Here is a 72,089-nt window from a genome sequence, read left to right as displayed (position 1 = left end):
CAGACAATTATAATTGTACAAGAAATAAAATATTTTATATAAAACAATAAGGTTCAGCAAATAAATAACAAAAATACTGAAACTATATATTTTTTCATACAACCATATTATAGCTTGTACCTGGTTTAAAATAAATTATTATCTTTATTAAATCTTTTTCTTTTTCGTGTGCTTCGTTACTGAAGGTCGTGTTTGTCCTGAAATGCTTTCACCGATGTGTCGACTAGCTTCCTCTGTCCTCTGTCCTCGGCTTGTCTCAGGACAGTCGGAATATTGAGTCTTAAAAAAAACATAAATAATCTTTAAAAGAAGATCGAGACTTGAAATGCGGTGTTATAGAAGAATGTTGCCTATACCGTGGACAGCAAAAAGAACCAACAAGTTTATTCTCGAACAACTGATTACTACCAGACTATCCACTATATGCTACCAACGAGTCCTAAGCTATTTTGGTCATAATGCCCGGAGACAACCAGATAATCTGGATAAACTGGTTGTAGTAGGGAAGATCGAAGGCAAAGGATCACGATTAGTCGACAGACCTACCCGCTGGTCCGACCAGAGTCAAAATATAACGGGACTTTATTAAATCTAAGAATTTTTTATTAAAAAAAAGGAACAATATTTTAAGTTATTTAAATTATAAATACAAAGCAAAGACTAAAGGTAAAATATTTACTGAACCATATACCTTTTAATTAACTGCATTCTGTCCTCTGAAAATAGGACAATATATTATTGCACTCACAAACTACTATAATTTTCAAATTAAACCACCGAATATTGTGTTAAGTGCTCTTAGCTTAAATTCTAAATTCTTTTGTGCAGAGACAAGTTTTTATGTTAGTGATGTTAGCTTCCCAAATTGGTATTAAAACCGGGACACCAAGCATTTAACATAATAAATCGTAAAACGTCAATTTTAATACTGAATTCTGCATTAAATAACAAATAATTTTCAATTTATAACAATGGAGCTTTGATATTATTTAACGTTTTTTATTTATGTACATTCGATATGTTTAATGTAGAAAGTAAAACAAATATCGAGACTTTCAGTAAATCGGAACATAAGACATCACTATTCTAGGCAAATTCCAGATTGCATTTGGCGTGAAAATTTAATAAGGTCGACGTAGACGGTTTCAGACGAAAAATATCGCGCGGAAAACTCCCCTGTGCGATGGAAGGTGCATTAAGGTAGCATTAGAATGAGTAGCTTTATAGCTCAGCAGTGAGCTTCATACAATATTACAATGGGTTACGAAGCAAGATGAGTTTAAAGAATAAACGCTTGATGTTAGGATATGCTATCTTTCTTTGTGGTTTTACTGCTAAAAAAGGCATTAATGTGTTGTTTTATTATGAGTATATGTTCGGGTGTCAATCATGTTATTTATCGAGAAATCTTCTAGATATTTCAGGATAACTATGGTTCTCATCGTTGAAATCATTATTATTATATTATATATATACATAGTATAGTCTGAAATGATTATTATCTTACCATAGTCTCTTTGAAAGATGTTGAACATTTTGCAATAAGTAACGTTTGAAATCAGGATATTTAATTGAATTTTTTTTTTACATTATTAATTTTTATTATTTTAGTCAAATTTTAAAATAGTCCCTCCCGATTCCCACTTGACGCAAAGCTGTCCATAATGCAGGCCGCATTTCCGCGCTGTATGGCAATGGACAACCTTTGTGCCAAGTGGGACCCGGAGCGACTGTCAAATCCCCAATTAATTGAAATGAAATAAAATATTTTGACTTGCAAATGATGTGCATATTTCAACTCTTATCAAAGACATACATACAAAAAGTAAATAATTTAATTTTCACCTATTTATTATATTCATGAGACAAAACAACATATACATAGTATTTCTTTCTTTCTTTGGTATTGTTTTTCCTTATCGCGTATGAGGGTGCAATATATAAGCTGAATGAGAAAACCAATTGGCTGATTTTAAGTGCGACTATCTCCTTGGGAATATGAATACTGACGGTATGGTATACCGCCACGTGGTGCGTGGTTAAGGCGCCTACGTGCTGAATTGAATAAATAATTGGCAGACGTGATGCCAATATCCTTTGGGAATCTTTTACTGGTGATTACGTTCTTAGGTAGTCCCTATAGACAATACAAAAAATTATATTATACGATTTATCTTTTGGTAAATGTAAAAATTCTCCAACGACACCCACCGCTTAACATAAAGGGATCTAATATATTTTGCCTTCTTATAAGAGAATGAATGAGCCAAAAAAATATGAAACAGCAAAATAATTGTTGAATTATTATATTCCGCAGGTCAAACAACCAAAATTAAAATACGACGGTTATAATGTAAATAGCAAAATGAGGAGTATGCGGTTTTGCTATTAAATAATTAAAAGACGTGTAAATAGTATACATTATATTTTAACGCAAAAAACTAAAAAATATCTTAAATAGTTGCTCCTGTCTAATATATAACATTTTCTGTGATATAGTTTGTCACATTTAATATGTTAGTAAAATTTAATAAGCCAGGAATATTTCTATCTAGTCTACATTGACAACATTAAAAGAGTAATTACAGTGATAATGAAAATCTGATTACAAACACATTCATTTGTCATTTTCAATTATAATTAAAGGTGTATAAATAACTGTGGAGCCCTGAATAAGTAACGCACAGAGCTACCAGATACTGTATTTAATCAAAGCATAATTTGCAAGTCTATGTTCTTTTTTAAATGACAAATAACAAACCTTCAATAAAGAAAACACTGATACACAAAATCTGAATCAATAATAAACTCGCTGAATCAATAAATCCTGTAATTCCGACTGTGATCCCTAAAATATAAAGATGTAGGCATAAAAAAAAAACATTCAAAATTATATAAATATAAGCGCAGATAACAAGTTTATGTATATTGCTTAATTTAAAAAAAAAACGTCCATATTTGAATCACAATCGCAATTAAGTTAAGACTTTGTAAGGAAATTATAAATGTTTCAAGGGATTGAAAATGTAATTTAATTCAAAGTGGCTATTGACCCTTCAACACAAATACTAGCGAGTTACGAAACACGATGTTTTGAAACGAATGCCCGAACCCTCATTTGCATACTACACTACACACTGTCTTAACAAATGTTGAATTAACTCATTCTACGTTATAAACGTACGAATTATTTACATTGAAGACATAAATAACATAAATTAAAAAAAAATCATAAATTTAATAATAATTTTACAATATTTTTAATAATTTTAATAATGTTAATGTACAGTAACAGTAACAACCTGTAAATGTCCCACTACTGGGCTAAGGCCTCCTCTCCCTTTTTGAGGAGAAGGTTTGGAGCTTATTCCACCACGCTGCTCCAATGCGGGTTGGTGGATGATAATGTTAATGTATTTGCTTTTTATGGACTTGTAATTGTTAACGATTAACTTTTTTTAATGACTATTTATAATGTGATGCTTTTACGAATGATGTGATAACCTATAATTAGTAGAAAATTTGTCAAAAAACCTATTCAACCTCTATTTAACTGTCTATCTAATGTACGTAGGTACGGTGTTGGTCGTCCAAAATAAATAAAATAAAATATAAAATATTTACAGTACAAATATTGACATGATAGTAGGCACGCAATTACACCATCAATGTTGGTCATAAGAGGGTTTTTTATCTACATTGTAATCTAGCTGTTATACACCTGTGTGTGCTGTGTGATTTGTGTTTTTATAATAAGACACACAAAATAAATCTGATATACCTACAATACCTTCATGTGGACATACGATGCCTGACATTAAAATCAGGCTACGTGATGTGCGTGCGGAGCTGCAATCACTTGATGTACGGAAAGCTAGCGGTCCCGATGGAATACCAGCCATAGTGCTGAAGAAGTGCGCAGCGGAGCTGTCTCCTGTGTTAACGCGCCTGTTCCAACTTTCTCTCTCTTCGGGATGTGTGCCGGAGGCTTGGAGAAGAGCTAATGTGCAAGCGGTTCCCAAAAAAGGGGATCGGTCTGACCCGGCAAATTATCGGCCAATAGCTATCACCTCAGTACTTTGTAAGGTGATGGAACGGATTTTAAACAACCAACTGATCCATTACCTAGAAGATCACTGTTTAATTTATGATCGTCAATACGGGTTTCGACCAAAACGGTCCACAGGTGATCTTCTAGCGTACGTAACACACCTCTGGGGTGAAGCTATCGACAAGCATGGAGAATCGTTGGCTGTCAGCCTCGATATCTCCAAGGCTTTTGACAGGGTCTGGCACAGAAGTCTTCTCTCCAAGCTGCCGGCATATGGTCTGCCTGCTCAGCTATGCACCTGGATTGCCAGCTTCCTACACAAGCGTAGCCTTCGTGTTTTAGTTGATGGTTGCGCTTCACAATTCTATGTAGTGAATGCTGGGGTCCCCCAGGGATCTGTGCTATCTCCCACACTCTTTCTTTTGCATATCAATGATATGCTCTCTCTTGGGAACATACATTGCTATGCAGACGATAGTACAGTGCATGGTGGATACCACGGACGCGCAGTGTCTGGGCGAGCGGAAATTGAGGAGAGGCGGAAGGATCTTGTCATTGAACTCGATAGGACGTAAGAGCTCATCGCGAAATGGGGCTCTGATAATCTTGTTGAGTTTAATGCCAAGAAAACACAGGTACGCGCTCTCACGGCGAAAAAGTCAACATTTTTCCCTCTTCCCTCCCTCTGTGGTACTCCGCTGGTGATGCAAAGCAAAATCGCCATGCTGGGGATTGACGTTCGCTGCGACCTTAGTCCAAGGGATTACATCGAGGCTGTTATAAAAACAGCTTCACGGAAACTCGGAGTTCTGAACAAGGTGCGGCGCTTTTTCACGCCACAACAACTGTGCCTGCTGTACAAAACACAGGTACGGTCTTGCGTGGAATATTGCTCGCACCTTTGGGATGGCTCCGCTAAGTACCTACTTGAGGCCTTGGACCGGTTGCAGCGACGTGCCGTACGCGTTATTGGCGTCGTAAAGGTCACAAACACCCTTGAACCTTTACAATTGCATCGTGAGATAGCAGCACTGACCGCTTTCTATCGACTGTATCACGGCAAGTGCTCTGAGGAATTATTCTCTCTAATTCCTGCTTCTCCCTTCCTTCTTAAGTCCACGCGAGCTGGTTCTCGATGTCACCGCCTAACTGTGACATCAATTCCATCGCGAACAAAGAAATTTGGCAACTCCTTTCTTTGTCGCACTTCCAAAAAATGGAATTCCTTACCAGCTCACGTGTTCCCCTCCTCTTACAATCCGGGTTCCTTCAAACGAGGCGTGAAGAGGCATCTTGCGGGCCGGCAAGGCAAAGGCGGCTAGTGCAGAACGTTTTTCCCGTCTGTACTGGCCGTAGTCGCGTTTGGACTCTACTACCACTTAACATCAGGTGGAGTAGAGTCATTTGCCCTCCCGGCGAACATAAAAAAAAAAAAAAACTGTAACCATTAACTCAAAACTCGCCGAAGAAATGACTGTAATAATGTAAGTTTATACTTACCAAAATACGTAATTTCAAGTGATATTGGAAATTTATGTCAAATATATAATTACGTCCAATATTATTTAAGATAGATATAATACAAGAAATGAAAATTCGCAAAAAATTTATTGATAACGATATTTTATTATCTTTCAAAGCTGCATTCGAATTTAAGTACAGTAATTTTTTTTTCTTTTACTTAAATACCTAACTACTACAAGCTGATTGGATTTAAAAAGTTTTAATGCCATTCCCTCGCGACTGCACCTCCCGGATAGTGACACTGAAGTTTTGCTTGTGTTTGTTTCTGTACACTTGTTTATATATCGTTAATACATATTAACATATGTATTTATTCATACAAGTATAACTACTTGTATTAGGCAATAAAAGAAAGCCGAGATGGCTCAGTGGTAAGAACACGTGAATCTTAACCGATAATCGTGGGTTTAAATCTGGGCAAGCACCACTGAATTTTCATGTACTTAATTTGTGATTGTAGTTCATCTCGTGCTTTACGGTGAAGAAAAACATCGTGAGGAAGCCTGCATGTGCCTAATTTCACTGAAATTCTGCAACATATGTATTCCACCAACCCACACTTGAGCAGCGTGATGGAATAAGCTCCAAACGTTCTCCTCAAAAAGGTGGAGGAGGCCTTTAACCCCGCAGTGGGACATTCACAGGCTGTTACGGATTACGGACGGCGAAGAAAAGAAAAAAATGTTTGACGGTTTTATACTATCTTGTTTCTCATTACTGTACCGAATACATAATAGCACCAACATTATTCTGAATGTGTTTACTAAGCAGTAGGACTCTGCATCAAGGTAAAATCTACAAGCTGATTTTTGTAATGCATCTTCATACTAACAAAGTAATAAGATTATGTATTAATTATGGCTTGGTCCAAATGAATTTTGAATTAACGAATTCAACATAGATTATTTTGTAAAGCTTAAAATTCTATGTATCTGTGTGTAAATAGACCACATGACGTCACATTATAGAGGAAAATTCACATTGTAACTAGAAATTAATAACATCTAGTGGGCTTATAATAGCCAAATCCTTTGCAGATCCCTTTTACGTTAACCTTATTAAATAAAATTAAATTTGTTTCCGTATTTTCACATTTACACGTACAATAAAATTGTAATATCGTATCGGTGTATGTCCAAAAGAAATGAAATCAGTAAATAAATGATTATTAGATGCAAGTTTTTATCTGCATTTTGGTCTTGCGACCAGTTGATGAATAAAGTTTTTGTACATAGTGTACGTCAAAATATCTGGCTTAATCGTTAGTGTAAATTTCGCTTTATAATAATATAATGTATTCTAATAATTCAAATAAAAATTTCTACCTTATTATCTAACAAATTAGAAAATTAGCTTGAAAAATCTATATAATGTGTCCCAAGTTTATGGGCCCATGCCCCTCATCCTCCGTTTTCATAAGGAATATAGCTTCTACCATGCTGCTACAATGTGGTTTGGTAACTACATGTGTGGCAAATTTTCATTTCACCGTGCAAGTGGTTTCCTTCAACGCCAAGCACTATATGAATAATTATAAAGACACATAAAGCGCATTGATATTCAGTAGTGTTTGCCAGAATTTGAACCCACATACTTCGGTAAACACTCACTCGTTCTGAGAACATCGTTTTGCTTTCCAATGCTATTAGTTAAATTATCTATATATATTTACCTAAGGGGCATCTCAGTTTGTATAATAACTCACGCAATAAATACGACCAAAAACTTGCTAGTTATTTCGAAGTTAAACACATTGCCAAAAGTTTAAGGTCGTAGATCATAAAATTTTAAAAGGAACTTCCATATAGCATATTTTTGAAATAAAACTTCGTGTTATGACGGTAACTGAAGCTTCTGTCTTGATGCTTTTTAAATGTAAGCAGCTGACCAAATACTTCATTATTGTACTATTAGCCAACATTTGGCTTGGAATATTATTTTGGGTTTGTTTTTTATTTCATTTTTATATTAAATGGTATCAACACACATACATACTCGTCGTCGTTTGTCTTTGGGCGGTGGTGACCACTTACCAGCATATGGTGGTTACTGGTGGTAGAGCTTTGTGCAACATCGTCTGGGTAGGAACCACCCACTCAGCAGATATTCTATCGCAAAACAGCAGTACTTGGTATTGTTGTGTTCCGGTTTGAAGGGTGAGTGATCCAGTGTAATTACAGGCAAAAGGGACATAACATCTTAGTTCCCAAGGTTGGTGGCGCATTGGTGATGTAAGCGATGGTTAACATTTCTTACAATGCCAATGTCAATGGGCGTTGGTGACCACATACCATCAGGTGGCCCATATGCTCGTCCGCATTCCTATTCTATAAAAAAAGGTGGTCCGAAAGTCAGTTTTTAATATTTCACAAGTGAGATACTTTTATATAAAATAGATTTTTTTAGATGTTTTTATATAAAATATAAAGGCGGATTGACAGATAGACCTTATGGTAAGTAATCACCATCGCCTAAAGACAAATTCAATTTTCTCAGATAAAATGTCTCAGATTATTTATTTCTAGCAAAAATGTAAATTCATCAAATTGACAATAACAGCAACATGAGAAATATAGATTGAGCACCCACAAATGCACCTTGGACCACCAACCAAACAAACAATCAAACAAAGACCAACGAGGTAGCAAAAATAATAAAATATGACAACATCATATATGTCTGACACCATATTATTAAAATATAATATAAAAAATGAATATCAGTTATTCTAGTTATTAAGGTTAGGAATAATATTATTTGTTTTAAACAAAACATGATAAATCTTTAACGAAGAAAGCTCAAAGGAATAAAATTACGTTCAATTTAATTTGTTAATTAAAGCAATAATAAAGTTTTGTTTTTGGCCGTTACGAATCTTTGATGTCAAGAACACGGATGCTGGATGTAAATAAGATAAGACTTTTTCATTACGTTTAATAAGAACTTCGAAGATAATTTTTTTTATTGGTTTTAATTTTTTGAACAATTCTTTGCTTAATAGTCAAGCTTAAAAGTTTTAATAGCCACAAAATTTTACCTATTACACGTACTACTGAAACTTAGCCTACCTCGTTCGTCTAGTAGCTAACTGCAGGTTACAGATCCCAGGTCTTGGCTTCAAAGCCCAGGTTATGACGATAAGTTTGCAGAGAAAAGACTTCCATATCTCGGAAAGTATCTACAGCTATTGATTCTATTTTTTTTCTGACCATATCGGATATGCCATCCCATTGGATTATGAAAGTGAAATAACAGAGAGTGCATTTTTGTTTGTGCACATACTTGTGCACTGTGTGTTCTATGCAACTCTTTACCCCCCTTCAGAATAGCCTCAATTGTCAAAATCAGCCAAGAAGACGTAATTTTATTACTCTCGCCTGTAGCGTCTGCTTTAGACATTGTCTCATTAAGTATGATCAATTAATCAGTGTCAGCTTAGAAGAATAGCTCCGAAGTGAAGAGTGAGAATTTATATATTATAGTTTTCATATGCTTGATTTATGTTTATATTACAGTTAATCCCGTTCTTGGCTGTGCAAGTAAGCATGGTGAGGAAAGCTGCATGATAACATGCCATCTATATTTTATTTTTATAAAGAATGTAGCATGATTGTTCACTGACGAAGTATTGTAAACAGATCCTAAATTTATTCAATACGCATTGAAACGCAACAAACGCCAATATTATATAAAAGTGATTTAAAATAATATTTAAGAGTAGGTTATATTCTTAAAAATTAAACTGCCCGCGATATTATATTTATTGTAATTAAGCCATTTGTGAATTCATAACATCATAACCATGATTTACCCTTTAAATAATAACTAATATCTCTTTGTTTATCAGATTTTTTATTTGGCAGATATCGAAGGGCTTTATTATTATCAATAAAAAAAAAAGAATTTGACTATATTTTTTTTACTATAATTCTGTTATATGTTAGTTGTCTGTAGCGTTTAAAAGAGTTAATAGAAATTATTATGGTCAAATTATGACCACTGGACGAACACTAGCATTTAGTAAATGCCCTCGGAGAGAAAAATAACAACGGTATATGATGACCCGAAAATTAAGGATAATTTGCAAAACTATCTCCCTGGTCAGCACTTCAATCCAAAAATAATTGTTGGAATCTTTCCAGCTGACAAAAAGTCATAAAGTTGAAATTCCATATTCTCTCAGAATGTAGAAGCAAATTTCTTCAAGAATTCAAAGCGGTACTTAAGTTAACTCAGGAATTTTATGCCGTACTTAGTTCGTGATAGAAAACTATTAGTTTTATTAAGTTAACGTTTAAGTTGGCATCTGTCGATAACTTATGTTTCACTGAGCTTGAAGTTTTGAACTTGGTAAACAGATTGACATTAAACATTGTGTGCGAATGCTTGAAAAAGTTGATGTCTAAAGACGTCTTAGGTTTTGATTCCGGGGTTATGACAGTTGGGATAAGTAAATCGGCAATTTAGGAACGGTATTCATATTATAAATTGGTACATTTTTGGTGTTTCTTTTTAAAACTAGTAGTTAATCTAATTGATAGGATATTTACACGATTGTTTATTTAAAATCCAAGAAAAAAAAATATCGAGTATACTTGGTGGTAGGCTTTGTACAAGCACATCTGGATAGGTACTACTCACTCATCATAATTACCGCTAAACAGCGATACTTAGTATTGTTGGTTTTGTGGAATGAGTAAGCTAGTGTAACAAGTGCAAGGGACATAACATCTTAGTTTTATATCAGGTGACCCATTTTTCAGTGTGCTTGTCTACTTTCAATGAAAAAAAAAAGATGATCGATCATCTAAACTACTTGATCAGCTAGCTAGATCATTGACATAACTTTTTATTTATTGATATATTCATTCTTTATTGCACACAATTCACAAACATTGAATGAAGGAACAGGTAGTATATAAAGTATGTGAAAGCGTCCTTTATCTTTTACAGCGATAATATCCAGGCAAGCTTTTTTTAGGCAGGAACGATATTTGGGCGTAGTTTGCACTTACAATCAACTTATAATTAAAATTATAAAATACTTAGAAACTTAATAAAAATAAGTAATAAACCTACATACTTACACTTACAAACATATACATACTTATATAAGAAATCATTTTAAGTTCTGAAGTATCTATAAATTATTTCTTTTGTTCTAAAAACTTTGCATCAATATTTTTCAATTATTTAGCGTGCACTTCAGACATGTTAAAACAACCAAAGAACAAGTACAGAAGAAATTCAATAACCGAAAAGCATTTTAAATAAAAGAACTCGAGTCTGTCAAACTGTAGTTGTGGAGTTCATTTTTCTCATGTGTAAAACGTCGTCTCAAGTACTTAGGTAACATCTGGCGTCTGTCACGAGATATCGTTAGTCTAAGCACTTTTGTCTGGTACCTACGTACGTCATAGTTTATATGTACATTTAATAATTCAAACCGCTTTCACAAGAGGTGTACCGAATAGACTTTTAATCAAAGTGAAGAAACAATTTCAATAAAAGATTTTGTTGAATTAATTTATTTTTTGAAATTGCTACTTAAGAATCAAATGCTTAATAACAGTTTTAAGCAGCAATACACCAGCATGATAAATACAAAATAGTTTTTGAATATAGTAGCCAGATTTTAGTCTGCGCAATATACATGCGCAGTAGCCAGGCTTCAGAATCTCCTTTAGTTAAGAACTTTAGAAATAATAAAAATTTAGAAATATCATTTTACTTATAATGGCAATTTTATAGGAAATTTGGAATTGTTGATAATTTTGCCGGTGTTATATATTACTAATGAACCGTTTTATTTTTGCCTAAATAATATATTATTTGCATACGTAAAGTATGAATTATAATTATACACATAAAAGATGTAATGTTTTTTTTTAATGTATAGTTTACGAAGACAGATGACTTCCAAAAAATATGTCACGTCCAGCCTGACTTTAATACTAGATGGGATCAAGGGTTATGTTGGGATAATCCTTTTTTACCTATTCAAGGACTACTTGAGTTGATTTATCTTGGATCACGATATGGAATGCCATGTCTTCTATCTATAAACCTCTAAAGTAGTCCCATTCAAATTTGGATGTGAAGTTGAATTGATGCATATTGCCTAGAAGACTTCAATCGTAAACGAAAATTGCTGGTTAAAACCCGTGTAAACGTGTGTATAATTTGTGTTTATAATTGATCTCATGCTTGGCAGTTGAAGAAAATATCGTGACGAACCTGCATGTATCGGATAGCCCATCCGAATCCACACGGAGATCCACCCGAATTTGGAGCAGCATGGTTAAATAAGCTATAAGCTCTACCCACAAAAGGGGACTTTGCTCAGCTGTGGGACATTACTTTTTCATTTATTTTATTTTTTAATTATTAATTATTAAAAATATTATATTATAAAGTAATAAGTCTAACTATTATTATAAATGTATAAGCGAGTTTGTTTATTACACTTGTGAAAGTGTATATAATGTCTTAACTAAACCGATCATCATTAAATTTTTGTAAGTAAGATAAAATTTATAGTAAATAGTAAGTTTTATGACTAAGTACACGTGACAACGTGTATTTAGGCTACCTAAAACCTGTTCCCCTCCCTCACATGTGGGCAAAGCAACCGGCGGAAACCATCTGTTAATTATTATAAAGTTTTACTTCCCTATTGGAATATACTATGTACTTAACACTAAATATTTTATAACACTGACAAAATAACCGAAGGAGTAAGTACAAAAGAAACATTTGTCAAGCGAATTAATGAATATTCGCTCGTTAGTCACACACACGTATTTCACTTAAGACTGTAATATATTTCTCAGGTATAAATTAAGTGGAAACGCTGTGTTCCCGCCGCGGTCTTGCTCATTAATCCCTACCTTACTTCGTGAATTTAAGCATTTGCATACGAATCTTAAATAATGAAAAATTTACTCGTATAATCGTCAGTTTTATACAATATTATGTAACGTAATAATGAGATGTCTTCTTGTTAAGAGAATTAAGATAAAGATGTTGTGTTCTAGTTTATGTATTTAGATTATTTCTTTTTTGATAATAATTAGGATGATTCTGTGTGATGATGATGATTCCCTCTTGACCGATTTCAGCCACTTAAGAATCAAATGCTAATAACAGTTTTAAGCAGCAATACACCAGCATGATAAATACAAAATAGTTTTTGAATATAGGCGGCTAACTTTAAGAGAGATTAGCCAACTGCGCAGGATATATTATAGTGCACAAGTGTGCAAATTGACAGGACCGGAAAGAATTAAGGCATAGGACCAAATACTACGTGCTTTTCGAGGCACAGGAATGAACACATTTCAACTTCTTAGCTCCGGGCTGCTACTAACAATGTTCGACAGCCTTATTTTCCGAGGTTTGTAGCGCATTGACAATGTTAGTAAAGGTTAATATTTCTTATAGTCCTAATGCTTATGGGCGGTGGTGACCACTTACAATCGAGTGGCCTTTTGCCCGTCCGTAAGTAAACCGAGATGGCCCTGTGGTAAGAACGCGTGAATCTTAAGCGATTATCGTGGGTTCAAACCCGGGCAAGCACCACTGAATTTTCATGTGCTTAATTTGTGATTATAATTCATCTCGTGCTTTACGGTGAAGGAAAACATCGCGAGGAAACCTGCATGTGTCTAATTTCACTGAAGTTCTGCCACATGTGAATTCTACCAACCCGCATTGGAGCAGCGTGGTGGAATAAGCTCCAAACCTTCTCCTCAAAAAGAGGAGAGGAGGCCTTTAGCCCAGCAGTGGGACATTCACAGGCTGTTACGGTTTGCCCGTCCACTACTGTTACATAAAAAAAACACTACCTGTTACATAAAAATAAGTATCTATACTATGTCAATGTATTTTTAGTATAATTTTAGGTTTCATTTGACTATTTTATTAATTAATATAAAGAAACAAAATTGTTAAAAGTATAAATAACAATATTAAAACTAAACCGTGGTGTCTTCATTACAAACAAATAAAACTCATGAACAATTCACATTATAATTTCTTAACATAGAGTGACCCAACCGATGTCACATTTTGCATATTAATATATGTATGTATGTAAAACAGAATCGAACGTATCGCGGAACCCGCCGCTGTTAACAATATGGTCCAATTAGAATCAGCTACCATTGTTGCATCCTCTAACAATATAGGCATAAAAATCAACATTGTCCAGTCAAAATTGGAAAATGGATTTTACTCCCTTAAGTTATAGATCAAATTGACACAACAAAGTTAAAAATTTGCACTTAATATGGTCGTTTCGTGAATGCAACTGCTGAAAATGATTGCTATATTTATGTTACATTACAATGAGTGTTTGGTATGAGTGAGGATATTAGGTAGGAAATGGCCCAGCATTGAGTGGATTGTTTATACGAAGGCATCTACAAGAAGGTCGGGCCACTAAAAAGTTATTGGATTTTTCTGTCGAATATTCTTAATAGTGGCCCGGAGCCTGGAAGTTGGAAGTGAGTACACTCCCGTGCCTCGGAAAGCATTGCCGTCGGTCATGCGCCTAAACTCTTTCCAGATCGTGTCGGATTGCCGTCCCATCGGATTATAAGAGTTAGGGAACAGGAGTGCACCTGTGTTTGCGCACACACTTGTGCACTATAATATGTCCTGTGCAGTCTCTTGAGATTGGCCACCGTGGGCGATATTGGTCTGGAGGACTATTTTATACAACAGAATAACTTGATTCTAAATTTAAATTTATTCATCACAATGGTTTTATAACAAAACAACATTAGTATTAAAGTACGATAAGCACAAATTAGTACATCTTTGTTGTACGTTACTGGAAATGGAAATATGATCCTGACATTTATCTAAAACGCTGGAACGGTGAAGACGCCTTTTGCTTTGATTGCGAGATGAAAATGCTTCTATCATTCTCCAGAAATGAATAATTTAACTTCAAAAACAATTAGATTCGGTTGCACTGGTGTGTAATTAAGTCGGTCTGATTAAACATTACTTCGTTCGTACATTAATCAAAGCCGGACATTATTTAATTACAACAATTATTATATTTTTACTACATTAATTACATTTGTATTTGTATTGTTTGTTTTATTTTTAGTAATCACTGATTATTTATTCATACATATATACCTATGTGAAGAATGAACAATGCTTCACATGTAGCTATTACAGCTATATATAATATATAAAAATGTCCGGGCAAGTTATAATTACCTACTTTAAAATCTATAATATAATTTGTATACGGCTTAATTAGTTAGATTTTACTTCGTTTTGCAGTCAAGTTGTTTAATTTTTAATAAATCGTTTAATTTGACTAGAATCAGTTAACGAAGATTGAGGTGTCATACCTTTCATAAATCGATTTATATTGCTTCAATTATAATCTGTGAGCTAATTAAAAGCCCAGATGGTCTAGTGGTTAAAACGCGTGAACCTAAGCTGATGATCATGGGTTCAAAGCCGGGCAAGAACCACTGAATTTTCATGTGCTTAATTTGTGCTTATAATTCATCTCCTGCTTGACGATGAAGGAAAACATCGTGTAGTAACCTGCCGCTGCTCTTCAAACATCATTTCAACCCTCTCTTTCTTAGCCCAAGAGTGGGCTAAGAAAAAAACATTTATAGGCTGTTTGTTTTTTATTGTAGTTGTAAAGGTTTAAGTCGAGATGGCCCAGTGGTAAGACCGCGTGAATCTTAACCGATGAACGTGGGTTCAAACCCGGGCAAGCACCTCTGAATTTTCATGTGCTTAATTTCTGTTTATAATTCATCTCGTGCTTTTCGGTGAAGGAAAACATCGTGAGGAAATCTGCATGTGTCTAATTTCATTGAAATTCTGCCACGTGTGTATTCCACCAACCCGCATTGCAGCAGCGTGGTGGAATAAGCTCCAAACCTTTTCCTCAAAAAGGGAGAGGAGGCCTTAGCCCAGCAGTGGGACATTTACAGGCTGTTACTTACTTAAAGGCTTAAATCACTTTCGACTTAGAACGACTGAAGTCAACTCCTGTGAATCGGCTATTATCTAAGTCTTTTTAATCAACGTTTGCTTTAGAAATTGTAAAGAATCAAATGCAACGTATTACGAAACACTTGCTTGCCTCCGTGATTGTTGTAACAATGTATAAAAAAGTGTCACTCATTGCGATCTCTAATTAATATTAAAATCCAATTCAGTCTGCCATCTCGTTTCCTCATGAAGTTTAATTTAGTTTGTCCGAGATCCGGATTCGGTGACACTATTTGCTTAAAAAGTTAGCTATATATATTTTTTTCTTTTTTAAACGGTCTCCCCGATTTGATGAAGATTTGATTCAATTATTTTGATTTCGCAAGGATATCTTTCTAAAAATAAGGAGAATAAAAGTTAAACGGCAATAAACTGGCAATCCGTAGATATAAACGGTTTGCATTATTAAACGAAATTTAATTCACAATCTTCAGTTTATTCTTTGTCTAGATTTATTATAAAATAATATACCTTACAATTTTGCAACACATATTATATATAAGCCAATAAACATCACGATAGTTGTATATAGCTTACAGCTATACATATATTTTAACTACTATATTCCAACAACTGGTAACATTGTCAAACAGTACTACAAGAGGTCTGTCTGTTTCGCTTTCTCTGCTAAGCCATACAACCAATTTCGATGAAAATTTGTATGAATTAAGCTTGAACGCCAAGAAAGGAAAAAGGCTACCTTTATACCTAACACCTTTATTTTTTACGCTGGAAAAACGCATTACGCATTTTCCACACTGGAACAGTGGGGGGGGGGGGGGGATGTGGGGCTCGCCGGTGTCCAAGGCGCCGAGTGCATCCCGAACATCGGAATACCCACTAATAAACCAGCGGTACCCTTTCCGTCTTAACGATGAGCGCCACGGGATCGCTTGCGCATGCTACCGTGACTTATACCTAACACCTAACCTAACTCCCTTACACGCGGGTGAAATCTAGAACTTAATATATATGTGAATATACGATTAATAATATAAGTTATAAGTAATTTACTACAGCAGGTACAGATGGGCAAAAATATTTTCAAATAGCAACACTGGACTTCTCAAATATAATATATAATGACATACGCCTACGTTAGTACGGATTACGGCGTCAAGTCACGACCTCCTGACCGTCGTTATAAGCGATTTTTTTTCTTTTTTTTAAACATTTAGCCAGTATACATTCAATCAAAATATATTAGTAAAACATTGTTATATTATATTTTGTATATTTCAACTGACAAGTTAATATACGAAAACAACAAAAGTTTACGACAATTTTTGACATTTAGGTATTTATATAATATGGAATACTGTCTCATCATGATTTTGAGCTACAATACGGGATCTGGCAATTGGAAATTTCTCTAAATGCACGCACTTTTGCATTATACATCTTGACAAAGCTCGTTTTATAGATTGACATTAATATTATATAACTCTATTCGAGTATGTGCACAAATACAACACTTATTTGTAAAATACATAAGAAATATGATGTCTTCAAATTACGCGTAAATGTACCTCGGCATGTCACTCAAATATTGAGTCTCCGGTGCAAAATATAAAAGCCATTACCGTATCAAAATGATTTATTATTTGGAATTCCAATCGAGATTGGACTCGAGTTTTACGATTTTAGGAAATCATTCAATTTTTACAAAACGTCAGTTTGACAAAGAATTGTCTCCTGATTTTTAATTGATTAGTTAAATTGTTTTAACCTTGGTATTACAAATGTCGGGCCCTTGTGGAAGTGCATCACTTTGGCTTTCTTTTCATTAGCTCCAACGAGGAGAGAAAAAGGAGAGATCTCCATGAGGAGAGAAGTGTATAAACAGTATTTATGGGTAGAGAACACTAGAAGTTACACCGACTTAAAACCTTAATTAAGCACTAAGTAGTATTCCCTCAAGCTTAGATATACTAGTAGATTTTATTTATCTCAGCGCTTATTAGGTAAATAAGGTAAAAGTGTATGGTATATTTTAAAACTTTGTTAAGCAAATAGAAAATATCTAATTTCTAAAGTTTTGTTTTCGTCACAAGAAAGTATATACAAATAATCCTAGCATTTCGTTGAAGCTATTACAAGAACATTTATGAATTATTTATTGTTTTTATAAAAATGTACAGATAAACAAAACAGAACAGCTGTAATATAATTTAAGCATTCATAAATATTTCTACAACGATCCGGTAACTTATTCTTCGTCAATCTAGTATCATTTTTCTACACCAATATACGTCTCCTTGTGTGATTAAATTCTTTTACACTATAGCAAAGCTGTTCTGCAAAGAAACTCTAATCTTTCTAATCTATCCATTGCACGCGACTTTTTATTTTTTTTAGTTTCGCTTTGAGTCTATTCTTAATTGGGCGGAAAGTTTCACGAAAAATTCTCCAATAGCTAGACGATATATGGATTGCCGAGCGATGTGAAAGTCGCAGGTTCAACCCTGTCCTCTTACAAGATTTAATTGGAGAAAAAAATACTTTTTTTCAGCCTTTTGCCGTCCACTGCTGGAAGAAAGCCTCCCCCATAGAACGCCAACCATCCCGATCTTGGGCAGTCCGCATCCATCCCGAACCTGCCACCTTTTTTAAATCGTCGGCCCATCTTGTCACAGGGCGTCCTACACTACGTTTGCCTAAGCGTGGTCTCCACTCCAACACGTGTCGGCTCCATCGGCCATCAATGCGCCTGGAGACATGACCAGCCCACTTCCACTTCAGCGAACTAATTCTAAGCGCGATGTCGGTGACTTTAGTTCTCTGGCGAATGTCCTCATTTCGGATTCTATCTGCCAGAGAAACCCCAAGCATCGCACTGAGCGACCCTAAATTTGTGGACCAATCCTACGGTAAGTGTCCACGTTTCGGCACCGTAAGTCATTACAGGTAGGACGCGACGATCGACGATTCAAAAATATGACGTAACCTCCCGAATGCCGCCCAGCCCAAACGTATTCTTCTTTTAGCCTCCTTCTCAAAGTTGTGCCGGCCAAGTTGTATAGTTTGGCCCAGGTAGATATATTCCTGCACAACTTCAAGTGGAGAACCATTTACGACCACTGGCCTCGGGGATACATGACGGTTTGCCATAATTTTGGTCTTTTCAATGTTCATCCCGAGACCTACTTGTCTTGAAGAATCGCTCAGGCTGTTTAGCATCTCTTCCAAATCCTGCAGAGTCTCCGCCATGATGACAATGTCGTCGGCAAATCGCAGATGTGTAATGTGTTGGCCATTTATATTAATGCCGCGTCCGTTCCAATCGAGCGTCTTGAAGACGTCCTCCAATGCATTGGTAAAGAGTTTCGGTGATATTACATCTCCCTATCTTACCCCGCGATGCAATTGGATTGGTCTTGTGCTCTGATCTTGTACTTGGACGGTCATGGTTGCGGCTTCGTTCAAACACTTCACCACCTGGACATACCGACAGTCAATTAGGCATCTCTGCATGAATTCCAGAACAGCCCAGGTCTCGATGGTATCGAAGGCTTTTTCGTAGTCCACAAACGCTAGGCATAGAGGCTGATTATATTCCTCGGTCTTCTGTATTATTTGCCTTAGTGTGTGTATGTGGTCTACGGTACTGAAGCCTTTTCGAAACCCAGCCTGTTCCACGGGTTGGAAGTCATCGAATTTTCGGGCAAGATGATTCGTGATTAAAAAAATAATAAATTAGCTAATTAATTTTTAAATAAGGACGACAAATATCATAATAAATAGGTGCCTAATGTTAATTATATTAAGTTCTCGTGATGTGATCAGTAGTAGATGATCGAATTAATTTACAATGTAACAAAGCCATGAAACATCGACAAACAATAGAAAATGGACTTACAAAAGATAGGAAATTATCTTAAGGTACAAGACAAACTAATTTCTTAAAGGTTATTTCTTGATACTATAACACACGAGTAAAATGTTCTTAAGCAAAGCTTTTGTTTTGCCGCAATTTTGATCAAATTATGCTGCATATTGAAATTTTTACTAAATATCAAAACATTCACTTATTGTCAGTCAAAGTAAACTAACACCGGTTCCGACAAATAATATCTAATAATACCTGCGAAAAACCAACGATAAGACACTCATGATTCTCATCATCAAAGGTTTGTTGTTTATTGGAAATACACATCTAGCTATCCGACCGGCAACATCATTACTCAGTGCGCCGTATTTAAATTTAATATTTTTAGTTATTTATCACTCCAAACTTGTTTTATTTCTTGTTACATTTATAATTTATTCTAGTAGTCATTTATTTTCAAAAATTAAAAGAACAGTGTGGTGTTATTTGTGATAAATTAAACAATAATTCGTCTTCGTTCTGTGTTAAGTAAGTGTTCTTTAATTTCTTATTTTTACTCGCGACGAAATCGCGTAAGCGCCGCACTCTGCATGGCGCCTGTTACCTTTTGGTAGCCGATATTATAATCGCGATACTGTTCCGTAACTCAACGCTCCAACGCTTTAAAGTATACAAAGTCTACTCATAAACGATTAATAAAGCGGCTCATTAATTATTAGTACATACCCGACTTTAGTTAATTTTTGCAATGTCATCAAGTATATGCGCCGGTTGTATTCAATAACTAAAAGAAGATGAAGCAATGTGATGTTCGCGTTGTTTAATCAAATATCATTATAGTTGTCTAATTATTCAGGAAAATAAATTTAGCATGTTTTCCAATGTGCTTAAATCGAAGTGGGTCTGTCTGACATGCCGATGTGAGGAACCAAAAGAAAACAATATGACTACTCAGACCATGTCATCTATCGCAAATGGGTCCCAATTGCATGAGAATGTTACACTCCGTACAAAATCAAGATCTACTGCGAATTGCTCTTGTATTTCTGCTGACAGTATAAGAGATATTATCCGAGAGGAGTTACGCTCCGCCCTCAATATATACAATCGCACTGAAAATATATACAATCTCGTAAAACATTTGGGTAAGAAGATCAACTACCCGCTGAAAGATGATGATATACACTACTGTTCAAGGATAGCTAAAATGAATACCAGCACCCCGCGGCCACGCTCAATATTGGTACGCTTTAGTAGCCCCCGAGTTCGTGATAGCTTTTTGGCAGCTTCAGTTACATTCCATAAAAATAACCTCAAAGATAAGCTTAACGCAACACATTTAGGAATTCCGATATACATTATAGAAAACCTATCTCCTGAAAATAAATCACTTCATGCTGCAGCACGACAGAAACCCAAGGAACTTTCTTATAGATATGTGTGGATACGTAACGGAAGAATCTTTATGCGGAAAACAGACGATGCTAAATACATTTTTATAAAGAATACTACCACCTTAAAAAACTTAGTTTAACTTTAGTTGTAGTATATATAGGTACTTTATAATTTATGTTTTGTTTTTTTTATTCTTTGAATTCGACTCTTTTAATATATACTATCAAAATGTTAGAGGCTTACGATCAAAAACTGAAGATTTCTTTGGTAATATAGTATGTAATGATTTTGATATAATTATCTTAACAGAAATATGGTTAAATAGCAGCATCTTCGATTCAGAACTGTTCGATCATCGTTACGTAGTTTATAGTCTGATCACATATGACTCTAAATGTGAAAATATATGGATATCTGTTAATGTTACGAATAGTAATGATAAAATTGAGAAATTACTTATATGTGCTGTTAATCTACCTCCTCCAATACAGAAGCATATTCTGGAACACTTCATTGACAATTCTAATCGTAATTTGGACTCGCCCGACTTTGAAAATATTCTAATTTAGCGGGAGACTAACTTAGGTAATATTAGCTGGTCTGTAGACTCGAAAAATTATTTAAATTGCAATAGTTTATTTAATACAATTTTATTTGATTTTATATCATTGATATCTCTTAAACAATACAATGATGTTCTTAATAATAATGAAAAATGTCTAGATTTAATTTTATGTAATACGGAGATTGCAAACATTCATCTTAATAGCTCACTACTATCTATAATTGATCATCATCATCCTTCTTTGCAAATGTGCCTACCGTTAAGGACCCCTAGTAGTCTGCCTTATAACACTGTCACTCGACTTTGTTTGCGTAGGGCAGACTACGATAGTTTAATGACAGAGCTTAATAAAATTAGTTGGGATGACAGGTTCTGTAATTGCAATTCAGTCGATGATATGCTCTGTTTTTTATGAAGTTTTGCGTGATATAATTCATAAATTTGTTCCCATATATAAAAATAAAAACAATAGAAATTCATATCCTAATTGGTACTCCTATAAATTAAAATCTTTACTCAATGAAAAATACAAACTGCGCATTCAATTACGTAAACATAACAGTAACCCATTGGACGTTTTGTCATTTAAGTTGTTGAGGAAACGTTGCTTAAGACTACAATCGTCCTGCTATGTGAACTATAAAAGTCGTCTAGAATTTATGTTGCGTTCCAACCCCAGGTTTTTTTGGTCCTTTGATAAAGGCATAAAAAAATAAGAGCTCATATCCATCTCAAATGATTTTTAACGAAAAGAAATCCTCCAGTGGTCCTGAAATATGTAATCTTTTTGCAACACACTTTTCTTCGATTTATAATATCGAGACAAAGTACATGAAAGATTCACCTTCTCATAAGATAGAACTAACGAGTAATTTTCTGAATCTTAGGTTATAAATCTAAATAATTTCAGGCTATTTCTGGAGTCCCACAAGGCTCACATTTAGGACCAATTCTTTTCACGACATATTCATTAACGATATAAATGTTTGCTTCACGAATTCCAGTTTTATGCTATTTGCAGATGATCTTAAATTCTTTCGAACCATTTCTTCGCCCAGTGAAGTGGCTTTACTTCAGGACGATTTAGATTGCTTAAATACATGGTGTGAAAATAACGGCATGAGTCTCAATGTTGATAAGTGTAGCTTGGTGTGCTTCAATAGACTCAAAACTATTTTACAGAGATCATATAAACTAAAAAATTCAACGCTTCAAGAACATAGTGAGGTTCGAGATATCGGAGTCATTCTCGATCATAAATTACGTTCCATTTGCATGTCAACACAATCTGTAGGAGGGCTTTTAAAAGTTTAGGTTTTTTATTGCGTAATTGTAAGGACTTGAAAAACCCAACCACCCTAATTACTTTATATAATGCTTTTGTCCGCAGCGGACTGGAGTACTGCGTTGATGGAATCCCTTCTATGATGTTTATTCCAAAAGATTAGAAAGTGTTCAGAAACGTTTCTTGTGGCATCTATGTTATAAAAATGGGTTGGCCAAAAAAATACCAAATTATAAAGATAGGTAAATACATTTTAAAATGAAATCGCTTGCTGATCGAAGATGCTTGCTGGATAGCCTTTTTATGTATAAAATCATTAATGGCATTTTGGACTGTCCAAAACTACTGTCACTTATTTGTATTTCGCCCACAAAATAATTACGCTTGAACAGGCGTAAATTGTTTAAAACTAAAGCTTCAAAATCGAACCTAGGACATAGTTCACCTATAAATAGAATTATAAAGACCTATAATTGCGTAGACATGGACAAGGATGTAAACATCCTTACCAACAATATACTTAAATTTAAAAGGTCCATAATGCCATTAATAAGTAATACTTAATTATTCATAGAATAGAATAGAATATGCTTTATTGTACACCAAAAGAGTTACAGAACCATTTTAAGCACAAACACAAAAGAAACGAAAACTATTTTGTACAAAAGGCGGTCTTATCGCTACAAGAGCGATCTCTTCCAGACAACCTTTGGGTGAAGGACATGAAATAAATAAATGAATAAAGCGGTAAGGAGGTGTACATATATATATATATATATATATATATATATATATATATATATATATATATATATAATATTATTATATTATAATATTAAATATATATAATACTATAGCTAAATATACATACATATAAATAAATAATATATACATAAACATACATATATAATATATAAAACAAAACATTAAAAAAAATGTTATTATGATAATAATAATAATAAATAGCAATAAAGTGCGGCAGATAATAAAACACTCCCTGATAATTATAAAGATAAATAATATGCCTTGAGTCGGATTTTAAATGTGTTCCATAGGCGAACTGCTTGGACAGAGAAAGAATTGGTATAAAAAGAAGAAGAGTGAGAAGGAATTTTAAGAATTAGATTATCGTCAGATCGTAGAGTGCGGCCGTGCGAGTCCTTAAGGAATTCAAAACGGTGTTTAAGATAGTGCGGAGAATTTGGATGAAAAAGTATACAGTAAAGAAGAGCAAGAATATGAGTATTCCTGCGAAGACGGATTGGGAGCCACTCTAGTTTTTTGCGAAATTCAGAAATGTGGTCAAATTTGCGGAAATTTGATATTCATATTAGTTTTAATTATTATTTTGATTTTAGTTTCTTAATTTTTTATTCAATGTTTTTTTTTGTTTTGTAACTTGAAACTGTATAATTTGTAACTTGTCTTTTATTTGTTTTTTTTTGTGCTATAATGCATATGTTGCCTTATTGTTCATGCAGTTATCACCTGTAATTGAGGTACCACTTCTTTTATTTTTTATTTTATGAACTGTGTGCTATCATGTAACTGTGTGTACTTTTTTGGTGATCTAATAAATAAATAAAATAATAAAATAAAATAAAAAAATTAGCTTCGCCCGTGTGTTAAGGGAGAACACGCGGCTCATAAGGCAGTTGTAAGGAACGCTATGTCCTTAGCTCTACCTACCTCTAACAATGTGTATGCAAAACTTCATGATGATCAGTAGAGTAATTTTAAAGTGAAAACATAACAATCAAACTCACTATAACATCCATAATTGTCTAAAATTTTCTATAATAATTGGGTATTTCCGTTGAGAACTTCTCAGTAACAACTCGGACTCTGGAGTTCTCGTGCCTCGGAAAACACTTAAAGCCGTTAGTTCTACGCCTGAACTATTTCATATCGTGTCAAATTTGACGTCTCATCGGATTATGATAGTGCACTTATGGTTGGGTATAAGCTTGTGCAATATAATATTATGTCCTGTGCAGACTGCCTTTAATAATAATAATATCCTGGGACATTTTGTACACACGGCTATCTGATCCCAAATTAAGCTTGTACAAAGCTTGTGCTATGGAAACCAGACAACTGTTATACTACATATACTACTTTTCTTTTGTAAATACATACTTACATAGATAATTACACTCAGACTCAGGACAAACAGACATGTTCATGAACACAAATGTCTGTCCTGGGTAGGAATCGAACCCACAAAAATTCAATTTAATTGAATGGCCGCCGAGGCTGACATCGATCAGGTCAACATTATCATAAAAATGTAATACATATTTTTGTGTCGTTACCTTTAAATATTTAATTACATTGCAGAAGAGAAGTTATAATAGAATAAAAGTTATGATAATTTCTGAGAACCACCGCTACGAAGTCATTCCATTGTTGAAGACAAAAAGTACAGCGTCTTAATCATTAAGGTTTTTTAAATAAATATATAAAGACAAACCTTTATATTCATGAGGATTAATTAAATATATTTTATGGTTAAATCTTAATGAGAAAATACACCTGATAAGAATTGAATTATCAAATGAATTTTTAATGTCAAATTCAAAATAAATGAAAGGATTTAGCATTTCATCGTATTACTTCTAGTTTTAATCACTTGGAGAGCTGGTTCATTTGTGGCTCCGAGTTGGAATTGCGACTCAACGAATGTTCATTGCATTCTTGGAATGGTGGCATCCTCGTGGTCATAGTTTGTACGGAAGTGAATTTAATTTTGATATATTAATTAAAAACCTATACGTATATATATATATATCTACTTTAATACGGTGTCTTTCCTGAAAAACACAGAAAATTAAACAATATATTTATTATAAGAGACCTATCTAAACTATCTACAATTACTGATTAAGGAGATTGATAAATATTTCATATTAATAGTATATTTAATTTATATTATTTTGTTTTCCCATATTTCATTAACTTCATTATAATTTATAAATAAGTATGTATGACGTAATATTTTTCTCTTAAAAGGTAACTGTCTTTTTAATATTTTTAAGTTGGCAACATGGTCTTTTAAAAAGGGCGTCTAAAAGAGTTGTAATTTGTAAATATGGAGAGATATTATAAATGGCTGACGAGCTGGATATTTGTTTTTTTTTTAATCTATTAATATTATATATATATATGATGGTAATTAAGATCTTAATTACGTTCCTTGTGCCACTAATTACATTGGCTCACTTACTAGTCCACCCAGACGTTGGTACACATTAACCCAGTATTATTATGTTGCTTAGACAAATTGAAGTATGAGGGATATTCTTGTCTTAGGCCTTTTAAGAGAATTTAATATATAAAATATAGGAAATTTATCCCAAAATCGGTTGAATATATGATAATACATTGCGCACAAATTTTGTTAATAAAACAAGTATTGTTTTCAAGTTTTATATTAAACACATCATTTATTGTTTTTGTTATTAAAATAACGATAAAATACAATTTACGCTTTATTTAAATTAATAGCATTCAACGTTCGGATTGTTGACAATACGGGGATATGTGGATAGCAATTACAATTTCATTTTGGTTTGCGGCAGCCTCAAAATATGCAACCCGCAAAGTGAACGGTATTATGAAAATTTCCAACTACGACGGAGGCAATTCCAGTATATATTTGCACATGTATTTCATTCCCATAAGCAATAATACAAACGAGAAAGCAATGAGTATAAATTGCAAATCATCGTTCGATTCTTCAAATCTTTTCATGTTTTCAATCGGGTATTTTATTCATTAAATTGCAGATAATTACAAAAAGCAATCCAAGCACGACCATTGATCCGATGATAGTAAGCAGTTGGTTCAAATTGAAAGCCAAACCGATTTTCTCGCCCATGGTCAAATAATAATCACGTTCCTTGAAAGTATTTACACATCCAGCTCATTACAACGAGAAGTGTAACAAACGCGAACGCTATCAGAAGAATTTGTAGGATGTCAACGTTGTAGCAAATGTCATCTTTTCTCCCCATATTATGTATCTATCGTCCATTAACGATGTGGCAAACGATGAGGAATAATAGTACAAGTATCACTATTGAACCAATGATCATGAGCAGCTGGTTCAAATTAAAACTGAGTCCGCAAGTTGAATCAGATGTTTTTCTACCCATAATTATTTAAGTTAAGGTACATACATTCCATCTGTATTAATATCCATTTTGTTTTTAATTTTTCGTCATATTATTTTTTAACAAAGAATTTGATTCTTTAATTATTATTTTTTCATTCAAAAGTCAATTTGACATAATAATTAAGTGTCACTTGGAGTCATTAAAAATATATATAGAAAAAAGGTTTTATGTGATTTATTGAAATATAATGAAATTGTTTAATTAGATCACCCTAATTGATAACTTGCCGTTAGATAGACTATTTATTGAGTAAGTCAATAAATGATCGCCTCAAAAGCGGAAAGTTTAACGCGGGCGAAGCAGCTAAGTTAAGGGTAGAAATAAAACAAATGATAACGATAATATTAAAAAAAGTACTTATAATCAAGAATTATGCTATTTCATGTCATTAAATTATTTATAAATAATTTTGTTCAAAATTAAACTTGTAGTCTTGGGATTAAGACAGCGACTATGATTGTCATGTATTTTTAATTTGACGTGACATTAAATTATTAAATTAAATCTGTTTGCAATTGTCTAAGTTTGCCTTTGATAACAAAAAAATGGAACCGATCAGTCCCGAGTCCCGACATGCTTTCTCCCTCGTGTGTGGCATTAACATAATTTACAATTATTTTCTTTCTTTTTTTTTTAACTGAGCATTGCTGTTGTCCGTCTTCATCTTCACGTTTTTGTAGCAAACAACATGGGTACAAATACCTTACAAGTTATAACCAATTATTACACGTAATAAAATATAATTTAATGACCTATTTAATATTAGAAGGTTATATCTATAATTATAAAACAAAATGCTGCTGGGCTATTCAGTAAAAACTCACTTCATATTTCACTTGCTGAATGTTGAAAACCGATTTACTATTATACGCAATTATAACCCTTTCATTATATAATTATTAAAGTCAATGTCGTATATCACTATCCGACATTTCACGATCGTGTTCTGCGGTGAGTTTCAAGTTTGTTTTTATAGAATAGCTATACATCATCGCTCAAATTAAACCTTGAAAGGGATCGTGGCATTTATATTTATTATTGTATTACGAATTAGACATAAGATGTAATATAGCTTGATAAATTCCCGAACGTCACTTTGACACTGGCATTATAAATCTGTGGCGGAACGTTTTTCCGTTTCTGTCAGAAGACACGACGCCAATCGTTTTACGCTAACAACACTTCTCTACCAACAACATGTACCATCGGACAGATCGGTCTTGTATATATTAATAATTTATATAACTGCACCTCATATTAATAAATTGATCTCTTTCAACATTCAAAAACTGTCATTTATTGTCAATCAAGACAGGGAGATGCACAAACTTGGATAGCATGTTGACTTTAGTATGCAGGCATTATTTAAGATGGGAGTTTGCAAAATGAAAGGAAAGAAGTTGGAATGATTGACTGGAAAATAAAAAATTAATAAAAATTTGGTCTAAATAAAGAACACTATTCGTGTAACCTAAGTTACCTTTGTTGAAATATCGCTTGACCTTGACACACTACTAGGGAACTTTTATTAAAATTTAAGACATCCAATAGTGGTTTGTATACCTCGTTATATGTATATACATAGTATCACGCTTCCAGTTTTGATTTCCTGAAAAAAAAAATATATATAAGTAATAAATCAATACGTCACAAAACATTTTTTTTATTAATAATATATTGTTTGTAGTTGCTGTTGTTATTTATTTTGTAATAATTCCCGTGTGTAAGGAGGGGAAGGACAAGGGTTAGGTACTCTGTGTCATTTTCTGTATCCCTCACAAAATGTATTTTTTTTTATACAATAGTAAGGCGGACGAGCATATGGGCCACCTAATGGTAAGTCGTCACCAACGCTCATTGACATTGGCATTGTAAGAAATGTTAACCATCGCTTACATCACCAATGCGCCACCAACCTTGGGAACTAAGATGTTATGTCCCTTTTGCCTGTAATTACACTGGATCACTCACCCTTCAAACCGAAACACTACAATACCAAGTACTGCTGTTTTGCGGTAGAATATCTGATGAGTGGGTGGTACCTACCCAGACGAGCTTGCACAAAGCTCTACCACCAGTAAAATTACAAAATATCAAGTGGAAGCGTACCAAGCGAACTCATTTTCGAATTTATAATATTAATAAGGATTATTTGCACCATATATTGTGTGTTTAACTTAAGACTGACTGAAATAAGCTTTCGTACTTGAAATGTAGTCGAAATCATCGAATATCTCATTCGGCACAGCAAATTTAAGAGTTGACATAAAAAAATGACAAAAGTCCGTGACAAATATATCTTCGACATACATAGCTTCATCTATCTAGCATCTATTTATTACCTTGAAATCATTAAATTAACTTCATAAGAAAAATTAATATATGTACAATGGACAATCCATTGTTTTACGTAAATAATTATGTGTAGAAACTAGCACAGGGCAAACGGTGACGGGCGTCACAGTAGTAAGCGGAAGCGATCCCGCGGTGCCCCTCGATGAGACGGTGAGGGTACCGCTGGGTTTTTAGTGGGTACTCCCGTGCACTGGCAGTTCAAGGCGCCAGTAAGTTACACATACCCTCCACCCCATGTAGGAGAAACGCGTAAAAGCGTCTTTCCAGCGAAAAAATAGGGTAATAGAAGAACCTTTAACCTGTGCCGTTGTTGTTTGTGTTAAGTTTTGGGTTCAATACCCAGGTTGGGTCAATAAAGTTAAAGTTTTTCTATCAAAAATTCTCAATAGCAGCCCGGAACCTAGAAGTTGGAAGTGTGAAAAGTGTGGAAGAAGTGAACTAACATTCTCCCCTGGACCTTTACTAGACTTAGAATACTATTAAAAATAGCAAAATCATGCAGCTATCATTTATATACATTTTTATTAGTCTTTTTCTTATAGCAAAAACTAAGAAAATCATATTTATTTTTCTTACCTTGTTTTTCTGTCGCTTCCTGCTTGCTTTATTAAAGCCTTATTAACAAAATATTAACAAAAAATATATACAGTTTATAAAATTGAATCATCATAAAATTAATTTACGTTCAATTTAATTGTTATAAAAATTACAAATAAAATGTGAATAATATACTATCAAAGTTAGTCTTATTCTTGTACTAAAAAAATCGTTGTTAATAATATAGCAATATATTTAAAAAGTATCCATCGGTACAAACCCGACCGTGCTAGTGAGTGCTAACTACTAGCACTAGATCGACGAGACGGTTAAATAGTCGTAAAAATTTACAAGTAAAATGTAAAATTTATTTACAAAGTTATTAGTACTTACACCATAGCGAGGTTAATAAAACACATATTTATATTTGAAACCATTTTAATATCTACAAAAATGAATCTATTATTCTAACACAGTCCCACTTTCTACTGTAAATTAAGTTTTTGAACTATTTCCTCGCATCCTTGAATAAAATAAAATGACTACATAACACCAAAATGCCAAATATTAACAGCCTCAGGTAAAGAGTATTTACATCGACTTTTCATGGATAGTATCTAGCGGTATTAGGTAACTAATTACGTTACCAAGTGTTCTACTATCCATAAGCCAATTGGATATTTATTATTTCGTAAAAATCATAACACTTTTTTAAACAAGCTTTACATAACGCCATTCCATTCCGGAGTCTTATAACGTTAACAATTTTTTTTAATCTGTTAACGTCAAATTTTAAAACAACGAAAATTAAAATCACAATTTTAATTACGTATTCTTCAAAAGATTTTTCACACAGTATAATGAGAATAACACTTGAATGGAATTACGTATGTAAAAACAATATATGTCTTTGGCAATAATGACATGCAATACACTTCTAGTGCAAATAATTTAATATTAATATAGTATTAGTAATTCCAATTTGTTTACACCCAATAAACTAAAAAGAATTATTGTTTTTTGTACTTTCTCAACGCCTTCCTGCGCGTGTTCTCCATACTCCTGGTGACCAGCCAGACGCTGAATCGATTAGCAATGCCATGGATTGAGTTGATGACGTAGAAGAATATGGTATGTGGCAAGTAGCCTGGAGTCTTTGAGGTAGTTCCGACTAGACTGATGGCTGATTTAACGAAGGTTTCCGCGGTGGGAGCAATTAACGTGCTCCTTCGTATCCCCGACATGTTTGAACATACGAAGCCAGGTAGAACGCATTGGACTATAATGCCCTTCTTACCGTATTCCATATCCAGACCTTCTGAGAACTTATTGACATATGCCTGAAAATAACGTTTTTAATGAAGCCGAAGTTGAAAAATAAAGAAAACTATAAACATAATCTCTTGTAGACCAGACATTTTAAGTTATTTTGAAATATAACACTAATAACAATTATTTCTCACGTGCAAATGGAAGAATCAATGCAGTTGATTAGGAAATGTATTCTAGGTTCAATCAAAAACACTGACTGCGTTATAAAACAATTTTCTGTAGGGGAGAGGGGGGACTGGAAGTTATAGGTATAAGAAGTTCCGATCTAGATAGCTCCATAACGGCTAAATAAATATACTAGCGGAGTGCGCCGGGAAATAGAGTGAAATAGCGCCCCGACAGCCGCTAATTTAGTCAGGCCAGTGAGTCCTATGTTGTCGACTTATAAGTTCATTTATTAATTCATTCTTGAGGTTGTTTAAAAATCAGCACTCCCCCCTCTCCCCGAAATGATAATACATATAAAGCTCATGCTTAAATATTTATCCATTTGTCTTCCGTTACAATGATAAAATTATTTACAATAATATAAAATATATATAAATTAAATTACATAAATAAAAATATGAATATCGTTAAGACTGAGAAACAGAAAGTTTAATAATATTCCATCGCATGATATCCACAATTGGTCAGCAATGTCCTCAAACTGTGGTCAATTGCAATAATGTTTCGATCAAAACCACAATTGAGAAGCCGGCGTCATCATCGCCGGATTTAATCGAATGAATGAACCCCCCCATTATTGTGTCATCTCAACTTGTAACCACAGCCGAGTAGAGTTGACTTGTTTAAATTTTAACTATACGACACAATGTAAGCGATATGACTTCTATTATCAAATTCGAATTTTTACTTGATAATATTGTTATAGGCAATGCAGACGTTAGTTTTGGACATGGAGATCAAGTTAAAAAAAAACCTTATAACTCTTAGTCGAATAATTATTCTAATATGATGGATTTCAATGGACAGGTGTTTCTTTAAAGTTACTTAAAACGAAAAAGATTTTGAATTATTATCTCGTCGGTTATATATTAAATCTTAACTAATTTAATTTGACCTACCTTTGCAGCAGCGTACACGGTTAGAAGAGGGCTCGGTATGATTGACGATCCTGACCCAATGTTGATAACCACACCCTTCCCGCGTTTTACCATCCCTGGTAGAACGAGAGCGGTCATCCGAGTAACGCTTACAACATTTGCCTTGATCATGTTGCTAACAGATTGCTCCCTGATGGAAGAAAAAAAAACGATCCATTAAGATCATTTGATATACCAAACATTTAAAACAAAACGATTGGTTGATCACGTTTGTCTAATCATAAAAAATATGTAGCTAATTTTTAAACTTCTTGATAAGGCAAAATAGCTTTACGAGACTCTTGAAACATTTTGCTAAAGAATCATTTACCTTTAGCCCTAGAAATATATCTTACGGCGAATCGACGAACTAATCGTCGCTTCAATAACATTCCTAGCCAACATGTTACAATCGACGATCAGCTATTGGGTGTCAGAGGCAGATGTCCTTTCCGGATGTATATATATATACCAACGAAACCCACCAAAATACGGTATAACCTTGATATGTGATAATGCTACCAAATATATGATTGATGCAATTCCATATCTTAGAAAATGTACACAAACTAACGGATTGCCTCTGGGATTGAATTTTATATGAAGGACCTAACAAAAACAATTCGTAGCAGTAATAGAAATGTAAAATGAAATGAAAAGAAGAAGAAGAAATTAAGAAGGTGGCGGGCACCAACTAGATGCGGAAGGCGGAGGACAGGGAGCTTTGGCGCACCTTGGGAGAGGCCTATGTTCAGCAGTGGACAACGATTGGCTGTTGATTGATTGATTGAATAGAAATGTAACTTACGGTAAGATTGCGGTCGAGATTGTTTATTTTTTTATTATTAATAAGGTAAAGAAACTCCAAAAAAGTTGGGTATGAGAACTTTAAATCATAAGTCTGAGGATCCTTATGTAAGTACTTTTTTTGTTTTTATGCTTCTAGTATGTTTTTGTAATTCTATATATATATACATATAACATAATGTACACCTGGTTCTAAATAAACGCATTCAATTAGTGCACACATCGAAACGACGAATGGTTATCTTTCAATACTCTAAAATAAGGTTATCTTTTTAGGGTTCAATGTCTCATTTCATATAAATAAATACAAATGTACACGTGTCCCAAATTACCGTAGATAAGTGAATGTTCATTAATTATTCCTTATTAATATTAAAATATAACTAGTTATATTTAGCGAAATCGTTATCAATACATAGCTTTACTTTTAAATGTTGCTTAGCGGCTGTTTAACTAAACAATCAATTCTATTGACAAATTGTCACTTTATCGCAATCGAATCGAAGCGTAATCGTCGCCGTTTTTTCCGTTTTCCTATTCTTTAATTTAATTATAGACTATTGCCATAAAAGTTAACAATTAGTTTAATATCAAACGAATTAGTGGTGATCGCGCATTGATATTATAAGGGATGGCTAATATTTCTTACGGTAATAATATCTATGAGCGGTGGTGACCAATTACGCATAGGTTGCCCATTGGCCAGTCTGGCAACCTATAAAAAAAACAATACCGTAGATTTGTTTTCTGGGCTAAGTTTCGAGTATGTTCTTACGTAATATTTCTACAAGTATTATAAACGTATGTACGTATTTATATATACGTAGAGACTATGAGTCTCGTCCATTAGTCCATTATTTTAACCAGTTCCATCATCTTTGTGAAGATATATTGTAGTTTCCATCAAACATTTATCTACCTCAACGCTCGATAGTAAGAAAACGGTTCGTATAATATTTCAATTTCACCACAACGGACGCTCGTATGAGCACCTGCTACCTTTGAAAATAGCTTCAAATTGTGCGGTTGTTGCGTCCAATATCAATCGAAGGATATTATGTATCTATTTGATGTATAACTCTCCTTATGTAACTGTCGGGTATATGTTTATTTATATGTACATATACATGTTTAGTTATTTGATATATTTACTAATTAATAATATAAATTAATCAGCATCGTAATAAATGACGAAGACATCGTGAGGATATTTTATTTTCGCCAATTCTCATTGGAACAGCGTGATGGGAAAAGGTACAAACATTTTCCTAAAAAAGAGAGAAGGCGCCAACCCAGCGGAACGTGTAAAGTTACATTACTTTTTGTTAGTATTGAACATATGTACTTAACATTATGAATCAATTGGTTCAAAGATGAGCACTATTTGGTTTGTTGTTTAAGATTACGTTTATAATACTGTCTCGTTGGTCTAGAGGCCACAGATACTGGGTTCAAACCCCAGGTCGGGCACTTAAAAAGTTATTGGGTTTTTTGTCGATGACTCTCAGTAGCAGCCCTAGTCTTGGTCTTGATCTCTTTCCGGACGTGTTTGATTGCCGTCGGATTGGCATAGAATTGCGTGGGTGAGGGATTAGAGTCTACTAATGTTTGCTATAATATGTACTGTGCAATCGGTCAGGAAGACATCATAATCATTATCAAGAACATATTAAAACAGAAACATTAACTAAAAGATAAAAACAGTATAGATAAAACTTGAATTTGTTTTATACCTTAGCTAATATAATATATGTGTGTACGAAGGCTGTTGGAAGAAATTTTGCATTATTAATATTTAATTTTTATACACAGCTCACAGGCTCATATACAAAACAATAATAAAAATTGAATATAATAAACTTACTTAAACATATGGAGTATGTTTCGCATTTAAATAAAAAATAAAAACTGCATAAGGATATTTTTAAATTGTAACTCTGACATTTCGATAATGATTCTTGAAATAAAAACACGTATGTGCCAGACATACAAATTAAAGTCATTATAACTAAACAGAAAATCAAAACCACTGACGAAACGTATCCGGTTGACTATATTTATTTATTTGTTTGTTCGTCCATTCATTCATTTTGGAAACATATTAATAAAACTTAACCAACAATAGTTTTCAATATAACATTAAAATATATTATATCAAAGACAGATATAAAAATAAAGAAGACGAAAAAGACAAGTGAAAAAAATATAAGAAAGAGAGAGAGAGAGAGAGAGAAATACAAAGGGACATAACATCTTAGTTCCCAAGGTTAGTGGCATTGGTGATGTAAGCGATGGTTAACATTTCTTACAATGCCAATGTCTAAGGGCGTTTGGTGACCACTTACCATCAGGTGGCCCATATGCTCGTCCGCCTTCCTATTCTATAAAAAAATAAATAAATAAATAAAATAATAATTAAAAAAAAAATACTCACCAATCCGGCAAGTCCAGGAAATATTCGGGATAAGTATACGATATCCCGACATTGTTCACCAGCGTACCGATCTCGAGATCAGTTATCTCCTTTGATATCTTGTCGTATATACTTTCGCCGTCGCAGAAGTCAGCTTGCACTGTTTTTGTGTTCACTTTATATTCACTCTCTGTGGGGAAATGCTTTTATAAATAAAATTTATACCGTTAATATTTTCACTTGCTATTGAGTGAAAAAACTAGCGAAAACCATCGAGCGAATGCGATATTCACATCACTAGGCAACTCGTTTACTTTGTTTACTCGCTTAGTTCTGTGGTTTAATTGTGATTTGGTAACAAACAGACATACTTATAATATTATTAAAGGTAAAGTAAACACCTAACGGCTTGTAAATGTCACACAGTTGTTATAAGACATGGTGTTTCTCTAAGTAAGTTTTAGAGTTTATACCACCAAGCTGCTCTAATGCGGATTGGTGGATATACATATGGCAGATTTTCACCCGACACTGTACCTCAAGATAACTTCCTTCATCGCCAAGTACGAGATGAATTATAAACGCAAATTAAGCACCTGGAAATTCAATGATGCTTACTTAGGTTTAAACCCGCTACCTTCGCTTAAAATCTTTGCTTAAGAACCTCAGCTCAATGGTTCGAAGACTTTATTATGATTAAGAATAAGAATTGCTTGTTAGCTAACTATGTCATTAATGAAATACATAAAATAATATAACATAATAGTGTGAAAACCATAAGTTATTTACATACGTACACATTATATAAAAATAATATGTAACTTTATGCTTTGTTTGTTTTCTGACATTGAATCATAACTGTTTGAAAAACCTTATTTATTAACGTTGTTTATCAGGTGTTAGGTAAAAATCTAGACACGATGGGAACTAGCCAAGTCAAATCATATGTATTATCCTAAGTTATAAAAATAAATGATATTTTAAGTTTTTATAAAATTATTTATGTTGTTATTAATAAATTTCAGGACTGACCATTGAACTTGGCACCCATTTAGGTCTATTGTCGTTGAAGTCAACAACCAATACATATATCATAATATTGAACTTGGCTCTCATTTCACATTTATGTTTTTGATGGTTTTCTCTGTGTTGTTTTGACATTAGCGAGAATTTTTTATATATGATTTTAAATAGGCAGACATACGACATTAATCTTATATGGTTATACATATCTATGCGAATGTTACACGTGCGAAAGAACTGCCTATCTGCCTATCTGTTACGACTTCACGGCCATACTATAAACTAATATTATACAAAAAAAAAGTATTTGCGCAAATGCAAATGCACTCACTATATTCGATAACTTCCATAGTCCAATGATATAGAAAGAAACGACTGCATTCCCTGGTCTAACGTCTTTGCTGACAGAAGCAGAAAAAGACAGAAAAACCAAATAATTTTCATAGGCTTGAACCGGGATTCTAACCTTGATCCGAATTATCTGCAGCCACTATGGCAAATATAACTAATGCTAGTACATTTTATAGGTAAAGCCTTATATATATTTTAATAAGTAAATATAAATTACTAATGAATACTTTATCGTTTTGGTAGGTACATTAAAATACTGGCTCGTTAACCGTTGAGCTATTAAAGCCTTATATAATATAGTTATATGATTAAACTAATCATACTGTACCTATTTCAGCGGCAGTTGCTTTCAACTTGTCAATCGATCGGCTGACGAGAATAATATCGCAGCCACGAGCAGCTAACTGTGGACAAGTAGATAACATTTAGTTACGAATTAAAATTCTCACTGATTTTCGAACATAAGTAAAGTAAGTAACAGCCTATAAATGTCCCACTGCTAGGCTAAGGTCTCCTTTCCCTTTTTGAGAAGGTTTGGAGCTTATTCCACAACGCTGCTCCGTTGCGGGTTGGTGGAATACACATGTGGCAGAATCGATGAAATTAGACACTTGCAGGTTTCCCCACGATGTTTTCCTTCACCGAAAAGCACGAGATGAATTATAAACAGAAAATAAGCACATGAAAATTCAGAGGTGCTTGCCCGGGTTTGTACCCACGTTCATCGGTTAAGATTCGCGCGTTCTTACCACTGGGACATCTCGACTTTTCGAATATAATCATTATTATTTAATTTCATCAAAACATTTATTAACTTGCATGTCTCAATTGTTCTATTTTATCGTTAGTACTAAATCTAGTCAATAGCTACCGAACCGTTGACAAATTGAGGAGAAAAGGTACTGAACTGTTTAGTATTTACCTATTTATATAGACCAACTATGGTCATGGTGTTTTGTTGAACGGTATAGTAGTTGACTTGCTGTTGATGTGCTAGCACACAGCGGGACTAAACATTTTTAAGAAAAATGTAGTTAAGGTATATCAGTTCCATATTTGTTCTATCGAATTCAACTTAAATCTGAATTTGTTCCTTGGAATATAATAAAGCATTTATTTCAAAGCAACATTGAAGGAAAGGAAATACTATTAGCTACTTTTTTTTACGTGTGTTAGGTAACGCGACTACGCTGATATATATTTGATAATATTATTCAACTTCACAGTGTAAATAATGAATACGTGAATAAAATACATAATTTAAGTTTATGTATAATTATAACTAATTTTCATAGATACATTGAATATTAATTTGACTCAGAATTAAGACAGTAATCATACGAGCAAAGAGCATATTACAATGTGTTTCGGTGTTCTTGTGTGAAGGGGGAATAAACCGGACTCAAAGGGACGAGTAACATGACAATTTATGCCCCACCAAGCCAATGCATTACTAATATGAATCATTGGCCCGTACGATCTCAGTGTCTACGAGGACGAGCTTCATTTAATTGGGCCACCTGCTTGTTGTCTGCTTTTTTTATAGAATAGGTAGGCGGACGGCCTTTTTTATAGTATAGGTAGGCGAACGAGCATATGGGCCACTAATAGTAAGTGGTCACCAACGCTCATATATATTTACATTGTAAGAAATGTTAACCATCGCTTACATCGCCAATACGCCACCAACCTTGGGAACTAAGATGTTATGTCCCTTGTGCCTGTAATTACACTAGCTTACTTACCCTTCAAACCGGAACACGACAATACCAAGTACTGCTGTTTTGCGGTAGTATATCTGATAAGTGATAAGATTAAATAAGTCGAGAATTCAACAGGAAATATTATATACATTTTAAATATATTCAATAGAGTAAGTCCTATACTTTATCGAGTATATTTTTAGATTCCATTCCATAGAATCTCGGAATTTGCAACAGATTTACAACGGTGTCTGCGTTGAGAACGCCTTCAGCTGTTGCATGATATGCTAATATCAATATAAAACGGAATATCATATATTTCTACTTAAATCTAACTTTTATTTCTCTTTGAATTTTCCGAGCTATTTCATGGATGTTTATTTCTTTTATCGTAAAATTTTGATTCAAGTTTTAGTTATATGTATATATTTAATAATAACAATTTTAATCATGATAAATCTAAAAGCACAAAGAAATAACCCTTCTGGATAAAAGCATTGTCGTGTTTAATAATAAGAGCGTCTTAGACATCTTTGTTATTTCCGTTCTTTTTATTTTTTAAATCTGAATGGTTTTTTTATATACAATGCTTATATTTATCTTTTTTTTTTCGTTATTGTTATATATTATTCAAGCGCTTTAATGTTTTTAAGATATTGTTGTCTGTGCAAAAACACTGCATGCAGTGTTTGCTTTTAAATAGGTACATAAAATGTTTCTAGTTTTTGTACATTTATTAAGATATAGTTTATGTCACATCAGCTAGCAATTTTTTAATAAACAAAAAAGAAGAAAATAAAAAAAGAATAAAGCATGAATAAAGTAAGAATGATGTGAAAACTCTTTTTTATTTGTCATCTATTTTGTATTTTATATAGATTAAATCGCTTAATATTTAAAGTATTTTTTTTATTAATGATTAGCTATTAAGATAACTACGTACAAATTACGGGCAGCCAGAAGTCTGGGGTGATTGACTATTATAAGGCAAGATATATTAATTGATTCAAAATGGAACACGCGCGACCGCCATCTGAACTAAAAATGGACGGCAGAGGTCAGCGTCAGCCGGGCATGGAAAAAATGGAAGCAACAATTTTTATTATTTTTGAAATCTTCAGGAGTACATGCAGAATCAATGATTTGAACAATCATCAAGCCAGTCTATTGATAAATCTCATAGTCCCAGACGGATTTGACATATATCAAACTTTTACATTTTACATCAAGAAAATGATCGTGATGATGTAAATGTGTTATATCCCAGACTTCTGGCTGCCTTGACAAAATTCAAGTTTTAATTTGACCTTGAAATCATTTATTTCAAATACACGCAAACTTTAACTTAATTATATATCTAATTATGTAGTTGTAAGTTACTTACTTCTTTGGCGTATGCTTTCCCGATTCCATCAGTACTTCCAGTGATTACTGAAATAAAAAAAAAGTTTAACTATTACAGTAGTAATAGAATTTTTAATGCTGTTTGCGTGTGATATGTTGCATTTTTATATCATCAAGCAGGTTTTCTAAAACACGTGACATAAACAACAAAATTTAAGAAGCTAGAGCGTTGGTCAGGTGTTAGGTGCAAAAGAGTAGCCTGTCTTTCTGTGGGGTTCAAATTGCAAACGATTAGTCAACTACACAGGACAAATAATAGTGCAAAAGTATCTGCGCAAACACAAGTGCACTCTCATAACCCGATGGAATTGACACGACCGACAAGAATTCAGGTACAGAAATCACTTTTTAACATTTCACGACAGTTTTATGCGGTGAGTCTCGAGTTCGTTCTTACAGAATAAACGTTCTTACAGTTCCTACTGAACACGTGATATAACAAAAAAATCAAATCAACACTACGCTGACATTTGATTTCAAACTTAAAAAGAAATATCCGTTGCTTTCACATCTGTTTTATTTTACTTCGTCCGAGAATCGTTCTCTAAACTATCTCGTTTTGTTTAAATTTACTCAAAGTCTGGAGAGCGTTGTGGGGTGAAAGTTGGAATTTTTAGTTCGCACAAGAAACTTTCTTTGTGATATAGAAAAATAAAACTGTTATTATTCTGAATAGAGTAAGGTTACAATTATGCTTACCTTTCTTGAAGCGTAATATATAGGTATTATGTAATATTTTTCTTTTACAATTAATAATTAGCTGTGTAATAATGATTTTGGATTATCTTGAATAATATATGGTAAAGGTCAAGACATTTTTATTTCGACACCATTTTTTTACAAGTAATATATAAAGGCTGAAGGCATGTAAAACTAATGATAAAGAGAAATTAAAAATAAAAACTCGCTGAATAATTAGTCACCCATATTCAGGGTATATATATATATAACCAGTGAATAGAACGTTTGTTGTGTTCTAATGATGAAAACGTATCGTGATACAGCATCAAATTTCCCCAATAATACCGAGCACGGCATATTATTTATCGAATACGAGTATAGAACGGAACATAACTGATATATACGTATATATATATATATATACGTATATATCGTTATGTATATATATATATATATATATATATATATATATATATATATATATATATATATATATATATACGGTATAACAACGGCATACCATCACACTAACGTCTAAACAAGCGATTATGACACACATCGATGGCACGCGACGTATACGTCAAGATGATCAAACGTGGATCCGGCCTAGGAAGCCTACTCTAATAAAGTGTTTTTACACAATTTTGTACCACGGATAATTATAGTTAGTATTATTTCTGTTATTTATAACTGCGTCTGCACAGAGTTTCGCAACTATGCAAAATTTTTAGAGTTTATTTTGTTTCTGTTGTTCCATAGCATTAATTGTTCATTAAAATTTCAATATCTTACACATATTACTTAGTTTTGGAACGAAGTTCTTTTACACGGCTTACAGTCGAGTGTAATGGTAGTTAGTGGCTTTGGCCATGTCGCATAACGATTTAGCGTTATGCCTACCTGTCTCTTTCTTTTGATTTTTTTACCTTCTAATTTACTTTGCTTTTTTTGTTATACTTAGAGTTTGATAATAAATTAATAATAATATCCTGGGACAATATTCACACACGGTTATCTGATTCCAAACTAAGCAGAGTTGAGCAGAGTACTAGTAAACTATGGAAACCAGACAGCTGATATACTATATATACTATTTTTATTTTGTAAATACATACTTATATGGATAATTACACCCAGACTCAGCACAAACAGACCCATGATGCATGATGTTCATGCACACAAATGTCTGTCTTGGGTGGGAATCGAACCCACAAGCTTCGGCGTGAAAGGCAAGGATCTACTAACCACGCCAACAGGCCCCTCGATGAGCAATAAGATTATTTTAAGCAACGTGACCCTCGATTCTCATTCAGCTTCTAGATACTACTATGTCTGGCCTTTAAAGCCATTTTGATTGCCCAGAGCTCTTCCACCACTAAATATTGTCGAACTATGTCAGATAAAAATGAATGCATTAATGCATAATATTTGAAACAACGATAATGCCACATAACGATATAAAACGTTCCAATAGCTTAAGTATAATTCCTGTTTCAAATTCAACATGGCGCGAGAACATAATCGTATATTCGCTGGATAAAGCTAAGTCAACAATTTACGTTGGGAGAGGGTATTTGCATAATTTGCAATTGATAACGCGAGCAGTTAGCTCAACTACAGACACGTCTGGAGCCTGAGAGTCAATAACAGGAGTAATATCTTAGAATGAAGATTCTGAATTCAATTTTAGAAAGGATTAGTAGTCTTCAGCTGTGTCATCACTTATGTGCCAACAATTGTTACATAGAATAGAATTCGTAGTCACACATACTTCAGGGTTTATTTTTACATAGTTTATGAATGATTTAGGTATCAGTTTCAAAACCCGAGTCGAGTCAGTAAAAAAAGTATTGGGTTAGTAAATTTTCAGTAGCAGCTCAGTCTGTAAATTAGCAGTGTTTACACACACGCCTCGGAAAACGCCCGAAATTTTTCTGGTCGTCAGATTTACCATTCAATCGTATTACAAGAGTGAGAGAATAGAGGCTGCACTTCTGTTTGCACACTATGGGTGGTGCTCCACCCAGCCGGGTTTGCACAAAGCCCTACCACCAAGTAAATTAAATCATAACTAACTTCTTAATAAATTACTACAAGATTTTGCCTGTGTATTGTATTGAAACAATTACAATTTTGTAATATCTGTAACTATCTCATTTATAAATGTCACTATAGGAATGTTTAGTTATACAAAGATTTATCTCTTTCTGTCACTATTGATTTGACATTCGAAGAAAGTAGACAGCAATATTTAACTTATTACCGGCCTAACAACATTTAAAATGCCTTAAATTTACTCGTAACCACGATTGCGTATATTTATTTGTTGTGAGTGTTAAATTTATATTTACTTTAATGTGATCGATCTAACTAAATCCTTACTAAAAAACTAAATAAATGCAAAAGTGAGCTTGTTTGTTTATTACGCTTTCAAGTCTTGACTACTTAAACGATCGTCGTATAATTTTGCATACACGTCAGTTGTATAGAAAAGGACATAGAGAACCTTACACTATTAAAAGATAACAATATCACTTAGTTCTACAACAGATTAAAAAAAAACCCATAAAAAAACACACACGGTCACAACATCAAAAGACTTCTATTAATAAACATTTTGAGTTATCGAGCAACAGTAGGTATATTGGTATTTTACAATACCAATAGGAAAGATAGAATAAAAAACAAACAAACGAATGGTTCAACTTTATTCATAGTTTCCGGCTTTATTTGCCATATTTTGTATACACGTTTTTTTACATACGCAAATTCTATCGATATATTTTCATATGCTTCGATATTTGTGAAGTATTTCTGAATTTAGACATGGATCGTTTGTATGCATGTCAGCAATTAAATACTTCGCGCATGATATTCCAAATGCGTTCAATACAATATTAACTACAATATTAACTTCTTAAATAACCAAATTTAAAATAAGCCGCTGTATATACACGCACAAATGATGTAACTCTAGATGTGCCAGATCTTTGGATAAAGGTGACCATTTATCGTAATGGTTCATTTGCTCGTCTGCCTACATAATAAATTAAAATTAGAATAACTACTTATATAATTACATGCACCGCTAAGTAATTTTTTTTAATGTTAAAAATCTGTTAGTACCACACCAACTCGTCATCCGGCAAATGGCTGTCTTATTCCGCCACGTACACCTTTGTGTGAGAATGACGCATATACTATACATAAAAATAAAATATATAAAAAAAGCTTATATTATCACTGTTTTTTCTTATTTTATCTCCATATTAATTGGTTTTTAATTACAAAAAAATCTTTTAATGACCATTAATTTCGATATTACACGTAAGTATGTACGTGACGGATACATTTTTTTAATCTATATATTATTATATTTTAACATGACGGGTCGGTTGGCGTGGTTGGTAGATACGTGCCTTTCACGCCGAAGGTCGTAGATTCGATTCCCACCCGGGACAGACATTTGTGTACAAGAACATCTCTGTTTGTCCTGAGTCTGGGTGTAATTGTCTATATAAGTGTCTATTTACAAAAGAAAAGTAGTATATGTAGGATATCAGTTGTCAGTTGGTGGAGCTTGCACTATGGAGTACAAGCTCTGCTTAGTTTAGGATTAGATGTGCGTGTGTGAATAATTTCCCAGGATATTATTAATTTTATTATATTATTAATTTAAATACTTGGAATTTGGAGCAAAAATAAAAACTAAAATTAAAATATATAACACCCCCCCCATTTACATTACATGACTTACGCTGATGAAAGACGAGTTAATACTTCGCCAAGATAACAGAATTGCGATTCAACGGAGAAATGCTGCTAGCATTCTTGCCAACATTCCACGCTGTCACCAATTATACAATAGGTACTGTTAATTAATTCATTTTATTTATTTTTAAGTCTTCAGCGAAATTAATAATTCGCATTCAATAAATATAAATATAGTAATATTTAAATTAGAGGTCAGACAGAAGGAAATCTTTTGATCTTTAATCTTTAGTAAAAAAACAAATGAAACTCAATTTCAGTATTATAAATTTAAAGAAATACCCGACACTGAAAGTAATTAAAGGTAAATGTACAATAAAAAAATTAAATGGCTAATAAATTTATTTATTTTGTGGGTGACCTTAATATACACTTGAAATTAAAATTGTACATAAAAATATATTTCAGGAAGGAGTTCAGGCGCGTCCCGCGCTTTACGTGCAACGGTTTTACGTGCTTTCCGGGATACGAGAGTGTATACACATCCATATTCCAGACTCCGGTCGGCTACGAAAATCTTCGACAGAAAAACCCTATAACTTTTTATCAGTCCGACCTGGGGCTTGAACACAGGACCACGGGATCTGCGGCTTTATATCTAGCCACTGAGGCAGATTATTATGCAACACATGCAGGTTTCCTCATAACAATTTTAATGCTTTGTTTAAATGTTATAATTATCATCAAAGTCGCATATAGTTTCCTGACATTTCAATACCGTGTTCTGCGGTGAGTTCCTAGTTTATTACATAATAGCTCTACAGCTAAACGCCAATCAACGAGGGTTCGAAACTATTATATATGGTATTTTACATTCAGGTCATATTTTGAAAATCTATAAAAATATTTTTATCACTACTGTTATGAAATCAAAAATTTTATCGATTTGTTTTTTATTTTGTGTTTTTTTTACACAAAGATTAAAATTCTAGGTCAACGGGAAGTATGGGGCTGTTGACCTTAGTTATTAAAATCTAGTTAATTAAACCTTGACTAAGATTTAAACAATTTTATTACTCGAGAAGATTTCCAGTGGTTCAATAATATCTTAAAATCATCAAAATGCATTACATACAAACATTATTATAATAATAAAAATATTATTACTTTAAAAATAATTAATGCTTTAAGCATAAGAGACATAAATTCGTAAACAAGCCTTGAATTGTTATATTGATATTCGATTATATTTAATTCAGATAATGTCAGATATATAATCATATATATATATATATATATATTTAATTTTTCCGTCTTAACTACTCAAGCGACCATTATATGTGATCGATGTATGATGTCAGGGCTAAAGAAAAATACATCGAGTACATAAAACATCCCTCTCAGAAGCGCGGAAACTATTTATTTATATTGTAAAATGTATATAATGGTGCACCATACTGTAATTTATTACAATATTCCATCATTATAAAATCTCACAACTTAAAATTAAAAAGAAAAATTGAAGAGTAAAAACTCCTTCGTCTGGGCGTAATTTATCGCCTGTTGGACCTCATGCAACGTTTATAAATCAATGTGCATTTTTTTAAAGTCTTGGTGTGCTATAAATAATATATATACACTGGCCTCCAAAAAAATCGACCCACCTACATTTTTTGTAAAAAAGCTATCGTATGGTTTTAAACTACCACATATTTATATTTTTAAGATTGATAATGAAAAAATGCAATTGTAGGATTGTACAAAAACAGAAATAGTGCGCAAAAAATAGGTTTTTAGGTAAATATGTGACAAAACACGAAAACACAAAATTTTACGCAATTTTATTTTTTTGTGTACAAAACGATTATGCCGTTTGTTTTTAAATTTGGGTGCCTAAATCTTACTTTAATAGGGAGTGTTTCCTCCTCTTGACCTAATTACTGCCTGCATACGCCTATTAAGTGACCTGATTAGCTTTTTAATGTCATCCTGTGGGGTCCGTGGCCATTCTTCAGTTAGGGCAGCTTCCAGTTGATTCAGGGTTTCTGGAATTGGATTTCGTGCTCGAACCGTACGTTTTAGCTGGTCCCTGAGGTGCTCTATCGGGTTTAAGTCCGGACTATTGGCTGGCCACTGCATAACTGGAATTTCGACTTCCCTGAGATAGTCTTTAACAATTCTAGCGACGTGAGGTCGTGCGTTGTCGTGCATAAGTTGGAAATTATCCCCAATATATCCAGTTTAAGGCATCACATGAGGCTCCAGAATGTCCGTTATGTAAGTTTCAGCATTAACAGCACGATTACGGAAAAAAACCAGCTCTGTGCGTCCCGTCAAAGAAATACCTCCCCAAAACATTGTAGAGCCTCCACCAAATCGGACTGTTTCTCGAATGCAACACTGAGAGTAGCGTTCTCCTGGCCTTCGCATGACGTTACGTCGTCCATCAGAGCCTACTAGAGACATTCGGCTTTCATCACTGAACAATACTGTCTCCCATTGGTCCAGTGTCCAATCGACGTGCTGCCTAGCAAATTGTAGTCTTGCTTGTCGATGGGATGCTGCGAGTTTTGGTTCTGTTGCTGGCTAGTGATGGGGTTAAGTTTTGCTCTCGAAGTCTTCTTCTTACAATATTTTCACTCACAGACACTCCACGACTTTCTCGGAGTCTACCTTGAACGTCAACAGCCGAAAGATGTCGGTTTCTTAAAGACGTCAAACCAATAAAACGGTCATCGGTCGGGTTCGTGACACGCCCCCTGCCAGATCCTGGTCTCCGGCGATACTCCCCAGTCTCCAAGTAGCGTTTGTACACACTTCGCACCGCTGAACGACTTAATTTTAGTGTTCTAGCCACATTTCGCTGACTTAACCCCTCATGAATAAGAGCTACAGTTTCTGCTTCAGTAGTATCCATTTTTTATGTTTAAACTTATTAAAATTATTGTTTCAACAAAGTTTCATACACTTAATCAATAATAAACATCGAACCGAGATGACTCCGCGTTAAGAACTGGAAATAAACTAACCATGCACTTTGTGCACAAAGTAACGTTTTCTTATCAATACTTTAAAAATATTCCAAATATCCTCAATAACACTTACAACTCCTCCAAATCAATATCAAGTGGGTAATAAAATGTTAAATGTATGTCCCATAAGTAAAACAATCCACCTAGGTCGTCGCATAGTTAAGATAACAACTTTGTAAGTAAAAAAATACGGGTAGGTCGATTTTTTTGGCGGCCAGTGTATATAAATGAATAAGTCATATATTAAATGAAAATTATACACGGCATTTCTTTACGGATATATTAAGGAGTATTTCGAAAGCATGCGACGATATTATTAGGATGCTATGCCATGTATACAATAAATTGACACATTTCATAGTTTAATGTAGGCTAGTTGCTAAATTATATTTGAATAGAAAACTCGCTTTCTGACATTTAAATATTAGTGGAGAAAGCAAGACAGTGCCGTGATTGTTATTTGTTGTTTTAGGTAAAATATATTCATCGGTATATTTGCGTTAGCTTTACGTTTAAACTACTTGAATAAATATTTATATTTACAGAGCAGACCAGAGCGAGAGCAGAGAAAATGAGCAGAGCAGACGAGAAAATATCACCTTATTGTTAATGGCAGTAAATCTGTGATCATCGACATTGCCAAGACGCATTTGCTAATTGTCTATTTATGTTGATACTATGATTGGAACTCCAGCCAGACAAATCCTGTCTAATTTGAGGTTTAGGCTATCAATAAAAAAATACAAAGTTCGATGACCGTTTATTTCTCTATATATACGGATGTAATCACCTTTTAAGCCCTTTTAGTTGTGTTGGTAAATAAATAGCAAATGAAAACAATTATTCAAGTAGCGACTTGTTGGTGGGTCAATAATTAGGCAATACCACAGATTATAATTTAAATATGTATGTTTAATATTATATTTATATTAACACAGGTTATATATTATACATATCATATTGTAATGTATCCATTGTAACAGTTAACCTTGTAAATAAATACCGTTTAGTATTTTAAATAAATAAATAAATAAATGATTCTGTCGTATTAACGATTATACTTTCTACTTCCGTTCACAGCATTTGTTTACATAAAAACAACCTTGTATTTTAGAGTTTAAAGCCTTGTTCTCCTTGAACTTGTCTCGGTAAGTGAAAGTGACGGTCTCGTGGAACCTGCATCACAGCCTTTTAATATTTAACGCTCAAATTCATACCGTATTTCGATGTTATAACGCTCAAAATTCAATGACAGTAAAAATGCTTGTATATTTACATTTTAGGCGTAGTGACGCGGAAACAATATGTGTAAAGAAAAAATTAATGATATCGTTTTGAATATTTAAAAATAGACGAAACTACTAGTAGGTGCATAGTTGATATTAACTTGAAGTAATTGCACCATAACAATATAAATCCTCATAACAATAAATATATATATATATTTTTTAATTAATATCCATTTAGAATCATTGCTTATTAATTTGTAGTTTAAATAAATTAAATATTACATATGTAATACAAAATAAACAATTTAATAAATTATATTCATGTATCAAATATGATAACGTGTCATTTCAATGTCAAAGTGTTGTTTATTCGTCTTTACTCCATCTCTGATTGGAATGCTATAGGTTATAAGTGAAATTAAATAATAATAATAATAATATCCTGGGACATTATTCATGGGAATTATGATAAGAGCCGAGATGGCCTAGTGGTAAGAACGCGTGAATCTTAACCGATGATCGTGGGTTCAAACCCGGACAGCACCACTGAATTTTCATGTGCTTAATTTGTGCTTATAATTCATCTCGTGCTTGACGGTGAAGGAATACATCGTGAGGAAACCTGCATGTGTCTAATTTCATCGAAATGGATCACATGTGTGTTCTACCAACCCGCATTGGAACAGCGTGGTGAAATAAGCTCCAAACCTTCTCCTCAAAAGGGAGAGGAGCCTTAGCCCAGCAGTGGGACATTAACAGGCTGTTACTGTTACTATTTACTGTTACATTATTCACACACGGCCATCTGATCCCAAGCTAAGCAGAGCATGTACTATGGAAACCATACAACTGATATACTACATATACTTCTTCTTTTGTATATATATATATATATATATATATATATATATAAGTATGTATTGTATATATATATATATATATATAATTACAACCAAATCAGGACAAACAGATATGGAATCGAACCCACAACCTTCGGCGTGAAAGGCAAGTATCTACCAACCACGCCAACCACCCCCCTAAATAAATAAGAGCTGGTTGCGTGTGTTTAGCGTGCAGTTAATTGTACTGACATTGAGTACCTTGGCGGAAGAATTATTGCTATTCATATCTCCATTCGATTGCATTATAATACTGGAAGTATTATCGATAGCGCTATACAAAACTGTACAACTATTATCCGACTCAGTTTAACGATCTTTGAGCAACGTTCGGTAATTATGTCGTGACCAATTTTTCCTTAATGAAAACAATCACTTTAATGTATCCCGTGCAAGTATATGAAAAAGCTGCAAATGTACTTAAGATTTTACTTGGCGGTCGGAATTTGTGCAAACCCGCCTGCTAGGTACCATCAAATATTATACGGGCAAACAGCAACTTAGTATTTTATGTATCTGTCGGAAGAGTGAGCCAGTGTAACTACAGGCGCAAGGGAAATCATCGTTGGTTGCGATGAGAGGAATGGTGAATATATCACTTTTTGACATTTCACGATTGATTTTTACGTCTCATTTCGAGTTTATTCCTTACGTTTTATTGTTAAGCTATATATCAAGTGTATATCATTTTTCAAGTAATAACTCGAAAGTACGTACCATCTATTTTACGTTATCAAACAATAATTAAAAAAAAGTGTTGAGTAATTAAATTTCTCAAATACTTTCATCTTCGTGTTACATAGACTTGGTGATTTAGTGGAATTTTAATGAGGCTATAAGGACGTGAATCTTCAGGATGTAAATTATCCCTTTATATTAAAAATACTATGGCATGTATTAAAACGTTTGGGTATTTAAACCACCATTTATAATGAGATAAATTTTGATTATTTGTAAGGAAAACAACTGATTTGAACATTAGCTTAAGCTTTACAAATCCTGTGTAGTCAATTTATATGACGTAATTTTAGTATATCATAGTTTATTTGGTTAACTTTAGTCCAGTTACTATATTCAAGAAACTATTCATTTCGTTTACGTAATAATAGAATTGTCTTATTGACGTTTACATATATTTCTCTTCGTCTTATTATTTTCATACATTTACCCACCCATCTATCGTTCGTAGTATTTTGATTCGTAAGTTCTCACTGTCACAATCCGAACGGACAACAATCCGTTTTACTGGTGGTAGGGCTTTGTGCAAGCTCGTCTGGGTAGGTACCACCCACTCATCAGATATTCTACCGCAAAACAACAATACTTGATATTGTTGTGTTCCGGTTTGAAGGGTGAGTGAGCCAGTGTAATTACAGGCACAAGGGACATAAAATCTTAGTTCCCAAGGTTGGTGGCGCATTGGCTGTAAGCGATGGTTGACATTTCTTACAATTCCAATGTCTAAGGGCGTTTGATGACCACTTACCATCAGGTGGCCTATATGCTCGTCCACCATCTATAAAAAAAAAAAACCGCTCGACCGGTGAGAGATTACACGCAGCACCGGCTTTACGTGCTCTCCGACGTAAGGGAATGTAATACCAACTGGCTGCCCGGGCTGTTATTGAGGCAGTATAAAAAGAAAGTGTAAAAGTAGCCTAATGTCTCGTCTATTATTAGTATTCGTAACACCATATTTTTTAGCGCGTTTACTGCCCACTACCGGCTTTCTCATTTTATTTATGTTATATTATTTGCATATTATATTATAAATTTATCATTCTCTCCATTTTTGATTGAACCTTAATATTCATTCATTCGTTCTATTAGGATAAATAAAAAAAGAATATTTATTTAAGTATCTGTGCAATTTAAACTTTTACGATATTCTAGTTTTAATCCAGGATTATTAGTATCGTGAGTTCGAAGCATTATAGTAGAAATAAATATAATAAAAATTTATACAGGTCGTCGAAAAAAATTCCAACAGACGAAGGGGCGCGTATCTCCTAGTCAGTTCGTGACAATGACACATGGAAGTCAATCAAAATCAGGTAAATAAAAGTTATGATCGCAGTTAAAACATGAATATTAAAGGTACCTAAAATTAGTAACGTATGTATTTTTCATAATGTTTTAAAATTAATATACATACCTGAATATAGATATAGAGGAGGTTCTCAATTCAATGTTTTTTTCTTTTATGTTTGTTTCCTTGAAACTCCGACGTTTATGAACTGATTTGGAAAATTCTTTTTTTTTTTGAGATTATGAAGGGTATATTTCCCATTTAAATTAGAAAAAAAATACAACTACAAACAATTAAGGGTGAAAAATATGAGATATATAAATAATTTTTATGGTTTCGAATTTCATTTTAAGCCGTTTTGTTTTTTAAACAGATAATTATTAAGTGCTTATTATTTAAAAGTTGAATGTTATTATTAATCGAATCAGTTTGCTCCTTACACACAAACACGATCTGAACACCTTAAAAAAATGAAAATGAATGTCGATCAAAAACAACTATTTTACAATTACTAATGGTATATTTATTAACATTGAAGATAGAAGTCGAATTCGAAAGAGTTTAATTATAAAAAAGTACCATCTGAAAATTTTCTGTGCTAAGCTAAAGAAAACTTTAAGTAACAGCACTTAGTTTTCCTTTCTAAGTTGCCCTGAAGAGCAATTTCTCCGACTGCAAAAGAGTGAAAACCACTTCAAACAAAACTTTAAACACTCTCGAGGCTCATATAAAACAAATATTAAATAAGAACGTATCCAACTTAAGATGTAATTTTTAAAATATTTTAGGAAGCCTAAAGAGCGAATTGGCCATATGATGGTAACTTCACAGGTTCAAATCAAATAAGCAGATAATATAAGTGTTAGCGGATAGATAACAAAGATTTTGATCTTGGGTCACAGGTTCCAATCCTAATCTTAATGAGCTTTTTTTATAATTCTCGTTATTCCTTAATTTGACAACAAAGTACTCGGTACCCTATAACGTTATATAAAGACATATATGGTAAAGAAACTTTACGCTTAATTAGAGGTGTACGTTAGTTAATAATATTTGTCCTAACTTCATTCAATTTAACCGGATTAATGATTTAGGAACGCTTACCACTCAAATATTAGCGTCAGTATACAATTAGCTTTGGCAATAAATAAATTTAAATCTCGTGGTGAGAACTTTAATTAGTAATGCACATTACTCAATAAAGGATTATATAGATGATAAAAAATATGGAGTTAGTATTATTACAGATTAGGGAAAGAGCCACAGTCAGCATCGGACATACTTGATTTGACAATGCCTGTGGGTGTAGTTTGTACGGGAAATACGATTTGATCGAGGACGTTGACCACCAACGATATGCGAATTACGTGCAAATTCAGCCAGGTAGACTTTTTTTACTCAATGTCCGCATATAACAAAATTAATATTTCAAATTCATTGCTCTGAAACACCCATTGGCGTGTCTCGGGTGTATGACCGATTCGTATGGTGTTATCTACTCCCGTGTTTGTGCGTGCCGCGTATATTACATAGGTATTTCATCGCTAAATTTAATAAAAAGAAAAATATATTTATATTATTATTTATTTTACTTATTATTTATTTAATGATTAATTCTTTTAATCGTAAATTTCGACGTTTTATATCTGCCAATGGACGGCAACACATTTTATATCTGCAACGTTCGACGTTTTATATCTGCAAATGGTGACGGCAACACATTTTTTTTACTTCAGTAGCTTATATTTGTGTCATTAATGTATATATTTTTTCAAGGTAAAGATAAACATTATTAATATCAATTTTCAAATTATTGTACACCATAATACCTAAGCTGCGTGGGACTATTATAGCAAATCGGCATATATTTATGTAAAAGATATAAGAAATAGAATTATAAAATATATTCATTCTATCAAATGTATATCATTGACAGAACAGTAACTACTGATATTCTTGCCCTATCTGAGTAGGAAATATATTTCGAAGTGGCGATATTTAGATCATCTTAGTTCTTCAAGTAAATAGGTACTTGCGAAGACAATTTCCATGAATGGTACTTGCCATCAGGTGGCCAAGTTTGCCAGTTCGCCTACAATATTATAAATCTACCATTTATTATTACGTGGATTAGTTTATTGAATAAAAAAAATCGATTTCATATTCCGATTCTGTTTTCGATTATGATTATAAGCTTATCTGATGTTATAAAACACGTGTTAAAAAAGATATGTACATACGTTATGAGTAGTCACAATGAGACAATCATGTTATGTATATATATATATATATATATATATATATATATATATATATATATATATATATATATATATATATAAAGTTTTATAGTAATATTTACAAAAAGTACATGAAACAATATTATTTATTAATACAATAAGATTTCAATTAATCATTCAGGGTCATTGCTGTGGAAAATTTTAAGCTGACGCAAACGAATATAATTTTTAAATAAAAAACATATTGAATTAGTCGATAGAATAACTTTATAAATATTTCTTAATATTAAACTACCAATGCTTATTTTATTATAGAAAATAATTAAACATTCAATAAAGTAGCTACAAATGATATTATTGAATAGAAGTATGATAAAAAAAGGGTTTTGAATATTTCAATGATTTGGCATCGATTTCAAACAGACGTAATTATAAAACCTTTTAATAAAAAGTAAAAAATGTATTTTTCATTTATGAGTGTATTTTCGGTTATCTTTGAAGTCGGTTTTTTTAGGTATAGACAAATTAGTTGTTTGATATCACTACAACATCAGAACCAATTCGTCTATTTGCTCCTCATTCGAATTCCACCTTCCGTCCTAACATAGCTTTTGTAGGCAAGAGATAATAACGAACAAATTAATGATCATATAAGCAATATTTTCATTTGGTGGTAGGGATTTGTGGAAGTCTGCTTTTCGTTAGTTACCATCCACTTATCACATATTCTACCACCTTCTACCGTATTGTTATGTTCGGGTTGTAAGGGTGAGCGAACCAGTGTATCTTTAGGCACGGAGGACATAACAGCTCAGTTCGCAAGGATGGTGGCGCACTGGCGATGTATGAGGTGGTAAATATTTCTTTGCCAATATCTATGGCCGTGGTTACCACTTACCATCAGGAAGCCTCCTTCTTACCAGTCTCCCTACCTATTTTAAATAAAATACAACTATAACATATTTAATTATATTCAATTGTTGTATTTACTAGACACAAACATCCTTTTATACCACATCTAACTATAAAAGTAAGTAAGTAACAGCCTATAAATGTCCCACTGCTGGGCTAAGGCCTCCTCTCACTTTTTGAGGAGAAGGTTTGGAGCTTATTCCACCACGCTGCTCCAATGCGGGTTGGTGGAATACACATGTGGCAAAATTTTGATGAAATTAGACACATGCAGGTTTCCTCACGAAGTTTTCCTTCACCGAAAAGCTAGAAATGAATTATAAACAGAAATTAAGAACATGAAAATTCAGAGGTGCTTGCTTCTTACCACTGGGCCATCTCGACATCTTACTATGCATCTCCATAATTTGACTTCCTAAGTTGGTCTTATAATAGCTTTCAAATGATTAATTGGACATATTATATTACAATTGGTATTGACTATAAAATTCTAAGAAACGAAGGTTAACATTGACTATAAAATTCTAAGAAACGAAGGTTAACATACGTCCTAGTCTTCCTTTTCTGTGCAACCTTTAGTAATATCCACTTACATAGGTAAACGAGTGCAAGTTTATTTCCTGACCTTGGTATGATCGGATTGCCTTGCATGTATCGATATGGGTACAAATGATTCAGTTTAAAAACATTTCATATCGCAGTGCAGTAGTAAAGTAACAGTCTGTGAATATCCCACTGCTGGGCTAAGGCCTTCTCTTCCTATTTGAGGAGAAGGTTTGGAGTTTATTCCAGCACGCTGCTCCAATGAGGGTTGGTGGAATACACATATTCAGGTTTCTTTACGATGTTTTCCGTAACCGGCAAGCACGAGATGAGTTATAATCACAAATTAATTTTATAATCACAAAAATAAAATTCAGTGGAACTTGCCCGGGTTTGAAACCACAATCATCGGTTAAGATTCACGCATTCTTACCACTAGGCCATCTCGGCTTCATATCGCAGCTGTTATTTAAAATTATTTAGAAGAAAAAACCAAACTAACATTATTATACTAGAATTATTAATCCATAAATACCTCATTAATATAACCTGAGTAAAAATGACTATATATTAGTATTGACTATTAATCAATGATTCAGTACAAAGTTAAAAAAAATTATAATGAAAAAAATTAAAAAAAAATATAATGGTAATTATTATAACACAATTTTCCGCCCGTGGCTTTGCCCGCTAGGGGTTTGGGGTTGGTAGGTGTTACATACTCATGTGGGCCCACCCAGTGGGGACAGACGGACAAACAAAGCTGTACCACCTATAAATTTTGCAATACTATAATAAAAAAAAGAATATCTTCCATGCGTTTCTAAGTCATTAATCAGATTGTGATGACAATTTGGTGGGTTCTTTGTACAACTGCGAGTGTTCCTGGCCTAACAAAAAACAAGACTTTTAATTGTATATATGTCCTTCAATAACGTTATAATTTTCTTATTTATTATATATTAGTTTTATTTATAAATAACATTTAATGTTATCTTAATTGTACCCATTTAAAGAGTTGTCAATGAGTTACATAATATGAATTTATACAATGTTTTACTCAGCAAAGTCAATACATCCTTCTTAGGAGGCAATCCGTTTCTTATGAAATAGATCGCGCCCTTTTCAGACAATTTGAATGATAATATCAAGATACCCTTATCACTGTTATCGTCGAGATTTATCAACTTTACTCAATTTTGTTCGCTCATTTCGTTCCGACGAAGAGATACTTCTGACATTGCTTGAATTATTTTTATTTACATAAGTCGTTTAAAAAAAGCCATCACTGTATATAGTTGTTTAATTATTAATAACTAGCGATTTACCAGCGGTTTTGCTAACGTCATAATTCTGAATTGCTAATTAATAATTTCCATAATTCATTCTTGAAAAATTAAGGATTTTCGTAGAAATTTTCATCACTTTTATCACTACCTCAGGGATAACGTAGTGCAACTAAGTAGGTGCTAGTCCAAGTAGCTTGGGCTGTGCGTCGATATGTAAATCAGTCGGTCAATTTTTATACATAGATTATTTTTATTATTTAATTAATTCTTTTTTATACATAGATTACGTTGGTTCAATATTAAACCAACGTAATCTACGTTGGTTCAATATTAAATATAGATAATATATACCTATATTTAATACTTAACTTACGTCTTAATGATGTTTAAATTTAAAACTTTAAGCAATTCGTTGTTGAGCCGAGATTACCTAGTGGTTAGAACGCGTGAATCTTAACCGATGATCGTGGGTTCTAACCCGGGCAAGCACCACTGAATTTTCATGTGCTTAATTTGTGGTTATAATTCATCTCGTGCTTGACGATGAAGGAAAACATCGTGAGGAAACCTGCATGTGTCTAATTTCATTGAAATTCTGCCACATGCGTATTCTACCAACCCGCATTGGAGCAGCGTGGTGGAATAAGCTCCAAACCTTCTCCTCAAAAGGGAGAGGAGGCCTTAGCCCAGCAGTGCGACATTAACAGGCTGTTATTAGAATGATAAAAAATTCGTATCATCGAGGATTTAGGATAAGGATATATACACTTTTAGGTTTTTTAAGATGTTAATACATTACGCTGCCAAAAATGTTTTTATAGGTAAGCATTGGTAATGAAAAGAATGGTTGTGACCACTTATCACCAGAGGGCTTATTTGCCTGCCTATAGTAAAAACGGCAATGTTTATCTTAATAAAACGTATAAAAAAAATTGATGTTAATCTTGATAAGTATTTGTATTTTGATAAAAACCCTTCGTTATTATTTCCGCTTTTATGAACTGTTTTTTGGTATTGATTGATTGATTGATTACATTAATGATCTTGTAAAAAGTTAATGCAAGAGCCAACATGAATAAAGTATAGTTTGATTTATAAATTTTACGTAAATTCAATATTACTTTATCTGTAATTCAAAATAATTAATTGTGACGTAGTGACTATACGGCTCCAAATTGAATCAACTTAGGAAAAAAAGAATAATTAAATATGGTAATGACGTGCGAAGAAGGAAATGAACGCACAAAAAAGTTTAATCGTGTTTTTTTATCTGTCGAATGCTTTGTAGCGATTATTTAACTTAAGACTTCACGAGAATTAAAAGACGATCATTTTTCTTTATGTTTAATACGAGTAGATACAAAAATGTGTGTATCTATGTACTACATTAGGACATAATTATATTACGTAAATTATGGATATTTTTTTTACTTGAGATTTTTTACTTATGATAGGTCTTTGTCAATTAAGTGTTTTTTTTATAGCAACCATGGTATTAATCCTTTACGTTCAGCCTTACAAATGATCTATATTTGCTTCATGGACGTCGTTTTGAATAAAATAATATATAGGTACATATATGAAGCTAATATTTTAAATTATTTGACCTTTGTTTTACAATGGCACTGTTTGTTAGTGATTATAAATATTTTATTGGTTAATAGTTGTTTGTCGGCAACGTTGATATATTTCGGAATTAATAAAACAGTATAAACAAATATATTTCTTTCACATAAAGATTAAATATATAACATAGGTATTATTAACTAAAGTTATATCTTATCTAACTGTAAACACAACTAACTATTTGTGGTTATGTAATTATTGGATAGATAAATAGAAATCTCGGCCAGTTTTTTTTTTATAAATAAGTTCGTTTATATTATTCGAAAACGATTATTTTTGTTGTAATTAACATGTTCATTATTGTAATTAATAAGTAAGAATTAATTTAATTCTTATCATTTTATCATTTATCATTAAGTAATGTGTTTAATTGAATATTTTCAAAACGTGTTTATTTAAATGTACAATTTGAACGTCATTTGCAAATGAACGTGACGTCGCTGAATGTGGAACTATATTATACATATTTATATATTCGTGAAAACTGAAAGGTCAATAACAGTTTTATTAATATATTTTTACACGTATTTAATTTACACGTAATATTTATCATTACATAGACACGAAGAAGAATTGAAAATTAAACGAATAAAGTTAGATAATACTCACAAGCCCACTTTCCTTTTGATTTGAAATCCACTTTGTTGATTGCCGGTCCAATAACGTAAGTATAAAACAAGTTAACCACACATTTTACAATATAAAAAAGCAAAGCGAGCAAGAAAATTATACCAATTTTTTCCAAGTAACTAAACTGAGCCATTATTATAAATTATAATACATATAATTTTAAATTCAATTTGTAAAAATTGAGGTTATGTTTAGAGAGACCGTTCACAACCAATTGACGCAATTCACGCATGCGTACTGACGTCCGAAGAAAGTAAGTTTGCGCATCGAACGCGGAACGATCCGAATGAACACGTACGATAAGAACGGAATGTTTCCCGGTTGAAAAGAGATGACGATAAATAATAATGCACTATTTCTTTCCCACGCGTACAGCTAATTTTAAGGGGCAAGTGGGGCAAGTCTGAGAAGTGGACGTTAATAGTAAAAACTGCAGAATAGCAATTAAATCTTTACAATTAAATTACATGTACATTATTACGTCAATGTAAGCTATTTTACTACAAATTCAAATGTGAAAATTTTAATTTGTACATTTTGTATAATAAATTTTGTTTTTATTTATTGTAAAGGTTACATTTGCTAGTACAAACTAGCAAATATATAGGTACCTAACGTATATTTTGTATTTGTCTTTTTTTCTGGATTCACGCAAAATCTTCGAATAAAATAGGTATAATAAAATAGGATAAATAATAAAAAAGGTCTCATGTATAGTTTAATACTAATTATACTTTGATGATGAAATTAAAAAAAATATTAAAATAATAAGTACCTAGATTTATTTTATTTATTTTAATCATTTTAAAAATTAGAGGATTTACTCATTATAAAATATTATGAATATATTTATATATGTAAAAATGTCTGCGTCTGGAATGTAAAAATGTCTGGATCTGGAAATAACAACCATGAAGATTTGTCCATAGATATTTGAGACTAGTCTAAGAATAATAGAACATATTTACTCTTTAGTCTTTGGGCAAGATAAGTTTTCAAGATTGAGTTCGAGTGCAACATTTATAAATTTCTATTTTATTACACGCATATTGATTTTACTTATTTTATAATTATTAATAATAGGTTAAATTTATTATTAAATTATAAAAAAAATTATATGTAAATGCAATTACATTTACACCAAAGGTTGTCTGTGAAATAATAGCGATAAGATTTGTTCTTTGATTGTTTTCTATTACTTTTATGTTATTAATATGTAGTGCATTAAGTATTAAAGAAATAAAATAAATAAAAAAATTCATCTTCATCATTGATTTGCTTATACAGCATTACCTACGTGAATATGGAAAATTTTGTAAGGGTTTTCGTCACGGGTTTTGCGAGCATAATAAGTATATGCTTAATGTTTAGTTAAACACTGATTTCGCACTTTCTCACATTATTGATTTAATATTCGTAAGAAGACTCGGAATTATTTAACCCGTTAAACAATGTTTATAATATGTAATGTCGTTATTCTTTAATACTTATAAATAAAGAATAAAAGGACAAATAAACATTTGGACTGTTTAAGTACTTAATTAAAACTGTAATCAACACTAACGAATATCTAAAGTAGAATAAACTTACTTAAGTTAATAGATTGCTTTCAGTGATAAGTCGCATTGTACTTACACGATTTTCAGAAATGTTATGAAAGTTATTAACTTAGTAACTTCTTCGGGTCTCAGAGCTGAGATACTTAAGGCTACTGTATGGTTACTAGCGGAATCGGTAATATATGGTTTGGTGAAAAAAAATCAGAATGTAAGCAAAGATAAAGTAAATGGCGGCTAACTCACAAAATTTCAGTTCCCTTTCTGTTAAAAAAAATCTCTAACAGACCGAAGGTAGAAAGTTGGTAGGGTTAATATTTCATGCAAGAACGTCTAGGTAGGTACCATCAACTCATCAGTTATTCTACCGTTGTTAAGTACTACGTATTACTGTTGTGTTCCAAGTTAAACAATGAGTGAGAGTGTAAATTCAAGCAGCCATATTTGGCTTTAAGACCCTTTGTTGATTTAAGCGACAAGATTGCTTTTTAACATAGCTTAACATTAATACCTGTATGATATTATTATTATTTGCTGAATAGAAAAGCATATTTGTATGGTTAAAGTTAACTTTCATATAAAATTATCGTTAAAGCATAAATCATGGTATTCCTAAAATCGCTACCTCCCATGTAATATGTAATCAGTCTAACTCACTGGGAAATTTTAATTAGCTTCTAAAGTTGATACTTGTTAATTTTGCGATAGTAATGTTTTCAATTCACTCCCTAAGAGAGAAGTTTGTTAAAATAACTCCGGTAACTCTAAAAAGTAAGATACTTAGGAACAATTGAAATGATTCATAGGAAACATACGTACATAATAAATACCATATAAATTTTTTATATATAGCTTTTTTTTACATTAATAGGGAAGTGTTTGACCGTTGACTTGCCCGATGTTAAGCATCAACACGGTCTAAGATTTAGCAAGCTTGCCTATAAGAAACCTGTTTACTCTGGATTTGAATACACCAACATTGTACCTATCGGGAAATACGGACTCAGGCAAAGCATTCCAAAGTTTCGCAGTGCGAATGATGAATGTAGACTCAAAGCGCTTCGTACGTAGGCGGGGAATTTCCACTGTGTACCTATGGCGCTTTGGTCGCGTTTGCCTGGCCGTTCGATAGTAAAAAGGGGCTGGAGGAATCAGTTCGTGTAATTCCTGAGCACATTCTCCGAAATGTATCCGATAGAAGACTCTAGTTAATTATCAACCGGTGTCGTTATATAGCGGATGTTATATTTATGACGGACGTAAAAAGGCGTCCGTCTAATCTAGAAACGCGTGGCGCGTAGCGTGTCTAGCCAAGTTCAAGCTGGCGAGCACCGTGTGTAATATTTTTTAATTTATTTAAATTTCATAAACAGACCTCAAACGGTTATTTAGATATTAACGTCCAAAAATCGTCATTTTTATCACTGACTGACCTATAGATAAAAACTCTAACCCAGTTCCAGATGACCTAGAAAGAAGACACAGAGTTATCCAACCCAACTACCTATTTGGATGCTAACTTCAAATTTGGCATCCAAATAGGTAGTTTGGTAAATAAAAAGGAATAAATCAGAAACTAGTAAATTTTTATCATTTTATTATAATTTTTCAATTAATGGATTCTATTAGGAACACTTACTTATAGTGCTTGTAATGTAAAAATCGGCAATCAAAATTGCCCCAAACATCGGAATACCGACTAAAAACCCAGTGGTACCCTTTCCTTCTTAACGAGGAGCGCTACGGGATCGCTTCCGCATGCTACCGCGACGCTCTGACGGACAGCCTGCCTCTGCAGACCTCCAATCTCCAGGGGGATTACCAGGGTACTGAGACCGGACCAACTTCTCGTCGCCCCCTGCCCATACGACCTCCAAGTCCTGGAGGTACGCCTCCAACGGTCTCCTCAGATAGATCACCACCCCTTGGTATCGGAGCGCCTCCTTGATCGTTGTTCTGGCCTCTGGGCCACCGCTTCCGTGGTCCGAGTCTTCAGGGCGTTCAGGGCGTCGACCGTTGAACGGCCCGCTCTGAACCGGAACTGAGCCTCCGAGAGACCCGGACCGACCTCGTCGAGGTGTTGAACGAGACGGGCTGCGAGAATCTTCTCAAACAATTTGTCCGCCTCGTTCAGCAGCACTATCGGCCTGTTTGCCGAGAAGGAGCCTGTCGCCACTCTTCGGCAAGAGCACCAACTTCCCTTGCTTCCAAGGCTTCGGATATCGGATCTTCGGAAATTGTCCGCTGCTTAGATATTTGTCGAACAGCTCCCGAAGCCTTATACCTGGGTCTTCTAGGGCATCGCACAGAACACGCCCTGGAACACCGTCCAGATCCAGCGCCGTGTTTTTGGCCCTCAAGTGGACGAGGGCCATCTCCATTTCTCGCTCCATGATCGGTGGTGGTCTAGGTCTTCTATCACGGAGCGAGGGGCCATCTGTGGAGGGACAAACTCGCCTGGGAGGAGAAACAGTTCCCCGACCAGGCGCCGGACGAGTTCGTCCTCGTCACGGTGGTGGTTTGGGTGCGGAATTTTCCGCGAAGCCCTCAATATGGTCGCCCCCATGGGTCCCGGTTGAGGTTTACCAGCAGCTCTTTCCTCACCTTCTCTTTGGCCCGACCTATTACCAGCTGCAGGTCCTTTTATAGCTGGAGGTAAGTGGCCAAGAGCTGTCCCTCTAGGTCCGCATCGAGGCCGTTGCGTCTTCGATAGCGGACGTAGGCCCGCCGCGCCCGATTGCACGTCGCCCGAAGTTCGGCTATTTCGGGCGACCACCAGTACACATACAGCCGGCTCTGTGACAGGTTCTCGGCATGGCCGCATCGCAGACCTCTTTGAGGGTCAATGGCCAGTCCTGAAATGTATTTATAACAACATAAAATATTTTATAACAACTTAAAATATCATTTCTTCTTATAACTTAGGATAATATACTGAACCCTAAAGTCTGGCTAGGTTAGTTCTCCTATACGAATTATTATTAAGTACCTATTAAAACAGTCATGGAAGAGACCTAGTTTTAATAGCTAGTTTCTACCAGCAAGTCAAATTATCGAAAGAATAAAATAAGAACTTACTTTACTTAAGCGTTAGAACTTGCGAAGGCTATAATATAATTCGTATATGAAAACTAGCCAAGTCAGACCTTAGACTTCAGTATATTATCCTAAGTTATAGAACGAAATGATATTTTAAGCTATGATTTATTTAAACGCTATCAGTAGTAACCACTTATACACTTTCGGTTCTCACATCAACATGTTAAGTATGAAGCCTCCAAAACAACTTTGATGTGTTAGTTTTTTTATAGACGGCCAATGGCACTGTAAGAAATATTAACCATTTCATACATAGCCAATATGCCTTAATCAGCCTTGGAAACTAAGATGTTCCTTGTTCCTGTAGTTACACTGGCACACTTACTATTGCAACCGTAACACAATACTTTAAATTAAGTTTAAATCTTAATACTTTTAAATCAGTATTACTTACTCAAAATGAAGTATTTTAATGTAAGACTTTTAATTTTGCACGCATAACTCAAAATAGCAGTCAGAGAAGAGATCCGTCTTGGAAGATTTTTAGTATACAGACAAAAATTGTTTGCGGTCCTGAGTTTCGAACCCCAAAGCTTATATTTTCTAAACATATGTCTGGAAAAAATAAAGATTTATAACACACAGTTTAGCCTTTTTAATTTTTCCGGAATTGCAATAACAAAAATCAATAAAGATAAGCGTGATTAGATGTTGATTTAAGTGTTATTGTAAAGATAATATGCAGTTAGATTCCTTTACCCTACAAAAACGTTGTAAAAAAAAAGAAACGCGCCCATTTCAAACCGCCATTTTGTTGGTAGACAGAAAGGTTAAGTTATTAATTCATTTTGGCGAGACGTGATTTTTGAATGTGTTGAATTGTGTGTGTGTGCGTGTGTGTGTTATTTGTATTTCTTGAAAAATTGAGCGAGTATATTACATCATTAATGGTATGATTTGGTTTTCTTTTTGTATAAAGACCAATTCGTGGTTTTTTTAATAAGCCGATATATATCAAATATCAGTATCGAAACAGGTTATTTGGACGTTATGTAAATATGTTTATAAATAGCCAAACGTAGGTCTTTACTTGGAACACAAGCTATTTTAGCTTGAACATTTTTATTTCTTAAGTATTGACGTTTGAAAGCTCCCCTAGGAAATTTAAAACTACATTCACACTCTAGTGTAAATTGGTTCATGTTTGCAGTACAAAACAATTTAAAGAACATCTTTTCTGTTCAACATTTGTTTGTTATATATGATTACAAATAAGAAATTGATTTAAGTGCTATTTAATCTGTTTACATTATCGCGTTCCTATAAATTTTGAGTGAAATATTTACCTATAAAATTAAATGAAAACACAAACACACACTGACGCACACACACAATACGCACAAGCCCACTTATTATTTTATTTCGTGTACGTATACTTAAGTTTTAAATATAAAATAATTAAGCCTCACAATGGAGCATTTTTTTATGGTATAGGTAGGCGGACGGGAAAATTAGCCACCTGATGTTAAGTGGTCACCACCGCCCGACATCGGCGATGCAAGAAATATTAACCATTCTTTACATCGTCAATGCGCCGCCAACCTTCGTTACCAACGAAGATGTTATGTCCCTTGTGCCTGTAGTTATACTGGCTTACTTACCCTTCAAACCGGAATGCAACAATACTAAGTACTACGGTTATGCACTAGAATATCTGATGAATGGCTACAATATCAGACGGGCTTGCACAAAGCCCTACCACCTAGTGTAGTGTGCATGTACAATGTACATATATAATAAAATTTGATACTCATTAAAAAAAACACACATTGTTTTATAAGGCGTAGTACTTGATGAAATAAATTCGTTGATTTCCATGTAGTATAAACAATAATTCAACTGTAATCATTTGCTTCTATAATTTAATTATCCGCAAATAGTAACAACTGAGTTTATTGCAGTTTCTGTTCCTATATAAATTATATTTTAATTGCTATATATTGTATTATATATATTGCTATATATGTATTTTGTATTCGAGGTTATGATTAATTACTTAAATTATATTATTTTGATAATTTTTCGTAAATAAATTACTTCCGTGCTGTTTTAAATAAGTATATAATGGACGCTTATCATATTAATAAAACACGATATATTTTTAGCGTTCTGTTAAGTTATTTAAAATACCATATATACATTTACATTAGCAACAGTTTAAGATTTATTTCGAAAACTTATTATTTATTAAATAACTTTTTTCATATCTTGTATAATATTCGGGTTTTAACCATGTTTTTACGACCTTTTTTATTATTTTAATCGACGTTGAACTTGAGAATTGCACCTTTACGTTTACCTTTAATTCACCTTGTTGTTTTTTTTTGCGTTGGGCCTAATCGACTGGTTTAATAATTTTTAAATTTATCCATATATTCATAATATTTATGATGTCTACAGTAACAGTACAGTAACAGCCTGTGAATGTCCTACTGCTGAGCTAAGGCCTCCTCTCCCTTTTTGAGGAGAAGGTTTGGAGCTTATTCCACCACGCTGCTCCAATGCGGGTTGGTGGAATACATATGTGGCAGAATTTCAATGAAATTAGACACATGCAGGTTTCCTCACGATGTTTTCCTTCACCGTCAAGCAAGAGATCAATTATAATCACAAATTAAGCACATGAAAATTCAGTGGTGCCTGCCCGGGCTTGAACCCACGATCATCGGTTAAGATTCACGCGTTCTTACCACTAAGCCATCTCGACTTTCAATGATGTCTAAGCATCGTGGATTGAAATCCGCTAGTATACGTATACAAATTCTAAAGTATATATTATACCTACTTTAGAATTTGTAATTCTACTGTAGAATTTGAACGGGTTCCAATGATACTGGCATCCTAATGTGGGTCCTAACGGATCTATTCACAAAATACTAAATCAGTATTTGGTAAATATTTTTTGTTATTTATTTATTTTGTACATATCCAGACCAGATACAGCCGTGCATAACGGATCATGCCAGTACTGAACAGGCACAAAGGTGTCTAAAATATTGTTATATGTTTACGCAAGTCGTGTCATTATTTAAAATTTATAAATTTTCCCTATAAAACCGTGATTTATCTTGCACATGATGCTGCTAACCAAAATAATTAACAGTGATAAATTAGAGCGATGTGGCGATTCTGCAGCGCTGTCTTGAAGCAATCTTTGCTGTCAAGCTTTATATGAGACACATAAACACATTGCTTGTTTTCAACAAAGAATATGAAATTACAAAAAGTAACAAATAATATATACAAAACTTGTTTCTTATTTAATCAGAATAGCTTTATCAATCCTCAGCAAGGTCTTGAGTTTTCAAGAGTTAATAGTTATTAAAACTTTTCTATTTTCCCAAGGGCGCTGAAAAACAATGCCAGAAAAACTCGTGTAATGTATAATTTCAGAAGAAATTTGGAATACAAAATGAAATATGAGTAAAATAGGTATATTTTGAAAAAAACCTTTTATTTTATTTAATGGTCGGTGCAAACATGTAACGCGGCAGATTTCGAAATCTATATTATGTTTATTTTTTTTAAAGTTTCTTGGATCTTTAAAACAATAAAAATGGTTTTTCTTAATAAGGGTCTTTTAAGAAAACAATTATATTTTTACGCCATTTAAGAATGTTAATATAGGGAAACAAAGCAATATTGAATACTTTATTCCAAATAGCATTGGTCGGTTTTTAAAGCAATGTGCATTCCCCTGGGTAAAAAAATCTCACTCATTCTTCTGGTACGCATTAACACGATGTAATGCCCTATATCAATTTAAGGAAACAGAGCCAGTGTAGATACGGCACAAGAGACCTATCATCTTAGTGGCCAAGGTTGGCAGCGTATTGACTATATAAGGGATCATATCTTATATATCTCTTATATATCTGATCATGACTGCTTCGTTTGTCTAGTGGCTATATGTAAGGCCGCAGACCCGTAAGTCCTAGGTTCAAATCCCATGTCGGGCTAATAAAATATTATTGAGATTTTCTGTAGAAAATTCTCAGTAGCTACCCGGAGCCTGGAAGATGGTAATTGGTCAAGCACGTAAAGCTGTTGGTCCTGAACTCTTTCTCGGTCGTGTCGAATTGCCGCAATATCGGGTTATGAGAATTAGGGAATAGAGAATGCACCTGTTTTTGCACACAATTGTTGGCTAATCTCTCTTGAGATTGGCCGCCGAAATCGTTCTGGAAGACTATTATTATTGTTATTATATTTGATCATAAATGTCTGTTACTCCAGTTTCTTAAGCTACCAATTTGCTCTTTTGCCTTGCAGCTAAAAATTAAAGGAAATATATTTATGATACTATTTACAGCCGAAAAATTGGTTTCGAGGGTAGCAGTGCAAAAAATATCGGATTTTACTGTATCGGAGGGAAACAGAGTCGTGAGGGATTACCACAAATACGTCCTAAATCCAAGATTGCGTCTTATTGATGAAAGTGTAGTGATTTATCTTTACACTGCAAATTTACTTTTAATTATTTTAGATGAATGTCTGTTTCTGGAGTGTTTGTATTTTATGAATGGTTTGCTTACTTGTTGTTCAGTCATTGATGTAAATATTGATGGTTACAATAGGTCTTGAAACAGAAGTTAGGAGTGACTTCCACTTTCGTGCATATTATTTATATTTACAAATTAAAACTGAATTGACTAAAATTGGCAGCTCCTTATAACCTTGAAAGCTTATTTAAAGAAATCGACGAATTGGGAAAAACCTTAAAATTCTGTATTAATATGTCTTTCTACTAGAATAATCTTAATTAAAATTTATATCCGTTTGACCTTATCAGTTTCGAGGTAAAATAGCGGCAAATATAATTATAATATTATATTTTTTGTTTGCTGAAATAATAATATGAATTCCGTGAAACCAACGGAAAAATATATTAACTTTGCACATTAAACAAAGTCAAAATATTTATTAAATATAGAAACCTACCTCATATCCCATGAATTATTCCTTAGACCGTTGCTTGCCTGGTAGAGCATGGCATTGCTATGAAGCAGTAAGAGCGCCAAAGTTGTATGCTACTTTTATTTAGGCTGTATCCATTTATATTCAGTATTCCAGTTTTGTATTTATTTTCACCTTTTTGGGTTTCCATTAAAGTATCAAGTAAACATTACCACTCATATTAAAGGCATAAAACTTTACCGTCTATGAATGTTACTATTGTTTTTCCGTTATTTCTCTTCCTGGAAATGTCATTAACATTCCCTTAAAAGTGTCTTCTATAAACAAGAGAGTAAATGATTTTCTTACGGGCCTTTAGTTACTTATACAAGTACATACAGCACAGTACTTTAACAACTAACATACAAGCGTATTACACATTAATAATTCTCTGTGTAAAGTTCTTATAAATAACTAACACTGACCGCTGGAGTATATAAGATGGGTTAGAATAGCCTCGCTAGGTAGTCTGATATGTACCGGCCTAATAGCATCTATAAATGGGACAATGCCTTCGAATCGGTAATAGCAATTTCGAGATCCGTTTTAACTTAATAAAGACCCTTTATGGGGAGATGTTTAGGCATGGTTGTACGTTTGTATAATTGATGGCTCTTATCATAACGGCTAAGAGAACTTTACACTCAAAGGCCATCGCATCGATTCTGTTAATATTAAAGGAACAAAGTTCCTGATAATCTTCTGTTTTAGTCACATAAATTTCTGTATTTACAAAGTAATTTATGTCAATGTAATCTTTATTCAATATATCATATACTCTAGCATGATGACGTATCCATCAATTTTTGTAATTTAAAAGAAGAAAAATTTAATTAGTTTCTTTTTTATTTCCGAGTTTTATTTGTTTTGTCTCGGCTCTTTGTAAATAAATTGTCGCGTGTCGCATAATTTCGATTATTTATGTTATATTTGCAAATTCCAATTAAGTTGACATCACCAGATCTAAGCGAAGCTCAAATTTTATGTATATTAATTAAAAATGGTTACACTTCAATCAAATGGAAATGTTAAAAAAATATGTATTACGAAGAGCGAGGTTGTAAAAAGTGGAATTAATTTATTGTGAAGAATTTGCTAATTTACAGGAAATTCGACAAGTGAAATTAAGTACTGTTCCTAGTGCGAGTTTTTTTACTTATTCGACTGTGATGAAAACAGCGCCATTTAGTGACAATAATCCAAATTCCATACAAATTGCAGTTAACATCAACGCTATCAAATAAGTAAATAAACTAGCACTAAGTTTACTGACCATCGAATCGCTCTGTCCAATTTCGATTACATTGAAACTGGGCTGATGACAAATTTGAGAAGAATAATCTTCACTGACGAAACAAGATAAGGCCCGAAAGAAAAGTACATAGTGAAACGTCAGTAATAATATGTAGAAGTATTAATGAACTAGCAGATACGGAGATCAGCATAAGGATCATAGCAGACGTCATAGTTGTCATGAATCACACAAGTTAATTTTAACGAATCATACAAATTTGTCTTATATTATGATTATATTTATAGTGATTTTGTAGATGTTATAAACTATTTTCATAAACTTATAAGGCAAAAAGACGTAGACCTTGCGTGCACTATAGATTGATAGATCGTTTACTTTACTTGAATTGATTATATTTTCTTATTCGTATCTAATTATTTATTATATTAAAGGCTAATCTAATTTCACCTGGGCCAGAATTCGAGATGACATCTCTTTTATGTAATATTAACTTTTTATCAGAATGTCTGTGAGTTATTTATTAGCAACAAAATGCGAGAATTTAATTTTGCTATTTATAAGGAGTAACTAAAATAAAAACTAATTTCAACTGCGATTGTGTGTGTGTGTGTGTGTGTTTTGTGTCTAATGATCGGCGATAAGAGAACAAATAAATGAATATTTGTTTCGTCTAATATTTAAATCTAAGCTAAAAAATAATATTCATTGTAATATTCAAATTATTCTTTAAATTACAAAAAGGTAACTAACGATACCGAAAGGCCTTAATTATCATTTAGGACTTTATATATATAATTTCCTTACTTAATTATGATAACTTAAATAAATAATATATACAAATCAAATTGAAAATTAAATTTACATGGTGGTAGGACTTTTTCCAAGCCCGACTGGGTAGTCTCGTCACATATTCTACCGCCAAGCTGCAATGCATACTATTGTTGTTTTCTGGTTTAAAGGGTGAGTCAGCCAGTGTCACGCACAAGGGACACCTTGGGAAGGTTGCGTATTATCGTTTTAAGGAATGGTTAATATGTCTTACAGCGCCATCCTATGAGCGGTGGTGATCACTTACCATTAGGCGGCCCATTTGGTCACCTATCTATTTTATAAAAAAATATACTGTACTAATGATAACCATGTATAATAAAAAGAATACTAGCAACATTTTTAATTGAATCGCAATAATGATTATCTGGTCGAAAAATGCATCAAAGATGATGTAAGCCTTAATTTTTTAACACCATTACTCTGAAGTTCAAGTATTGCAAACAACACAAATACATCATTTAGATAAATTGCTCAATATAGTTAAAGTAAAGTGCTTTACTTTACTTACTTTAAAATTTATTGAACACCACAAGAGAAAAAAAAACAAAACATGTATACAGCCTAAATGAAAGTAGCATACAATTTTGGCGACTTTATAACTACATAGCGATTTCTTCCAGGCAACCAACGGTGTAAGTAATAGGATTAGGAGCTCATAGGATATGAGGTAGGTGGTGAGTAGTAAGATTAGTGCAAGTAAAATAGCTCGTAAATATCCCACGGCTGGGTCTCCCTTCCTGTTAAGGAAAAGGTATGGTGTTTATGCAAGACCACGAAGCTCCAGTGCAGGAATACACGTGTCACTGAACAGCACGAGATGTAAGCACAAATTAAGCACATGAAAACATCATCATTACAATTGTGTTTATACAATTTTAAAAAACAAATGTTCTAAATTGCTATACCGACTTTTATCATTTTTAAGTATTTATTACTTCATATTTATATTGTAAAGATGTGTGCATGTACAAGCTTTAATTTTCCATTTTGCTCTTGCTTTGTTGTTGTTTTTAGTTTTTTTTATTACAATTAATAACTGTGATGTAACAAGCATGGAGTATTTGCTTTTAAATGATTTTACATAATCTGTCGATGTATAATAATTGTATGTATGACCAGCGTAAAAATCGCTAGCAAACCTAATAAATAAATAATAATGGTTATGTCATAAAATACAATGAAACCTAGCGTAGGAGGCATTACATATAAAAATACAACCTAAAATCAATTTCACTGATTACTTCGAAGCCATTATTAACGAACGCAGCATCAATTTCGCCTCATGAATTTTAAAAGGGAATTTTGCCATCGATGTCTCACCTGTTGGGATTCAAATAAACGAAGCCTCGATGGGATTGTATGCGAGATTTTTTTAATAAAATTATCGTAATTTCTGATTGAAAACGAAAATTATATATTTTTTTTATATTGTTCAAAAAGTTAATGATTTTTTTATAGTTTATACAAAATATATATTTAGGCTTTTATATTACAGTACATTACAGTAACAGCTTTTTAATGTCCCACTGCTGGACTAAGGCCTCCTCTCCATTTTGAGGAGAAGGTTTGAAGCTTATTTCACCACGCTGCTCCAATGCGGGTTGATAGAATACACATGTGGCAGAATTTTAATGAAATTAGATACATGCAGGTTTCCTCAAGATGTTTTCCTTCACCGTCAAGCACGAGATAATTT

The 72,089-nt window shown here is 33.3% G+C and overlaps 1 protein-coding gene across 1 annotated transcript; it reads right to left on the bottom strand.

Annotated features, from left to right (window-relative positions):
* Window positions 1–30,177: 30,177 nt before the first annotated feature.
* LOC126775567 (very-long-chain 3-oxoacyl-CoA reductase-B) lies at window positions 30,178–58,957 on the bottom strand. Its single transcript, XM_050497602.1, has 6 exons — window positions 58,676–58,957; window positions 39,856–39,902; window positions 37,097–37,172; window positions 35,416–35,584; window positions 32,157–32,325; window positions 30,178–31,097 (listed from the first exon to the last, which is right to left on the bottom strand). The coding sequence occupies exons 1-6, from the start codon at window positions 58,827–58,829 to the stop codon at window positions 30,768–30,770; spliced, it is 945 nt and encodes a 314-aa protein (XP_050353559.1). The 5' UTR covers window positions 58,830–58,957; the 3' UTR covers window positions 30,178–30,767.
* Window positions 58,958–72,089: the final 13,132 nt, after the last annotated feature.

This window comes from Nymphalis io, chromosome 18, assembly GCF_905147045.1.
Source record: "Nymphalis io chromosome 18, ilAglIoxx1.1, whole genome shotgun sequence".
In the NCBI taxonomy this organism is placed as follows: domain Eukaryota; kingdom Metazoa; phylum Arthropoda; class Insecta; order Lepidoptera; family Nymphalidae; genus Nymphalis; species Nymphalis io.
Note: the sequence above shows the minus strand (reverse complement) of the source record. Positions and strands in the feature narration are given on the sequence as shown.

Coding starts and splice junctions, on each gene's coding strand:
- LOC126775567 (XM_050497602.1), bottom strand. CDS start 58,829: ATGGCTCAGTTTAGTTACTTGGAAAAAATTGGTATAATTTTCTTGCTC. Junction 32,326..35,415: donor TTCCTGGACTTGCCGGATTG/GTGAGTATTTTT, acceptor TTCTTCCATCAG/GGAGCAATCTGTTAGCAACA. Junction 31,098..32,156: donor CCGTGTACGCTGCTGCAAAG/GTAGGTCAAATT, acceptor CGTTATTTTCAG/GCATATGTCAATAAGTTCTC.